Source organism: Lucilia sericata, unplaced genomic scaffold (assembly GCF_015586225.1).
Source record: "Lucilia sericata isolate MDLA Ls3-8-SP2 unplaced genomic scaffold, ASM1558622v1 Contig000973F_arrow, whole genome shotgun sequence".
Lineage (NCBI taxonomy): Eukaryota > Metazoa > Arthropoda > Insecta > Diptera > Calliphoridae > Lucilia > Lucilia sericata.
Window position 1 is genome coordinate 6,342 of NW_023994956.1, and position 71,886 is coordinate 78,227.

General features: G+C 29.1%; 4 protein-coding genes and 1 long non-coding RNA gene across 11 annotated transcripts in view; 2 read left to right on the forward strand and 3 right to left on the reverse strand.

Moving 5' to 3' along the window:
• The first annotated feature begins 8,179 nt into the window (after positions 1-8,179).
• On the forward strand, positions 8,180-10,921 carry LOC119609387. Its single transcript, XM_037964140.1, has one exon. The coding sequence runs from the start codon at positions 8,180-8,182 to the stop codon at positions 10,919-10,921; it is 2,742 nt and encodes a 913-aa protein (XP_037820068.1).
• LOC119609391 lies at positions 10,918-13,485 on the reverse strand. The gene is made up of 3 exons (XM_037964149.1): positions 13,447-13,485; positions 11,583-13,367; positions 10,918-10,929 (listed from the first exon to the last, which is right to left on the reverse strand). Exons 1-3 carry the CDS (start codon positions 13,483-13,485, stop codon positions 10,918-10,920), a joined length of 1,836 nt encoding a protein of 611 aa, XP_037820077.1.
• Positions 13,486-42,265: 28,780 nt separating this feature from the next.
• The window catches only part of LOC119609390, a 98,001-nt gene continuing 68,380 nt past the window's right edge, over positions 42,266-71,886 (forward strand). Inside the window, exon 1 of the long non-coding RNA XR_005231924.1 lies at positions 42,266-42,908. This is a non-coding gene — a long non-coding RNA (uncharacterized LOC119609390). The remainder of the gene's footprint in view (positions 42,909-71,886) is intronic.
• LOC119609389 lies at positions 54,138-54,855 on the reverse strand. Its single transcript, XM_037964148.1, has 2 exons — positions 54,758-54,855; positions 54,138-54,684 (listed from the first exon to the last, which is right to left on the reverse strand). Exons 1-2 carry the CDS (start codon positions 54,836-54,838, stop codon positions 54,205-54,207), a joined length of 561 nt encoding a protein of 186 aa, XP_037820076.1. The 5' UTR covers positions 54,839-54,855; the 3' UTR covers positions 54,138-54,204.
• Positions 66,479-71,886, reverse strand: part of LOC119609388 (potassium voltage-gated channel protein eag) — a 103,158-nt gene continuing 97,750 nt past the window's right edge. For 3 of the 7 annotated variants that reach the window (XM_037964143.1, XM_037964141.1, XM_037964146.1), the window contains 2 exons: positions 71,560-71,853; positions 66,479-68,201 (listed from right to left, as the gene is read on the reverse strand). In XM_037964143.1, coding sequence (XP_037820071.1) covers positions 67,101-68,201; positions 71,560-71,853 — 1,395 coding nt within the window. In that variant the 3' untranslated portion in view covers positions 66,479-67,100. The remainder of the gene's footprint in view (positions 68,202-71,559; positions 71,854-71,886) is intronic. The other 4 variants (XM_037964145.1, XM_037964144.1, XM_037964142.1 and 1 more) reach the window with 3 other exon arrangements.

Below are 71,886 nucleotides of genomic sequence, written 5' to 3' on the forward strand. Positions count from 1 at the left end.
TCATTTAGTTTAAAGCAAAATTTGCAAGTTTTTTCAAGAAATAAAAAAGTAGTAAAAATACTACCTTTTTAAAGATTTCAGAAAACCTTATGTATTATGTAAATAGTTAATTATTTGGAACGAATTTTTGCACTTCTTCATGAATTTTGAGGCCTTTTTAGGAAAAAGTACTTTTTGTCAATTTGGTACTTTTTGCAATTTTTTGCTTAAAATGTAATAAAACTGGAATGATATGATTTTTTGGTAAATAGTTAATCACTAAAAAAGAATTTTTGTACTTTTTCATGAATTTTGAGACCTTTTTAGGAAAAAGTACTTTTTGGCATTTTTGGTACTTTTTGCAATTTTTTGCTTAAAATGCCTTAAAGGGTTTTTTTAATGATTTTTTGTAAAAAGTTAAACATTTAAGTACTTTTTGATCCATCTGAAACAAAAAGTACTTTTTAGCAATTTGGTACCTTTTGTTTTCTTTTGCTTAAAATGCTTTTAAAAAGAGATTTGAAATGATTTTTTTGCATATGAGTTTTAAAAGAGCTTTCGCATGTTTTCAAGAATTTTGACACATTTTTAGGAAAAAGTACTTTTTTTAACAATTTGGTACTTTTTGAAAAATTTTGTTTAAAATTCAATAACTTTGAAAGAATTGCTTTTAAATGTTATTTCTTAGTTATAAGACTAATTAGTATAACTGACTGGTACTTTTTTAGGAAAAAGTACTTTTTGTCATTTTGGTACTTTTTGAAATTTTTTGCTTAAAATGCCTTAAAAAGTGTTGTGAAATGATTTTTTTGTAAATAGTTAATTGCTATTAAAGAATTTTTGCACTTTTTCATGAATTTTGAGAGTTTTTAGGAAAAAGTACTTTTTGTCAATTTGGTACTATTTGAAATTTGTTGCTTAAAATGCCTTAAAAAGTGTTTTGGATTGATTTTTTGGTAAATAGTTAACAGCTAGTAAAGCATTTTTTCACTTTTTCATGAATTTTGAGACTTTTTTAATGAAAAGTACCTTTTGTTAAATTGCTACATTTTGAATTTTTGGCTTAAAATGTTTTAAAAAGTGTTGTGGAATGATTTTTTGTAAATAATTAATCACTAAAAAAGAATTTTTGTACTTCTTCATGAATTTTGACACTTTTTTACAAAAAAGTACTTTTTGTCATTTTGGTACTTTTTGAAATTTTTTGCTTAAAATGAGATAAAAGTGGAAAGAAATGATTTTTTTGTAAATAGTTAATCACTTGAGAAGAATTTTTGCACTTTTTCATGAATTTTAAGACCTTTTTAGGAAAAAGTACTTTTTGTCAATTTGGTACTTTTTGCAATTGCTTGCTTAAAATGAGATAAAAGTGTAAAGAAATGATTTTTTGATAAATAGTTAATCACTAGAGAAGAATTTTTGCATTTTTTCATGAATTTTGAAACCTTTTTAGGAAAAAGTACTTTTTGTCATTTTGCCACTTTTTGAAAATTTCTGTTAAAAATTTAATAAAACATTATTTTAAATGGTTTTTTAGAGCATTTTATGCTTATTGCTTAATTTTCATTTACGTTTGAGATCTTTAGATTTTTGTTCTCTTTTTTTCATGCAGACGTGACTTATCATTTTATTTAACTCCATTTTCCAACTACCTGCATTTGCTGCGATGATCTAGTTTAAATTTTATGTATTACAAGAGATCACCATCACATTTATGTTATTACAGTTTAAGAATACAAAGTAAATTGTTTATGAAGGGGAAGAAAAACAAAAGGTTCATCTTAATGTTTTTAGCAGGACTGTCTTGAGATCATTAAGTATTCTAAAGGCATACGTCGGCTTGTACAACAAAATCTTGAGTACAACAAGATCAATGAAATTTTAAAGCAGGTAGTTCGTCAATGTAATAAACCTTTTTTCGTCTAGTTTGTTATAGAAAAAAAGTAATTAAGCAGGTTTTAATTTAAAGATTTACAAGAAAAATTTTAAGATTGAAAACAAACATTAGCTCAGCAATAAAGCTGGATAGAGTTATTATGTTTAGCAGCATTATTCTCTAACTTAAGGGGAATTGAATTGAATTTGTTTTAAGTTTTTGATAGAGGTTTTATAAAACTGTCTTGCATGCCTTAAAATATAAGAAAAACGTGCAAATATTTTATAAACAAACTGTTTTTTTATGGGTAAATATAACCACCAATCCCAGACGCCTTAAGACGCCATGTTTAAGATATTGAAAGCTTTGAAATGTCTCAATTTATGTCTGAGTTTCTTGCAAGTCGTTTTTTTGGGGATATTTTGCCTGCATAAATTAAACACAATAATGACATAGTTTCAACATCATTATAAAGCAAAATATCCACATCTGCCATTTTTTGGCTTTATTTGTCACTTTCGCATACAAAAGGGAAACAGTTCTTCATGTCATAAAGAATTTTTATAATCACAACAAATTAATTCATCATAAATAAGTATAAAAAAATCCAAAAACATAAGTTTACTTAGAGAGTGAATGGAATGGAATAAATGAATCTTTTTAACAGGAAATGTAGCAAATTATAAATGAAATCATTTCAAATTCTAGACATGCAACGGAAATCTTTATAATACAGATACGATGTTTTGCAAAAAAAATGTCAACAACATGTTTTTTTTAAGGCAAATGCAAATAATATTTGTTGCAATAAATACTGCGTCATAGTTATTTTTAGACACTAAACTTAAAATAAGTTTTTTTTTGCTAAATAAAAATAACACTTTTTAAGCAAAAAATTTCAAAAAGTACCAAATTGACAAAAAGTACTTTTTGTTTTAGAGGCACCTAATAACACTAAAACGTAAAATTATTAACAAAAATTATTTCACAACACTTTTTAAGGCATTTTAGGCAAAAAAAATCTAAAAGTACCAAATTGTTAAAAAGTACTTTTTCCTAAAAAGTTGTCAAAATTCATGAAAAAGTGCAAAAATTCTTTACTAACTATTAACTATTTATCAAAAAATAATTTCTTTCCACTTTTATCTCATTTTAAGCAAAAAATTTCAAAAGTACCAAAATGATAAAAAGTACTTTTTCAGAAAAAAATCTCAAAATGAATGAAAAAGTGCAAAGAATCTTTTCTAGAGATTAACTATTTACCAAAAAATCATTTTATTCCACTTTTATAGCATTTTGGGCAAAAAAATTAAAAAAGTACCAAATTGACAAAAAGTACTTTTTCCTAAAAAAGTCTCAAAATTCATGAAAAAGTGCAAAAATTCTTTAATAGCTATTAATTATTTACAAAAAGATCATTTCACAGCACTTTTTAAGGCATTTTAGGCAAAAAAAAATCAAAAAGTACCAAATTGTTAAAAAGTACTTTTTCCTAAAAAAATGTCAAAATTCATGAAAAAGTGCAAAGAATTTTTTCTAGTGATTAACTATTTACAAAAAATCATTTCACAACACTTTTTAAGGCATTTTAAGCTAAAAAATCAAAAAGTACCAAATTGACAAAAGGTATTTTTTTTAAAACAGATCTCAAAATTCATGAAAAAGTGCACAAATTCTTCTCTAGTGATTAACTATTTACCAAAAAATCATTTCTTTCTACTTTTATCTCAAAAAGTCAAAAAGTACTTTTTCCTAAAAAGGTCTCAAAATTCATAAAAAAGTGCAAAAATTTTTTACTAAATATTAACTATTTACCAAAAAATCATTTCTTTCCACTTTTATCTCATTTTAAGCAAAAAATTTTAAAAAGTACCAAAAGACAAAAAGTACTTTTTCCTAAAAAGGTTTCAAATTTCATGAAAAAGTACAAAAATTCTTTAATAGCTATTAATTATTTACAAAAAAAATCATTTCACAACACTTTTTAAGGCATTTTAGGCAAAAAAATCTAAAAGTACCAAATTGTTAAAAAGTACTTTTTCCTAAAAAGATGTCAAAATTCATGAAAAAGTGCAAAAATTCTTTACTAACTATTAACTATTTACCAAAAAATCATTTCTTTCCACTTTTATCTCATTTTAAGCAAAAAATTGCAGAAAATAGCTAAATGCAAAAAGTACTTTTTAGCAAAGAAAGTACTAAAATGTATAACTTTATACTAAAAATCATTTCACAACACTTTTTAAGGCATTTTAAGCCAAATTTAACAAAAAGTACCAAAATGCCCAAAAAGTACTTTTTGTTTAAGAGGGTGTAAAATGCAGGAAAATTTTCAAAAATCATTTTAAAACACTTTTTATAACATTTTAAGCAAAAAATTTTCAAATTTTCAAAAAATTTATTTTATTTAAATAAATTTAAATCATATATTTTATTTAATTTGTCATGATTTATGGCCAAATGGGCGCCTTAACTTTTTACGCAATACATTGTAGACCAAAAGTGAAAAAAGACGACCCCCCCAATAACATTTCAAAAGTGATCAATATATAAAAATTAAAACAAAAATAGCTTCTTAAACATTTAGCTATATAGAGAGCTATTTTTCGAAACATAATTAATGCCTTACTTAGGTTCCTTTAGCTTAAAACGTTAATTTTTCTTCTTACAAAAAAAGAGGGGAAGAATGTTTGATGGAAAAGAACACTAAACGATAAATTTCTTAACAACAGAACAACAAATCTTTAAAAATACCTTTTTTAAATGAAAAGTAAAACACAAACAAAAACAAAAATGTTGCTGGTTCCCTAAACGAAATTGTCACATAAAGTTTGAGGCAAAAAACAACAAAATTAAAGGGGCAAAGTAAAACCCATCTAAATAGTACCTTGTAGTCGTGAAGAAAACACACTTATACATAAATTTTGCAATACCAAACTATACCCCAAAATGAGACAAATTCAAATAGACAGACGGCCACCGTAAAAGCTAAAAATAAATGTAACGAAAACTATAGAAAATTAAAAAGAAACAAAATTTTTTTTAAACGGGAGCCAAACGGTGTGGATGTAGAAGATTTTGTTGTGTTTTTGAGAAATCCAAAAATAAACTTGAGGATTTTTTCTTTAAGATTTATATTTTTTGAAAACAAACTATTTGGTTTTATTTTCAACAAAATTGTCGTCTACAGATGTTGAGAGATAAACAAAACAACAAAGCAACTTGTTGATTAGAGAGAGAAGAGCAAATTTAAATAAAAATATTGAAAATTTTCAAAAAAAATTCCAAAAATTATTGAATAAATTTCAAAATTAGTTTAATGTCAAAAATTGGCAACGCGGTTAATTACAAAATCAATAAAATCTAAAAAATTGTATTTATTTACTTCATTAAACTCCTAATAAAACCTAAAATTGAAGTAAAATTATCAATTTTTTGAAAAAATGTCTTAGTTGGCAATGCGAACTTTTCAAAATATCATAATTTTCCACAAATTTTGTTTATTTAGCTTATTAAGCACCTCATACAAACTGAAATTGCAGTAAAATCTTAAAATGTTTGAAAAAATTTTCTTAGTTGGCAATGCGAAAATTTCAAAATGCCTTAATTCCCTACAATTTAGATTCATTTAACTCATTAAATACCTCATAAAACTTGAAATTGCAATAAAATATTGACATTTTTGAAAAAAATCTTAGTTGGCAATGCGAACTATTCAAAATATCTTAATTTTACACAAATTTCATTACTTTTGATTACTAAACACCTCATATAAACAGAAATTTAAGTAAAATTTTTTAATTTTTTTAAAAAATTTCATAGTTGGCAATGCGAACTTTTCAAATATCTTAATTTCACACAAATTTTATTAATTTTGATGAAATTAAAATTTTTTTTTAAATTTCATAGTTGGCAATGCCAATTTTTCAAAATGCCTTAATTCCCTACAATTTAGATTCATTTAAGTCATACAATACTTCATACAAACTGAAATTTTATTTATTTGCCTCATTAAACCCCTATGAAAACCTGAAATGCGGTAAAATTTTAAAAATTTTTAAAAAAAAGCATAGTTGGCAATTTAGATTCATTTAACTCATTAAATACCTCATAAAACCTGAAATTGCAATAAAATGTTAAAATTTTTGAAATAAAATTCTTAGTTGGCAATTCGAATTTTTCAAAATACCTTAATTTTCCACAAATTTTATCCTTTAATCACATTCAACACCTAATAAAACCTGAAATTGCGAAAAAATTTTCAAATTTTTGAAATAAAATTCTTCGTTGGCAATGCGAACTTTTCAAAATTCATTAATTTCCCACAAATGTTATTTATTTAGCTCTTTAGACTCCTATGAAACCCAGAAATTTAAGTCAAATTTTGAAATTTTTCAAAAAATTCTTAGTTGGCAAGGCGAACTTTTTAAAATGCCATAATTTTACAAAAAATTAAATATATCCGAAACCAATCTCTTTCAACTAGTGAAAACTAAAAAGAAAACTGCTAAAAACTTTATTTAAAAGGCTAAAAATCTAAAATATACAAATAATTGGCAATGCGACTTTTCAAAACAACCAATTTTTTAAGAAAATTTTAGAGCATTTTAAAGCTAAATTTTCAAAATAAACATATTTAAAAAGAAAAAGCCCAAAAAACTTAATTTAAAGCACTAAAAACATTAAAATTCCCTAAAAATTGGCAACGCGAAATGTTAAAAATGCTAATATTTCAAAAAAAACCTAAGTGTATTGCATAAAAATGCTTTAAATTAACGAAATTTAGAAAGAAATCTTTAAAAAAGTCGATTTAAGTTAATAAAAACATAAAAAATTGGCAATGCGAAATATTCAAAACGTTAATATTTCAGAAAAACTTATGTGAATTGCATAAAAAACGCTTTAAATTAAAGAAATTTAGAAAGAAAACTTTAAAAAAATTGGTTTAAGTTACTAAAACCATAAAAAAATTGAGATAATTGGCAATGCGAAATATTCAAAATGCTAATATTTCGGGAAAACTTAGGTGTAATTTGTCGCAAACTCTTTCATATAAACACATATAAAATTAACTATTTAAAATCAGTTGATTTAAGTTACTTACTGCTAATTAAAATAAATTTGAATTAGACTGAAGCCCTAAAATGTTAATATTTCTGGAAAAATAGTACACAAATAACAATTTAGTAAGAATTGGCAATGCGATTATTCAGAAAATAGTTCTAAATCATGATTTTTTTAATAGATTCTAGAGAATATAATTGTTAATTAGAATTTAAGCAAAAACACGTTAATATTTGTAAGATATTGAAGCAAAAATTAGAGTTAAGCCAAAAGTGGCAACGCGATTTTATTTAGAAAGCTTAAAATCGAAAAATTGTTAAAAAAAATTAAATTTCTATAAGAATTATAACAAAACGTTTAATAGTTTTTTAAAATATTTCATAAAAAGATAAAATTTTGACAAAAATTGGCAACGCGAGTATGCAAAAATTGGACTAAAACAGTTTAAAATCTATAAATTGTTTAAGAAAATTTCTTTTTTATAACAAATATAACCAAATGTTTCATATTTATGGAAAATATTTCATAAAAACTTGAAATTTAGAGAAAATTGGCAATGCGATTTTGTAAAATTTATGCTAAATGCAGAAAAATGTATTTGTTATTGAAAATATAATGAAAAACTTTAGGATTTGTAGAAATCTTTAGAAAAACTAGAAATTTAAACAAAATTGGCAACGCGATTTTAACATAAAATGGTTTAAAAGGGAATTTCTTTAAAGTAATTTATAGGAAATTTGATATAAGTTCAAAATATTTAAAAAGTTATATTTTTTGCTACAAATTTGTACTTTTCCTAAGAATTCAGGGAAAATTTTATTGAAATTATAAATTTCCCCCTGTTTAAGAGAAAATTTATTGAATTAATTTTTTATTACAAAAAAAATGTATTATTAATTTATTACAATATTTGTCTAGTCAGTGTTATTAAATAATAACCCTTAAACAAGGGGTTGGTAATGTTTCAATTTATACTGTTAATATATTGAAACAATTAATTAAACGCTATAACAATAAAGTTATTATCGCTATAAAAAAATAATTAACTAAATAAATGCCACTAGAACAACAGGTCTTAAAAAAAACATTTAGCACTCTTTAGTACACAAAGTTTTCCATGTGGAAAAAACATTTAGTTTTACTTTCAACGTTTGCAATAGGTGGTTGTCAAATAAAAACGGCTCTAAGGCCAAAACCAAGCTAAAGAAAATGATAAATTGTTTTAAATTTCTCATGTGGGGATTCATAGTTTTGATTGTTATGGCTGAACATCAAGCACAATTAGAGCAACAGCAAATGGTGGCAAATTCTTATACAAAAGAAAATTTTTTGGAGTTTAAAGCTGCAAAATTGCCAGAGATTCGCGAATATTCCTTAAATTCTGTTCGTGAAAGTACTAAACCTCAAACATTCACGAGTCAAAGTAACTATGTTTCCAATAAACAAAATTATTTCATTAGCTCTTTAAATTTAAACGAGAATAAAGCAGATTTGCAGCAAACTCGCGAATATTCCGTGAAAACAATTCCAGCAAATTGCCAAACAGGCCTTAAATCGAAAAAATTCGCCAATCTTATGAATGGAGGTTTAAATACAAAAGATATGAGTTCAGCTTCAGCTACTTTCATGACAAGAAAACAGAATAATGATGATTTGCAACATATTCGCGAATATTCCTCAAATTCGTTACGTGAAACTTTTAAACATCAAAAATTGACCAGTGAAATTAAGGTTGCTGTAAACATGAGGAATCTGAAGACGAATTTAATCAGTACCTTCAACCCAAATGATAATAAAGCAGATTTCCAACATTTTCGCGAATATTCCCGGAAAACTATGGAAAAAAGAACCAGTTTTAAACCTCAAAAATTCTACCAGAAGCGACAAGAAGATTTAATTACCAGGATTATAAGATCAACTTCAAACACTTCCTTGATACGAAAAGAAAATATAGTAAATTTCGATAAAACTCGCGAATATTCCCCAAATCTCAATTGGATAAATTTGAAAACACAAAAAATTAAGAATAAAAGAAATTTGGTTTCAAAATCTAAGAATTTGGGATCAAATTTCATAAAATCACTTGAGGATAAAGAAGATTTAGGAAAAATTCGCGAATATTCCCCGAAACGAAATACCAAAACGTTTAAATCTCAAGAATTGAAGGGTGAAAGCAAAATTTCTTTAAATACCAATAACTTAAGAACCTCATTAATAAAAACCGAGAATAAAGTAAACTGGAATTATATTTTAAAACATTCGCGAGAGTTAAGGGAAAATCAATTTAGGGATTTGAAAAATCCCCCTAAAATCTTGAAAATTCTGGAGGAAAATTTAACTTTAAAGAAATTAAAAACTCTAGAAAACTTCCTCAAAGTAGACACTATAGTTTTATTTGGCTCTGAAGAAGCCTTAGGGAAATTTTCACCCATTTTTACTTTACAACATCCGCCTCGTTTAATAATATCGGACTTTAAAGAGCAAGAACTAAGGAACTTTTTCAGCAGTAATATATTAAGTTTGGTGTTTCTGGACTCTCGGGCGTCTAAAGATGAAACGCTGCTAAATACTGTTAAGAGATCTTTGAATAGAAGACGTTTGAAAAAAGTCATTTTCATAACTGAAAACCCCATTACCGAAAGCCCTAATCCATCTCAACGATTTGAGCAATTCTTTAACTGGCTGCATGTTCAAGGTTTCTGGAATAGTTTACTAATGGATTTAGAAGGCAATTCCTTGGCTTTTGTTAATTTATCAAAGAAATTTATAAGGGATCTTACACTCCCCGAATTTTTGCAAATCAACATTAATTGGAAGGATCTAAAGGGATTTCCCATACGCTGTTCCATGGGCTCTAATCCTCCCAGGACTTATATATATCATGACGGGTCTCATGAAGTTTCTTTAAAGGGTTATTATGGCACCATTATAAATCTATTTGCCAAGTATTATAATGCCTCGTTAAAACCCTTTCTTTTAACCGATATGGATTACTATACCGAACTGGATTGTGTGAGATATATTAAAGAACGTAAAGTGGATATATGCGGTGATGTTTTAACCATTAATCCCGAATATGTGATAACCCAACCGGAAGAGGTTTCAGCCAGTTATTTAATGGTGCCGTATGATAAGCCTTTGGCTCGTTTTTATTACTTTCTGAAACCTTTTCAACTGCATGTCTGGACCATAGTGAATTGTAGTTTTTTCTATAAGGTCATTACACTCGCCTTTATACATCGTCTGCAGCATGGCACCTGGAATGCCAGTCAACAGATCCTATATGCCACTTTGTCGGTAATGTTTCTGCCCTTTCACTTGACTAAAGTCAAAGGTCCCTATCGTAAGTTTCTGGAACTAATCATGATCTTAGTGGGTTTTGTGGTGGCCAATTGGTATTTATCCGTATTATCCAGTCTTCTCTTTGCTCGTCTCTATTCCCATGATATTAAAACCCTAGAAGACTTAGCTCATCATAACATCTCCATCATGGTTAATGATTTCGATGTTTATCTTCTAAATATCACCGATAATGATCCCATTATAATGCAGCAACTAATAGTGGTATCCAATGATGTCTTACAGCATCATCGCCGTAATCTGGATCCTCATTATGCCTATTACAGTCAATCGGATAAAATCGAATTCTATTTACATCAACAAAAATTTTTACTACGTCCACATATGAAAGTTTTAACTGGTATACCACCTATAAATGAAGCTTTAGCCGGCATACCCATGAGTCCAAATTGGCCCTTTCAACATTTGCTTAACGATTTTATGAGGCGTATAGCAGTAAGTGGTTTGTATCAACGGCTATTGGTAAATGCTCGAGAAGAGGGTATTTTGACGGGTTATTTGCACTATTTCCCCACCGAGCATCATTATGTGGAGCCCTTGTCTATTGAATATTTTCAAATGCCAGCCATGCTTTTGGCCGTGGGTTACAGTTTGGCTTTGGGGGGATTTCTTTTGGAACTATTCGTGTTTAAGGAGTTTTAAAGAAAAATCTTTTAAATAAAAACAGTCGAATTAAAGAGATTATTTCAATAAAATGTGTTTTATTTTCTACCAAATAGAACTAGAACAGAACAAGAACAGAACTAGAGCAGAACTAGAACAGAACAGAACTAGAACAAAACTAGAACAGAACTAGAACAGAACTAGAACAGAACTAGCACAGAACTATAGCAGAACTAGAACAGAACTAGAACAGAACTAGAACAGAACTAGAACAGAACTAGAACAGAACTAGAACAAAACTAGAACAGAACTAGAACAGAACTAGAACAGAACTAGAACAGAACTAGAACAGAACTAGAACAGAACTAGAGCAGAACTAGAACAGAACAGAACTAGAACAAAACTAGAACAGAACTAGAACAGAACTAGAACAGAACTAGCACAGAACTATAGCAGAACTAGAACAGAACTAGAACAGAACTAGAACAGAACTAGAACAGAACTAGAACAGAACTAGAACAAAACTAGAACAGAACTAGAACAGAACTAAGAACTAGAACAGAACTAGAACAGAACTAGAACAGAACTAGAATAGAACAAAACTAAAACTAAACTAGAACTTAAACAATCTTAAATATTAAATTTTATTTAATTTATTTTCATTCCATTTAAAATACATAATTTCCATTAGAAAACTTACGAAACCCATTAAACAACCCAACGCCAAAATAATGCCCGGCACTTGAAAGTACTCCAAACTTAAAGGTACCACATAACAATGTTCAGTGGCAAAATATTTCAAATAACCCGAACGTATGCCATCCTCTAGAGAATCCAGAAGTAAACGATCAAATAGACCTGATTCCAAAATATGATCCATAATATTATTAAGCAAGTGTTCAAAAGGCCAATTGTAGCGCATAGGTATACCGCCCAGAACTGAATTGATGGGCTCTTTGCTCAATTCCTTCATAATGGGACGTAGCAGGAATTTTTGCTGATGCAAATAGAAACTGTTCTTGTCATATTGGCTGTAGTAGGCGTAATGGGGATTTAAATTGCGGCGATTTTCAAGCAAAACATTATCGGCTACTAATAGCAATTGTTGCATGATTATGGGATCTACAGCAGACACATTTAGCAGAGAATATTCAAATTCATTAACCATAATGGATATATTGAGACGTTGTAGATCTTGTAAGCTTTGAATATCTTGACTATATAAACGTGTATATAGCAGACTGGCGAGAAGAGACAAATACCAATTGCTGATAACAAAACCCATTAAAATCAATAACATTTCCCAATGACGACGCAGAGGACCCTTAAGCCTTTTCAGCTGAAAGGGTAAATGTATAAAGGATAAGCAAACATAGAGTAGTTGTAGAGAAAATGACCAGCTTTTATGCTGCAGACGATGTATTAAAGCTAAAGCCATGACGTTAAAGATAAACGCCAGCAACAGTATATACCACACATAGGTTTGAAAGGGTTTAAAGAAGTAGTACACTTGAGGCAAAGGTTTATCATAGGGTACCATTAAATAACTGCGGGCAATTATTACCGGTTTCGACATAACATATTGAGGATTTAGAGCCATGGCATCACCACATAAATCCACTTTATTTTCCGCGATATATTTTAAACAATCCAATTCTCTATAATAATCCAAATTTGATATCTGATGAGGAACTAAGGAGGCATTGTAGATTTGAGCAAATAGATTTATTAAGTTACCAAAGAGGCCTTTTAATTGTAGACGATTTTTAGCATCATAGTAGAGTAAGGCCCTAGGCGGGTTATTCGCCATTGAGACTTGTACCGGAAAACCTTGTAAGTCCTTCCAATCAATAGTTAATTGCAAAAACAGTTCTATACTTATGTTATTTTTTAGCAGTTCCAAGGAGAAAGGATCCATTGTTAGAGTATTGGCTTGTTGGTCTATTAGCAAACTATTCCAGAATCCTTGTTCATACAGACATTGCAATAATTTCCGCCATCGGTCGACAGGTTCTATAGTTAAAGTCTGGCTTATTAGCAGCAACTTTTTCATATGCCATCTTTCCAAAGATTGCATTAAAATGTTTAAAATCTGGTCATTTATTTCCGGTCCATCTATGAAAACTATGCTTAGTATATTACCGCTAATCCATTCTCTTAAAGGTCTATCTTGAAGCTGAGTTATAATGATTTTATTGTATTCAAAATTTTCAACATTCTCAAGGATTTGTAGATGATTTTCACATTCAGCAAATAACACCAAAGTTTCCAGTTTTAATATACGAAAAGCCTGTTTAATTATATCTTGAAGACCCCAATTAGATTCCTCGAAATCGGTATTCAATGCTAACAAATGGTTTTTATGACTTGTGGTTTCTTTTCTGCTTACATCTGTAATTCTTTCAGTATCATTGTTATCTGAAGTTGTCTGATTTAATAGCAATCTATAGTCATTACTATCTCTCCGATCTGTCCAGTTCAATGCCTGCAATTTAAATCCAATTTTCTGTGTAAAAATCTGCTTTAAAATTCCACTTATTATAATAATTTTTAATATAACAAACATTTAGTGCTGCTTCTTTTCTTAACTTCCTTTCAGTCATATAAGAGTTTACTAACTAACCGGACATATTACATGTTTCTTACAATAATATAATTGTAAATATTACTATTCAAATAAGGACTAGAATAATAATTTTATAACAAACAGACTAATTGAACAAAACCTTAAGGGACATGAGAGGGTCAACAAGAAAGTTAAAAGCAACAATAACTATATAGAGAAAAATCTACCCACAAAATTAAATTTTGCCCTAAACTTAATGCACGGCCTACGTGGTATTTGAGTATTAAACATACGTAATTGAAAAGTTCTGTTCTTGTTCTGTTCTAGTTCTGTTCCAGTTCTGTTCTAGTTCTGTTCTAGTTTTGTTCTAGTTTGTTCTAGTTCTGTTCTAGTTCTGTTCTAGTTCTGTTCTAGTTCTGTTCTAGTTCTGTTCTAGTTCTGTTCTAGTTCTGTTCTAGTTCTGTTCTAGTTCTGTTCTAGTTCTGTTCTAGTTCTAGTTCTGTTCTAGTTCTGTTCTAGTTCTGTTCTAGTTCTGTTCTAGTTCTGTTCTAGTTCTGTTCTAGTTCTGTTCTAGTTCTGTTCTAGTTCTGTTCTAGTTCTGTTCTAGTTCTGTTCTAGTTCTGTTCTAGTTCTGTTCTAGTTCTGTTCTAGTTCTGTTCTAGTTCTGTTCTAGTTCTGTTCTAGTTCTGTTCTAGTTCTGTTCTAGTTCTATTCTAGTTCTGTTCTAGTTCTGTTCTAGTTCTGTTCTAGTTCTGTTCTAGTTCTGTTCTAGTTCTGTTCTAGTTCTGTTCTAGTTCTGTTCTAGTTCTGTTCTAGTTCTGTTCTAGTTCTGTTCTAGTTCTGTTCTAGTTCTGTTCTAGTTCTGTTCTAGTTCTGTTCTAGTTCTGTTCTAGTTCTGTTCTAATTCTATTCTAGTTCTGTTCTAGTTCTGTTCTAGTTCTGTTCTAGTTCTGTTCTAGTTCTGTTCTGTTTTGTTCTGTTCTGTTCTGTTCTAGTTCTGTTCTAGTTCTGTTCTAGTTCTGTTCTAGTTCTGTTCTAGTTCTGTTCTAGTTCTGTTCTAGTTCTGTTCTAGTTCTGTTCTAGTTCTGTTCTAGTTCTGTTCTAGTTCTGTTCTAGTTCTGTTCTAGTTCTGTTCTAGTTCTGTTCTAGTTCTGTTCTAGTTCTGTTCTAGTTCTGTTCTAGTTCTGTTCTAGTTCTGTTCTAGTTCTGTTCTAGTTCTGTTCTAGTTCTGTTCTAGTTCTGTTCTAGTTCTGTTCTAGTTCTGTTCTAGTTCTGTTCTAGTTTCTGTTCTAGTTCTGTTCTAGTTCTGTTCTAGTTCTGTTCTAGTTCTGTTCTAGTTCTGTTCTAGTTCTGTTCTAGTTCTGTTCTAGTTCTGTTCTAGTTCTGTTCTAGTTCTGTTCTAGTTCTGTTCTAGTTCTGTTCTAGTTCTGTTCTAGTTCTGTTCTAGTTCTGTTCTAGTTCTGTTCTAGTTCTGTTCTAGTTCTGTTCTAGTTCTGTTCTAGTTCTGTTCTAGTTCTGTTCTAGTTCTGTTCTAGTTCTGTTCTAGTTCTGTTCTAGTTCTGTTCTAGTTCTGTTCTAGTTCTGTTCTAGTTCTGTTCTAGTTCTGTTCTAGTTCTGTTCTAGTTCTGTTCTAGTTCTGTTCTAGTTCTGTTCTAGTTCTGTTCTAGTTCTGTTCTAGTTCTGTTCTAGTTCTGTTCTAGTTCTGTTCTAGTTCTGTTCTAGTTCTGTTCTAGTTCTGTTCTAGTTCTGTTCTAGTTCTGTTCTAGTTCTGTTCTAGTTTTGTTCTAGTTCTGTTCTAGTTCTGTTCTAGTTCTGTTCTAGTTCTGTTCTAGTTCTGCTCTAGTTCTGTTCTGTTCTAGTTCTGTTCTAGTTCTGTTCTAGTTCTGTTCTAGTTCTGTTCTAGTTCTGTTCTAGTTCTGTTCTAGTTCTGTTCTAGTTCTGTTCTAGTTCTGTTCTAGTTCTGTTCTAGTTCTGTTCTAGTTCTGTTCTAGTTCTGTTCTAGTTCTGTTCTAGTTCTGTTCTAGTTCTGTTCTAGTTCTGTTCTAGTTCTGTTCTAGTTCTGTTCTAGTTCTGTCAGTTCTGTTTCTAGTTCTGTTCTAGTTCTGTTCTAGTTCTGTTCTAGTTCTGTTCTAGTTCTGTTCTAGTTCTGTTCTAGTTCTGTTCTAGTTCTGTTCTAGTTTCTGTTCTAGTTCTTGTTCTAGTTCTGTTCTAGTTCTGTTCTAGTTCTGTTCTAGTTCTGTTCTAGTTCTGTTCTAGTTTCTGTTCTAGTTCTGTTCTAGTTCTGTTCTAGTTCTGTTCTAGTTCTGTTCTAGTTCTGTTCTAGTTCTGTTCTAGTTCTGTTCTAGTTCTGTTCTAGTTTCTGTTCTAGTTCTGTTCTAGTTCTGTTCTAGTTCTGTTCTAGTTCTGTTCTAGTTCTGTTCTAGTTCTGTTCTAGTTCTGTCTAGTTCTGTTAGTTCTGTTCTAGTTCTGTTCTAGTTCTGTTCTGTTCTAGTTCTGTTCTAGTTCTGTTCTAGTTCTGTTCTAGTTCTGTTCTAGTTCTGTTCTAGTTCTGTTCTAGTTCTGTTCTAGTTCTGTTCTAGTTCTGTTCTAGTTCTGTTCTAGTTCTGTTCTGTTCTAGTTCTGTTCTAGTTCTGTTCTAGTTCTGTTCTAGTTCTGCTCTAGTTCTGTTCTAGTTCTGTTGTAGTTCTGTTCTAGTTCTGTTCTAGTTCTGTTCTAGTTCTGTTCTGTTCTAGTTCTGTTCTAGTTCTGTTCTAGTTCTGTTCTAGTTCTGTTCTAGTTCTGTTCTAGTTCTGTTCTAGTTCTGTTCTAGTTCTGTTCTAGTTCTGTTCTAGTTCTGTTCTAGTTCTGTTCTAGTTCTGTTCTAGTTCTGTTCTAGTTCTGTTCTAGTTCTGTTCTAGTTCTGTTCTAGTTCTGTTCTAGTTCTGTTCTAGTTCTGTTCTAGTTCTGTTCTAGTTCTGTTCTAGTTCTGTTCTAGTTCTGTTATAGTTCTGTTATAGTTCTGTGCTAGTTCTGTTATAGTTCTGTTCTAGCTATTTGCTAGTTTTGTCTAGTCTATATTCTAGTCTATAGTCTAGTCTATAGTCTAGTCTATAGTCTAGTCTATAGTATAGTCTATAGTCTAGTCTAGTCTATAGTCTAGTCTATAGTCTAGTCTATAGTCTAGTCTATAGTCTAGTCTATAGTCTAGTCTATAGTCTAGTCTATAGTCTAGTATATAGTCTAGTCTATAGTCTAGTATATAGTCTAGTCTGTATTCTAGTCTATAGTCTAGTCTATAGTCTAGTCTATAGTCTATTCTATAGTCTACTCTATAGCCTAGTCTATAGTCTACTCCATAGTCTAGTCTATAGTCTAGTCTATAGTCTAGTCTATAGTCTAGTCTATAGTCTAGTCTATAGTCTAGACTATAGTCTAGTCTATAGTCTAGTCTATAGTCTAGTCTATAGTCTAGTCTATAGTCTAGTCTATAGTCTAGTCTATAGTCTAGTCTATAGTCTAGTCTATAGTCTAGTCTATAGTCTAGTCTATAGTCTAGTCTATAGTCTAGTCTATAGTCTAGTCTATAGTCTAGTCTATAGTCTAGTCTATAGTCTAGTCTATAGTCTAGTCTATAGTCTAGTCTATAGTCTAGTCTATAGTCTAGTCTATAGTCTAGTCTATAGTCTAGTCTATAGTCTAGTCTATAGTCTAGTCTATAGTCTAGTCTATAGTCTAGTCTATAGTCTAGTCTATAGTCTAGTCTATAGTCTAGTCTATAGTCTAGTCTATAGTCTAGTCTATAGTCTAGTCTATAGTCTAGTCTATAGTCTAGTCTATAGTCTAGTCTATAGTCTAGTCTAAAGTCTAGTCTAAAGTCTAGTCTATAGTCTAGTCTATAGTCTAGTCTATAGTCTAGTCTATAGTCTAGTCTATAGTCTAGTCTATAGTCTAGTCTATAGTCTAGTCTATAGTCTAGTCTATAGTCTAGTCTATAGTCTAGTCTATAGTCTAGTCTATAGTCTAGTCTATAGTCTAGTCTATAGTCTAGTCTATAGTCTAGTCTATAGTCTAGTCTATAGTCTAGTCTATAGTCTAGTCTATAGTCTAGTCTATAGTCTAGTCTATAGTCTAGTCTATAGTCTAGTCTGTAGTCTAGTCTATAGTCTAGTCTATAGTCTAGTCTATAGTCTAGTCTATAGTCTAGTCTATAGTCTAGTTTATAGTCTAGTCTATAGTCTAGTCTAGTCTAGTCTATAGTCTAGTCTAGTCTATAGTCTAGTCTATATTCTAGTCTATAGTCTAGTCTATAGTCTAGTCTATAGTCAAGTTTATAGTGTAGTCTGTATTATAGTCTGGTTTATACTTTGCACTATAGTGTATTCTATATCCTGGTTTTTGATTTAGTCTACAGTTTGATTTGCTACTTTATTTTGTATCAATTCAATTATTCTTAGAAAATTATTAAAGGTGTCAATTTCATGTGGCGTTTTATCTAAATTTTTTTGTTAAAATTTATTAAACAGCTCAACTAATTAAATGAACGATAAGAAAAGATTAAATAAAATGTTATATTTCAAATTTTTAAGATATTTGAAAACTACCTGCTTTAAAGCTTTAACTTATTATAACAACAAAATTATTATTAGGTAGCTAAGAGATTTCAGACTAAAGCTTAAAAAAGATAAAAACCAACTAAATCTTTAACACCCAGCCAATAGACAAATTCAACAACAATTCTTTAGATTTTAGACGGCTACTTTAACGGCGTTTTAAAACCTCTCGATACAGGAAGTTTGTAATTTCGCGGCCTAAAAACCTAAAATTTTGTATAGTGTGTGTTTAAAGATTTTAAGGCGTAGATAACAGACAGAAAAAAAAAACACTCAAGAAACACGATAAAAGCTGACCAATCATTTAAATTTGTTAGAAGAATGTATTAAAAATCTACCAAAAAGGTGCTTTTGAAATGAAGGGATATAAGCAATTATTTTTGGAAATTTTATGGGTTTTTTATAAAAAAAAAAAAACTAACATCAAACGAGTTTTTTCATTAAGTGGTGAAATTCGTTTGATTTGGCAAAAAAAAAAAGTTCATTCATTCATGAATCAGTTAATAAAAATTTCATTGAAAGAAATATTTCAAAGCAAACAAAGTATTATACACACCCACCACCAGTTGATCGTTTTTTGTTTTAAAATTTATTGTTTTACTTTTTAATTTATTTGTTAATAAAAAAACATGTATTTTTAACAATGACATTTTTTTAAAATTTATTGTTTTCACAAAAAAATTTTGGGGAAACAAACCCTGTCTCTGTCCCTCTGTCCCTCTTTAATCTTATTATTTAGGAAGTTGCAACATCTGTTTGTTATTATAATTATTGTTTTTTAATTCTTCATATACAAAAAAAAAACTCTTTAATTTGCTCTAATTATTTATTTGTTAATTGATTTCAAATCAAGTGATTACTAAACAGAAAAAAAAACATTCTCAAACTCATTAAACTCATTGAAGCAGAAAATTGTTTTGAAAATACCAAAAAAAAACCAACCTCAATTATTTAATTTATAGTCTGTACTTAACTATAGTTTATTAAGTTAAATTCTTAAGAAATTTAAAAAATAAACCCCTTTGAAACATGTCTAAACATGTGTTTTCTTAAGTATTTACCTAATTTTTTATAAAAATCTAAAAATTACTGAGGCGTCAGTTGCTGTTGTTAATCTGTAAAAGTAATTACTTCAATAACTGTAATTGTTTAAAGCTTTTAGCTTTTTTTTGAAATTACAACAAATTAACAAAAAAAAACTAAAAAGAGGCCAATAACATAAAATTAAACAATTAATTGACTTAACTTACCAACTCTAATTAATCTGGAACAAGTAAAACTGCAATAAATAGAAAAAAATAATTAATTAATAAGCAATAATAGAGAATTTTGAGAACTAAGTAATGAATTACTTCTAGTTCTGTTTTAGTTTAGTTTTGGATTATTTCTAGTTGTATTCCAGTTATATTCTGGTTGTGTTCTCTTCCAGTACAAGTTCTCTTTCAGTTCTAGTTCCAGTTCTCTTCCAGTTCTAGTTCCAGTTTTGTTCTAGTTCTGTTCTAGTTGTGTACTAGTTCTATTCTAGTTCTCTTCCAGTTCTAGTTCCCTTCCAGTTTCAGTTCTCTTTCAGTTCTAGTTCTCTTCCAGCTTCCGACCTATAAAGTATATATATTCTGGAGCCTTATAGATAGCGGAGTCGATTTAGCCATGTCCGTCTGTCTGTCTGTGTGTATGTTGAAAACAGTTTTCAGAAGACCCCAGATATCTGCGAGATCCGAGATTTCATTCTACAAAAGGTACTTTTTGAATTTTCTATAATATTGAACATAGAAACATGAAATTAAGTATGTAGAGCCCGGATTAGGTCAGAACACAAGAAAGGGGACTTTTTGTTACTTTTTCGTCCTTTTTGAATTTTCTATAATATTGAACCTAGAAACATGAAATTAAGTATGCAGAGCCCGGATTAGGTCAGAACACAAAAAAGGGGACTTTTTGCTACTTTTTCGTTCTACAAAAGGTACTTTTTGAATTTTCTATAATATTGAACCTAGAAACATGAAATTAAGTAGAGCCCGGATTAGGTCAGAACACATAAAAGGGGACTTTTTGGTACTTTTTCGTTCTACTTTTTGAATTTTCTATAATATTGAACCTAGAAACATGAAATTAAGTATGTAGAGTCTCGATTAAGTGAGAACCCATAATAGGGGACTTTTTGGTACTTTTTCGTTCTACAAAAGGTACTTTTTGAAATTTCTATAATATTGAACCTAGAAACATTAAATTAAGTATGTAGAGTCTGGATTAATTGAGAACCCATAAAAGGGTACATTTTGGTACTTTTTCGTTCTTCAAAAGGTACTTTTTGAAATTTCTATAATATTGAACCTAGAAACATGAAATTAAGTATGCAGAGTCTGGATTAAGTGAGAACCCATAAAAGGGAACTTTTTGGTAACTTACCGTTTTGCAATTGGTATTTTTTGATTTTTTGTAATAAAATTCGTACTGACTGTTTTTTAACACATCATGGTGAAGGGTATATAAGATTCGGCACAGCCGAATATAGAACTCTTACTTGTTTTATTCTAGTTTTGTTCTAGTTCTGTTCTAGTTTTGTTCTATTTCTGTTCCACTTCTGTTATAGTTCTGTTCCCGTTGTGTTCTAGTTTTGTTCTAGTTGTGTTCTAGTTCTGTTCTAGTTCTGTTCTAGTTCTGTTCTAGTTCTAGTTCTGTTCTAGTTCTGTTCTAGTTCTGTTCTAGTTCTGTTCTAGTTCTGTTCTAGTTCTGTTCTAGTTCTGTTCTAGTTTTGTTCTAGTTGTGTTCTAGTTGTGTTCTAGTTCTGTTCTAGTTCTGTTCTAGTTCTGTTCTAGTTCTGTTCTAGTTCTGTTCTAGTTCTGTTCTAGTTCTGTTTCTAGTTCTGTTCTAGTTCTGTTCTAGTTCTGTTCTAGTTCTGTTCTAGTTCTGTTCTAGTTCTGTTCTAGTTCTGTTCTAGTTCTGTTCTAGTTCTGTTCTAGTTCTGTTCTAGTTCTGTTCTAGTTCTGTTCTAGTTCTGTTCTAGTTCTGTTCTAGTTCTGTTCTAGTTCTGTTCTAGTTCTGTTCTAGTTCTGTTCTAGTTCTGTTCTAGTTCTGTTCTAGTTCTGTTCTAGTTCTGTTCTAGTTCTGTTCTAGTTCTGTTCTAGTTCTGTTCTAGTTCTGTTCTAGTTCTGTTCTAGTTCTGTTCTAGTTCTGTTCTAGTTCTGTTCTAGTTCTGTTCTAGTTCTGTTCTAGTTCTGTTCTAGTTCTGTTCTAGTTATGTTCTAGTTATGTTCTAGTTCTGTTCTAGTTCTGTTCTAGTTCTGTTCTAGTTATGTTCTAGTTATGTTCTAGTTCTGTTCTAGTTCTGTTCTAGTTCTGTTCTAGTTCTGTTCTAGTTCTGTTCTAGTTCTGTTCTAGTTATGTTCTAGTTCTGTTCTAGTTATGTTCTAGTTATGTTCTAGTTCTGTTCTAGTTCTGTTCTAGTTCTGTTCTAGTTCTGTTCTAGTTCTGTTCTAGTTCTGTTCTACTTCTGTTCTAGTTCTGTTCTAGTTCTGTTCTAGTTCTGTTCTAGTTCTGTTCTAGTTCTGTTCTAGTTCTGTTCTAGTTCTGTTCTAGTTCTATTCTAGTTGTATTCTAGTCCTATTCTAGTTCTGTTCTAGTACTGTTCTAGTTCTTTTCTTCTTTTGTTGTATTTTTGTTTTAGTTAAGATTAACTAGAGTTTAAATTCCTTTTTAAAGCAAAACTTTATTTAAAAATAGAATTTTTAGTTTAGAGCTTTAGTATCTTTTCAAACTTTAGTATTTTTCCATTAATTCATTCATCTAATTGTTTTTCATTCATAAAATGTTTGTTGACGTGCTTTTTAGATCTGGTAATTTGAACCTTGGCAAAAATGTTAATTAGTTTTTAAACATTATAATTAACTATAACAACTGTCAATAATAAATGGATATTTTTCGACAAAAATACTAAAAACCACAAGAATTTGTTAAAAAACCATTAAACTTCCAAAAGATCATTAAAGTTTCAAACAAAAAACTTCAAAATAAATGTTGTATAAAGACAGTTAAAAAAGCAGACCACATAAACTTAAAAAAATATAAAATAATTTGTTGTTGATTTGTTAAACCAACTTTATTTTTTCTTCTTTCTTCACTATTAATTTTATTTTAATTAAAATATTTACAAACAAAAATTAACAATTCAAAAAAAAAAAAAAAACTCTTTTATGTTTAAAACTACTTTAAAGTTAAACTTTAGTTTAAACTTTTTTTTTTCTTAAACATTCACATATGACTCATAAAAAGCCGACTTTTTTTCTAAAAATAAAAACAAGAAAATGTTTTAATAAAAAACAGCAACAACAACAACAGAAAATGTTTAATTGAGTTCTCCTAATTATTTATACAATTACAATTGAACGTGTGTGTATTTCTTTAAAAGGCTTTAATGTCAAAATCACAGTGGGTTTAATGATGAGATAAAGTGATCAATTTTTTTTTAGAAGAAAAAAAAACAGTTTTTTCTTTAAATTATTAGGAGCTAAAATTAAAACATCAATAAAATGGTAAATGAAGTCACAGCGGGATAAATTTATTGATTTTTTTTTCTTACAAATGATTGATCAAAAAAAATCGTTATGATTTATTAACTAGTTTAAACAATAGTTAAGTTATTAGAAACTGTTAATGAACTTTTGTAACTTTACACATAGTTTTAAAAGATCTTATTAAATGGATTTTAAAGAAATGATAAAAAAATTAGTAAAAAATAGGCTGTCCCTACAAATTCCCCATAAAGTGTTGTAGAAGCCCATAGTGCGGATTTTATTTTAGGAAAATTTTAGGAATTTTGTGAAAAAATACATATTTAACCCAAAAACAGTTTTTAAAATGATTTAAATGCAATTTGATTGTTCCCCGCAAATTCCCAAACATATTTCAAAAATACCCACAAATGGGAATTTGAATAAAAAATTTGGGAATTTCACAAATTAGTTCATAAAAATGAAATAAAACATTACAAAATAACTTAAAAGCAATTTTAAAGTTTCCCCTTAAATTCCTAAACAATTTTTATTAAAGCCCAAATGTGGGTATTTCTACAAAAAATTTAGGAATTATTTTTTTAAAACTCAGTGTAGCTTTTGTAATATTTAGCTCATGTCGGCAGATTGTTATCTTCAAATAGTTTATACAAAAAGTAATTTTTGAACATAAGAAGAAATTCCCATATAAAGGCAAACGTTAGTAAAATAGTTAATTATCTATGGGGGGTTAGTTGTGGCAAACATATAATTGTTTGATTTTTAACATAAAGAAATTTTTGGTATATTTTTTTTAGCAAAAAAAATATATATATTTTCTTATTTTTAGCAAAAAATCTAGTACATTTTTTTTTATATTATATGGATTTTGCTAAAGAACGTGACTTAAGTTGTTATTTTAAATAAAACGAAATAGCTTTCAATAGGCTTGTTTGGTTTCAATTAATGCCAGCATACACATTAAATTTAATTTATTTGTAATTAAATTTTATCGAATACTAAATACGTTTAATATTTACAAATAAAATTTATTTTGAAAAAAAAAAAAATTTTAAATTGCAAAATTAAGTAATTTTTATGCAGAACATGTTGATTTTTTATAATCGTTATTAACGAATCTAAAGAAAATGTTACGAAAACAGAAAGAAGAGTTAAAAAACGTTTAAATTTCAAATATGAAACGATAATTCAAAACTGTAGACTAGACTATAGTCTAGTATATAGTCTAGTCTATAGTCTAGTCTATAGTCTAGTCTATAGTCTAGTTTATAGTTTAGTCTATAGACTAGTCTATAGTCTAATCTATAGTCTAGTGTATAGTCTAGAGTATAGTCTAGTCTATAGTGTAGTGTATAGTCTAGTGAATTGCGTAGTGTATAGTCTAGTGCATAGTCGAGTGTATAGTCTAGTGTATAGTCTAGTTTATGGTCTAGTCTATAGCCTAGCATATAGCCTTATCTATACAATAGACTATACAGACTATAGTGTATAGTCGAGTCTATAGCTTAGTGTATAGTCTAGTCTATAGTTTAGTCTATAGTTTAGTCTATAGCCTAGTATATAGTCTAGTCTATAGCCTAGTCTATAGTCTAGTCTATAGTCTAGCCCACACTATAGATCAAAGTCTATAGTCGGGTCTATACTATATTCTATAGTTTAGTCTATTATCTAGTCTATAGTCTAGTCTATAGTCTAGTCTATAGTCTAGTCAATAGTCTAGTCTATAGTCTAGTCTATAGCCTAGTCTATAGTCTAGTCTATAGTCTAGTCTAGTCTATAGTCTAGTCTAGTCTATAGTCTAGTCTATAGTCTAGTCTATAGTCTAGTCTATAGTCTAGTCTATAGTCTAGTCTAGTCTATAGTCTAGTCTATAGTCTAGTCTATAGTCTAGTCTATAGTCTAGTCTATAGTCTAGTCTATAGTCTAGTCTATAGTCTAGTCTATAGTCTAGTCTATAGTCTAGTCTATAGTCTAGTCTATAGTCTAGTCTATAGTCTAGTCTATAGTCTAGTCTATCTAGTCTATAGTCTAGTCTATAGTCTAGTCTATAGTCTAGTCTATAGTCTAGTCTATAGTCTAGTCTATAGTCTAGTCTATAGTCTAGTCTATAGTCTAGTCTACAGTCTAGTCTATAGTCTAGTCTACAGTCTAGTCTATAGTCCAGTCTATAGTCTAGGCTATAGTCTAGTCTATAGTCTAGTCTATAGTCTAGTCTATAGTCTAGTCTATAGTCTAGTCTATAGTCTAGTCTATAGTCTAGTCTATAGTCTAGTCTATAGTCTAGTCTATAGTCTAGTCTATAGTCTAGTCTATAGTCTAGTCTATAGTCTAGTCTATAGTCTAGTCTATAGTCTAGTCTATAGTCTAGTCTATAGTCTAGTCTATAGTCTAGTCTATAGTCTAGTCTATAGTCTAGTCTATAGTCTAGTCTATAGTCTAGTCTATAGTCTAGTCTATAGTCTAGTCTATAGTCTAGTCTATAGTCTAGTCTATAGTCTAGTCTATAGTCTAGTCTGCTAGTCTAGTCTAGTCTATAGTCTAGTCTATAGGTCTAGTCTATAGTCTAGTCTATAGTCTAGTCTATAGTCTAGTCTATAGTCTAGTCTATAGTCTAGTCTATAGTCTAGTCTATAGTCTAGTCTATAGTCTAGTCTATAGTCTAGTCTATAGTCTAGTCTATAGTCTATAGTCTAGTCTATAGTCTAGTCTATAGTCTAGTCTATAGTCTAGTCTATAGTCTAGTCTATAGTCTAGTCTATAGTCTAGTCTATAGTCTAGTCTATAGTCTAGTCTATAGTCTAGTCTATAGTCTAGTCTATAGTCTAGTCTATAGTCTAGTCTATAGTCTAGTCTATAGTCTAGTCTATAGTCTAGTCTATAGTCTAGTCTATAGTCTAGTCTATAGTCTAGTCTATAGTCTAGTCTATAGTCTAGTCTATAGTCTAGTCTATAGTCTAGTCTATAGTCTAGTCTATAGTCTAGTCTATAGGTCTAGTCTATAGTCTAGTCTATAGTCTAGTCTATAGTCTAGTCTATAGTCTAGTCTATAGTCTAGTCTATAGTCTAGTCTATAGTCTAGTCTATAGTCTAGTCTATAGTCTAGTCTATAGTCTAGTCCTATATTCTAGTCTATATGTCTAGTCTATAGTCTAGCTATAGTCTAGTCTATAGTCTAGTCTATAGTCTAGTCTATAGTCTAGTCTATAGTCTAGTCTATTAGTCTATCTATAGTCTAGTCTATAGTCTAGTCTATAGTCCTAGTCTATAGTCTAGTCTATAGTCTAGTCTATAGTCTAGTCTATAGTCTAGTCTATGTTCTAGTCTATAGTCTAGTCTATAGTCTAGTCTATAGTCTAGTCTATAGTCTAGTCTATAGTCTAGTCTATAGTCTATCTAAGTCTAGTAGTCTAGTCTATAGTCTAGTCTATAGTCTAGTCTATAGTCTAGTCTATAGTCTAGTCTAGTCTATAGTCTAGTCTATAGTCTAGTCTATAGTCTAGTCTATAGTCTAGTCTATAGTCCTAGTCTATAGTCTAGTCTATAGTCTAGTCTATAGTCTAGTCTATAGTCTAGTCTATAGTCTAGTCTATAGTCTAGTCTATGTCTAGTCTATAGTCTAGTCTATAGTCTAGTCTATAGTCTAGTCTATAGTCTAGTCTATAGTCGTAGTCTATAGTCTAGTCTATAGTCTAGTCTATAGTCTAGTCTATTTAGTCTAATAGTCTAGTCTATAGTCTAGTCTATAGTCTATGTCTATAGTCTAGTCTATAGTCTAGTCTATAGTCTAGTCTATAGTCTAGTCTATAGTCTAGTCTATAGTCTAGTCTATAGTTCTAGTCTATAGTCTAGTCTATAGTCTAGTCTATAGTCTAGTCTATAGTCTAGTCTATAGTCTAGTCTATAGTCTAGTCTATAGTCTAGTAGTCTAGTCTAGTCTAGTATGTTTAGTTCTGTTCTAGTTTTGTTCCAGTTCTGTTCTAGTGCTGTTCTAGTTCTGTTCTAGTTCTGTTCTAGTTCTGTTCTAGTTCTGTTCTAGTTCTGTTCTAGTTCTGTTCTAGTTCTGTTCTAGTTCTGTTCTAGTTCTGTTCTAGTTCTGTTCTAGTTCTGTTCTAGTTCTGTTCTAGTTCTATTCTAGTTCTGTTCTAGTTCTGTTCTAGTTCTGTTCTAGTTCTGTTCTAGTTCTGTTCTAGTTCTGTTCTAGTTCTGTTCTAGTTCTGTTCTAGTTCTGTTCTAGTTCTGTTCTAGTTCTGTTCTAGTTCTGTTCTAGTTCCGTTCTAGTTCTGTTCTAGTTCTGTTCTAGTTCTGTTCTAGTTCTGTTCTAGTTCTGTTCTAGTTCTGTTCTAGTTCTGTTCTAGTTCTGTTCTAGTTCTAGTTCTGTTCTAGTTCTGTTCTAGTTCTGTTCTAGTTCTGTTCTAGTTCTGTTCTAGTTCTGTTCTGTTCTAGTTCTGTTCTAGTTCTGTTCCAGTTCTGTTCTAGTTCTGTTCTAGTTCTGTTCTAGTTCTGTTCTAGTTCTGTTCTAGTTCTGTTCTAGTTCTGTTCTAGTTCTGTTCTAGTTCTGTTCTAGTTCAGTTCTACTTCTGTTCTAGTTCTGTCTATTCGAGATATATTCTTGTTGCTAGTCCTGTTTAATTCTTTTCAATTAAGTAATCAGTGTTGCTTTCAAACTCCTTTTATTGTTTTATTGATTTCTTAAAAATTTGTTTCTTATTTAAGAAATTTCACTTTTTTCTATTGTTTCACTTGAAAAAAAAAGGTTGAAATCCTGCTGCTGGGAAAGTATTATTTGCAATTTTAGAAGAAATTTTTCTCTTTTTAACAGGGATTTAAAAAAAGAATTGAGTACAGTATAAAAGGTCAATATTTTTATAGAATTATATATGTTGTTGTTGTTGTTGTTGCTTAAACTCTTGCACTCTCTGTTACATTTCATTACTCATCATTGAACCCCACTCCTGGAATGTTTCTATACAAGTATCTATACATTATATGTTGGTTGCAGTGAATGTATGTTTAGGTTTTTTTCTAGTTTTGTTATTGTTCTAGTTTTTTTTTCCTTTTTTTTGAAAGAGTCATACCATTAAAGGTAATCAAACAAATATGAGAACAAAAACAATAAGAACATTTCAACAAACACATGTTTTATTGTGCCCGGTTTATAGACATTCAACTAAACACCTAAAAGAGAAAGATGTATTAGTTTTTTTTTTTTTGTTATTCTTTTTGTTGTTGTTTTTATTATTAACATTAAACATATTTTTGTTGTTTTGTTGTTTTTTTTTTGTGTTTGTTCTGTAAAAGGAAATGAAACTGTTTTAAGATTATATATAAAATTTTATAGACAGGAGTAGTTTGTCTGGTTTTTTTCTAGCTGAGTTTTGTGTGTTATTGTTGCTTTTGTTGTTGTAAGTAAGAATTAGAAAAGAAGCATCAAAGTGTAAGAAATATAAAGAGTTCAAAATACCGAATGATAGAGGAAAGACTTGTTGTAATAAGAAAAAGAATTTATCTTTTAGAAAAGAAACCATGATAATGATATTGTTAAGAAAAACTACCTGTATAAACCCCGGGAGAAAAAAACCCCTAAACAAGTTGAACAACAACAACAAATTTACTAATTTTTGTGCCTTTTTTTATAAGAAAAAAACTAGTTTTTTATAAAATAACTAAAAATTTAACAAAATGTCTTAAATTTTCGGTAAAAAATCAGCAGAAAGTATAAGTGGGGATTTTTAGAAACTTTTTGGGAATTTTTAAAATTAATCTCAAAACCTTCAGAATGGAATAATAATACTCTTAAACTAAAATTTAAACTTCCCCGGCAATTCCCATTAAGAAAATAACAAAAATCAAAAGTGGATATTTTTAGAATCATTTTGGGAATTTCTAAAACTAAGCGCAAATGGTGTATAATAGAATAAAAATTAATTAAAACTAAAATTTAAACTTCCCCCCTAATTCCCACAAAGTACAAAGACGAAATTTGTAGAAAAGTTTTAAAAATTATAGAAAATTTTGCAAAAATGATAGAATTTAAAACAAAAAATATTGTTTAGTACAATCATTATATATTTTCTTAAATTTCCAGCATAAAATTAGCAAAAATCAAAAGTGGCGATTTTTAGAATGATTTTGGGAATTTCTAAAACTAAGCGCAAATGGTGAAGAATGGAATAAAAATGAATTAAAACTAAAATTTAAACTTCCCCGTTAATTCCCACAAAGCAAAAACCTAAATTTGTAGAAAAATTTACAAAAATTATGGAAAATTTTATAAGAATTATAGAATTTTTAAGAAAAAATTGTTATTTAATGAATTAAACATATATTTTCTTAAATTTCCAGCAAAAATAAAAAGTGGGGATTTTTAAAATGATTTTGGGAATTTCTAAAACTAAGCGCAAATGGTGCAGAAAGGAATAAAAATACTCTAAAACTAAAATTTAAACTTCCCCGCTAATTCCCAGAAAGAAAAAACGCGAAATTTGTAGAAACATTTCCAAAAATTATGGAAAATTTTGCAAAAATTATAGAATTTTTAAGAAAAAATTGTTATTTAATAAATTAAACATATATTTTCTTAAATTTCCAGCAAAAATAAAAAGTGGGGATTTTTAAAATGATTTTGGGAATTTCTAAAACTAAGCGCAAATGGTGCAGAAAGGAATAAAAATACTCTAAAACTAAAATTTAAACTTCCCCGCTAATTCCCAGAAAGAAAAAACGCGAAATTTGTAGAAACATTTCCAAAAATTATGGAAAATTTTGCAAAAATTATAGAATTTTTAAGAAAAAATAGTTATTTAATAAATTAAACATATATTTTCTTTAATTTCCAGCAAAAAAATTAACAAAAATCAAAAGTGGGGATTTTTAGAATAATTTTGGGAATTTCTAAAACTAATCGCAAATGGTGCAGAATGGAATAGAAATGAATTAAAAGAAAAATTCAAACTTCCCCGCTAATTCCCACAAAGCAAAAACCGAAACTTGTAGAAAAATTTACAAAAATTATGGAAAATTTTATAAGAATTATAGAATTTTTAAGAAAAAATTGTTATTTAATAAACTAAACATATATTTTCTTAAATTTTCAGCCAAAAATTAACAAAAATCAGAAGTGGGGATTTTTAGAATGATTTTGGGAATTTCTAAAATTAATCGCAAATTGTGCAGAAAGGAATAAAAATTAATTAAAACAAAAATTCAAACTGCCCCGCTAATTCCCACAAAGCAAAAACCGAAATTTGTAGAAAAATTTACAAAAATTATGGAAAATTTTATAAGAATTATAGAATTTTTAAGAAGAAAATGTTATTTAATAAATTAAACATATATTTTCTTAAATTTCCAGCAAAAATCAAAAGTGGGTATTTTTTGAATCATTTTGGGAATTTCTAAAATTAATCGCAAATGGTACAGAATGGAATAGAAATGAATTAAAACTAAAATTTAAACTTCCCCGTTAATTCCCACAAAGAAAAAAACCGAAATTTGTACAAAAATTGTCTGAAAAATATAAAAAATTATAGAATTCTTAAGAAAAACTTAATGTTTCGTAATAACATCACATGTTTTCTTAAATTCCTGCAAAAAATATCCAAAAAGGAAAAGTGGGTATTTTTAGAAACTTTTTGGGAATTTCTAAAACTAAGCACAAATCGTTTAGAATGGAATAAAAATGCTGTAAAACAAAAATTTAAACTTCCCCGGCAAATCCCATAAAGAAAATTTTAACATTATAGAAAATTTTACAAAAATTATAAAATCTTCTTATTTCCGAAGAAAAATTTGAAATTTTTACGTTATTTATCTGCTTTTTATTTATTTTTCGAACATTTATTTGTCTTTTGAGGATAAATAATAAAAAAAAACTGTAACACATTGTTAAGGAAAACAAATAGTTTTTTAAAATAAATAAAATAAAATTTAAAAAGAAATTTTTTTATCAAAATAATAAACAATTTTATCAAGCAAATAAAAGATAAAATATAAGAACGACCTTAAAAATATTGACATTAATCACAGATTAAAGCGGGATTTTATTTGTTGTTTGTATAAAAAAGAAAACAAAATACTTTTAACAACTTGTTAAATTTTTTACTAAAAAATAAATTAAAAAAAAAGAAATTTAAAAGAATTTTTTATATAAATAGTTTTTGTTAAGAAAACATTTTTCAAAATATTTTATGATTAATTAATGATTTTTTAGTTGATTTCATTTGAGTTTGTTTCAGTTACTTGTATGTATTATTTTTAATTTTTAAAATTGCGTGTTCATTAGCGCTTTTGTATGAAAAAAAATCTTAAAAATGAGAAAAAGAAATAAATCTAAAAAGCATGTTTTTTTTTTTGAAAACTAAGCATGAAACGTGTGTCTTTAATTATAACACTACAATATCTACAACAAGTTTAATAATAGGCATAATAATGTCGGCTAACAACAACAATAATAATGATAATAATAATAATAATGTGTGGCCAAATAATGAAATACCGCGTCTGCAGTAGAAGTTATAGACCAGTAAGTTACACTGTACAGAAAAACACTAGGGAATCTCTAGCTTAGTCTGGCCTGTAGTTTAGTAAGATTATAGACTACACTACAGTCTTGTCTTACTAATCTTAGACAAGGTTAAAGACCAGACTATAGACGGGACTATAGAATAGACAGTAAACTACACTATAGACTAGACTAACTATAGACTATACTGTAGACTATACTATTGACTAGACTATATACTAGACTATAGACCAGACTACCGACTAGACTATAGACTAGACTATAGACTAGGCTATAAACCAGACTATAGACTAGACTATAGACTAAATTATAGACAAGGCTATAGCCTAAACTAGATTTAGAAATAAACTATAGACTACAGTCTAGTCTATATTCCAGTCTATAATCTAGTCTATAGTATATAGTCTACATTATAGAATAAACTATATACTGGATTATAGACCACAGTTTAGTCTATAGTCTAGTCTATAGTCCAGATTATATATAGGCTAGACTGTAGACTAGTTTATTCTAAAATATAGTCTATAGTCTAGTCTATAGTCTAGTCTATAGTCTAGTCTATAGTCTAGTCTGTAGTCTAGTCTATAGTCTAGTCTATAGTCTAGTCTATAGTCTAGTCTATAGTCTAGTCTATAGTCTAGTCTATAGTCTAGTCTATAGTATAGTCTATAGTCTAGTCTATAGTCTAGTCTATAGTCTAGTCTATAGTCTAGTCTATAGTCTAGTCTATAGTCTAGTCTATAGTCTAGTCTATAGTCTAGTCTATAGTCTAGTCTATAGTCTAGTCTATAGTCTATAGTCTAGTCTATAGTCTAGTCTATAGTCTAGTCTATAGTCTAGTCTATAGTCTAGTCTATAGTCTAGTCTATAGTCTAGTCTATAGTCTAGTCTATAGTCTAGTCTATAGTCTAGTCTATAGTCTTCTATAGTCTAGTCTATAGTCTATTAGTCTATTAGTCTAGTCTATAGTCTAGTCTATAGTCTAGTCTATAGTCTAGTCTATAGTCTAGTCTATAGTCTAGTCTATAGTCTAGTCTATAGTCTAGTCTATAGTCTAGTCTATAGTCTAGTCTATAGTCTAGTCTATAGTCTAGTCTATAGTCTAGGTCTATAGTCTAGTCTATAGTCTAGTCTATAGTCTAGTCTATAGTCTAGTCTATAGTCTAGTCTAGTCTAGTCTATAGTCTAGTCTATAGTCTAGTCTATAGTCTAGTCTATAGTCTAGTCTATAGTCTAGTCTATAGTCTAGTCTATAGTCTAGTCTATAGTCTAGTCTATAGTCTAGTCTATAGTCTAGTCTATAGTCTAGTCTATAGTCTAGTCTATAGTCTAGTCTATAGTCTAGTCTATAGTCTAGTCTATAGTCTAGTCTATAGTCTAGTCTATAGTCTAGTCTATAGTCTAGTCTATAGTCTAGTCTATAGTCTAGTCTATAGTCTAGTCTATAGTCTAGTCTATAGTCTAGTCTATAGTCTAGTCTATAGTCTAGTCTATAGTCTAGTCTATAGTCTAGTCTATAGTCTAGTCTATAGTCTAGTCTAGTCTAGTCTATAGTCTAGTCTATAGTCTAGTCTATAGTCTAGTCTATAGTCTAGTCTATAGTCTAGTCTATAGTCTAGTCTATAGTCTAGTCTATAGTCTAGTCTATAGTCTAGTCTATAGTCTAGTCTATAGTCTAGTCTATAGTCTAGTCTATAGTCTAGTCTATAGTCTAGTCTATAGTCTAGTCTATAGTCTAGTCTATAGTCTAGTCTATAGTCTAGTCTATAGTCTAGTCTATAGTCTAGTCTATAGTCTAGTCTATAGTCTAGTCTATAGTCTAGTCTATAGTCTAGTCTATAGTCTAGTCTAGTCTAGTCTATAGTCTAGTCTATAGTCTAGTCTATAGTCTAGTCTATAGTCTAGTCTATAGTCTATCTATATCTAGTCTATAGTCTAGAGTCTAGTCTATAGTCTATAGTCTAGTCTAGTCTATAGTCTAGTCTATAGTCTAGTCTATAGTCTAGTCTTATCTAGTCTATAGTCTAGTCTATAGTCTAGTCTATAGTCTAGTCTATGTCTAGTCTTAGTCTAGTCTATAGTCTAGTTCTATAGTCTAGTCCTATAGTCTAGTCTATAGTCTAGTCTATAGTCTAGTCATAGTCTATAGCTCTACTAGTCTAGCTAGTCTAGTCTATAGTCTAGTCTATAGCCTACTCTATAGTCTAGTCTATAGTCTAGACTATAGAGGACTATGAATAGACGTAATACACTATAGACTAGACTAACTATAGACTATACTGTAGACTAGACTATTGACTAGACTATAACTGGACTCTCAACTAGACTACTATACAATCTAGTCTATATGGTCTATAGTCTAGTCTATAGTCTAGTCTATAGTCTAGTCTATAGTCTAGTCATAGTCTAGTCTAGTCTAGTCTATAGTCTAGTCTATAGTCTAGTCTATAGTCTAGTCTATAGTCTAGTCTAGTCTAGTCTATAGTCTAGTCTATAGTCTAGTCTATAGTCTAGTCTGTAGTCTATTCTATAGTCTGATCTGTAGTATAGTCTATTGATAGTCTAGTCTGTAATCTAGTCTATAAATTGTTTCTTCAATTTCTTACCTTAACTTTTTTTACCCTATTCTCTTAATCCTCAGTATTATGCTCATAAGTGTTAAGATACCAACTGATAACTCCAGCCTTTTTGTTGTAAATTACTTTTCGAGTTTAAAAGAAGTTTGTGCTCTTATTATTGTTGTTTTAAACGAGCTATGTTTTCTTTAAAAAAATGTTTTCCATTTTTTTTTTTGGTATTTATTGTTAATTTTCACGTGTGTATATGAAGCATGATGAATTACGGAAGTTCAATTGTTTTGCGGTGAAGTGTTAAGTAGTGAGGACCACCAAGTGTTCAATAATACTATCAGAAGGAATTTTGAAAAATAAATAGGTTTGTAAATCTCCAGCGCTGACTGGGTGTTAATTAAAGAAGTTTGGAGAAAAGAAAAAGCTTTCAAAATGTAATAAAAAGAAAAGAGATGGAAATTTTAAAAATGTTGTAAAAGAATTGTTGTTGTAAATAGATTATTTAAGAGCTTGGTTTAATGCGTTTGAATTTCCTTTAAAATTTGAAAAATTCCCCATGTGGGGAAGTGGAAATGTTGAGATTTTCTTTAAATTCTTAATTATTGAGTTCAAGTGATATTATTTTTGTTTATTTTTTGGAATTCCCATTTGAGATTCATGAAATCCCCAACTGGGAAAGTAAAAATGTTTAATTTTTCATAATTTTTTGTTAGAAAACGTCTTAAATTGTATTAAGAATAACATTTAATGTTTTATTTTAGAATTCCCAATTGAATTTCACAAAATCCCCAGGCGGGGAAGTGATAATTTTGAGTCTTTCATAAATTGTTTTTATAAAATGACTTAGAGAGCGCTAGGGATTACATAATTAGTATTATTTTGGAATTCCCAATTTTATTTCATAAAATCCCTCCACCGGGGAACGAAAACTTTAAGTTTTTCATAATCTTGTGTTATGAAATAATTTAGAGATCTCTAAAGATTAAATTTTGAGTGTTATTTTTGAATTCCCAAATAAGTTTTATAAAATCCCAAAACCGGGGAAGCGAAAATTATGACTTTTTAATAAAATGTTTTTATAAAACGACTTATACAGCACTAAAGATCACAATTTTAGTGTTATTTTGGAATTCCCAATTGATTTACACAAAATCCCCTAACAGGGGAAGTACAAACTCTGAGTTTTTCATAAAATGTTGCTATAAAACGAATTAAAGAGCACTAAAGATAATATTTTTGATGTTATTTTGGAATTCCTAAATGAGTTTCTTAAAATCCCCCAACCGGGGAAGCGAAAATTTCGACTTCTTAATAAAATATTGTTATAAAACGACTTAAAGAGTTTTAAGGACAACATTTTAGGTGTTATTTTAGAATTCCTAATTGAATTTCACAAAATTCCCCAAACGGGGAAGTGAAAATTTTGACTTTTTAATAAAATGCTGTTATAAAATGACTTAGAAAGCACTATAAATCACATTTTTAGTGTTATTTTAGAATTCCCAATTGTGTTACACAAAATCCCCCAAACAGGGAAGTGAAAAAATTGTTTATTTAAGAAAATATTGTTACAAAATGACTTAGAGAGCACTAAATATAAAATTTTTAGTTTTTTTTATGAATTCCCAATTGAGTTACACAAAATCCCCCAATCAGGAAAGTGAAATCCTTGAGTTTTTCATATTTGTTGGTTATAAAATAACTTGGAAGGCACTAAAGATTACCTATGTAGCCTTATTTTAGAATTCCCAATTGATTTACACAAAATCCCCCAACTGGGGAACTGAAAATTTTGGCCTTTTAATAAAATGTTGTTATAAAATGACTTAGAAAGCACTAGGGATTACATTGTTAGTGTTATTTTCAAATTCCCAATTGGATTTCACAAAATCCCCCCACGGGGAAGTTTAAACTTTGAGTTTTTTATAATTTTTTGTTATAAAATAACTTAGAGAGCAATAAAGACTACATTTCTGGTGTTTTTTGGAATTCCCATTTGAGTTACACAAAATCCCCCAAACTGGGGAAGTGATAATTTTAAGTTTTTCATAAATTGTTGGTATAAAACGGCTAACCTTAAATGGGGAAGTGAAAATAATGGTTTTATAAAGTAAAAATTTAGTTTTTTTTATAAATTATGTACAGATTTCTTTTTATTTTAAAAATGTTTTATTATTTTCTCATCTTTTTTTTTTTTTTTTTTTGACCTCTAACCATTTGCATAAATTGGTTACTATGTCATGATTTGAAAAACTGCTGGTAGAAAATAGAAAAAATTTCAATTACTTGATATCTATAACAATTTGTTTCTTTGCTTCTAAGTAGTTTAACAGATGAAGTTTTGTGTGTTGCAAAAAGATTCGTTATCTTTATTTAAATTTTATGCTTTTGCATTACAAATTACTACAACTACAAATGAAATGGTTGTTTATTATCATTTTTTTCTAAACTTCACCTAGTTTTTTAATTTTTTTCTATGAACAAAGTGCAATGCCGGAAAAATATGTTAATTTAATAGAGAAAATGGTGCAATTTTAATTTTGCGGTTAATAAAATAAGAGAAACAATTGTAATTTGACACAGTTTTTTGCAAAACGGTTTAACCGCAATTTGTTGTAAACAAATAGTAAACAATAATTTATTAACTGGAAAGTGTGAAAGTTAAGAATTTCTTCACATTTTTATTTTAAATAGATTTAAAGAGTTCGAAAGTTGATATTTTTGATTTTAATTAAGAATTCCCAAATGTAATTAAAAAAATTCCCTAAGCGGGGAAGTGTAAATTATAGGATTTTCATAAATTTTTGTTATAAAACATCTTATCGAATACTAAAGAAAAGAAATTTGAATTTATTTTAGAATTCCCAATTGTAATTCTCTAAATCCCCCAACTGGGGAAGTGAAATTTTTGAGTTTTTCATGAAATTTTGTCATAAACTGTCTTATCGAGTCCTAAATATAAAATTATTGTTTCTATTTTTGAATTCCCAATCGATTTGCAAAAAATCCCCCAACTGGGGATGTGAACATTTTGAGTTTTTTTTTTTAATTTTTGTTATAAAACGTTTTAACGAAAAAATCCCCTTACCGGGGAATTCAAATTTTTAAGTTTTTTATACATTTTTGTTATAAAATGCTTTAGCGAGTCCTAAGGAAAAGAAATTTGAATTTATTTTAGAATTCCCAATTGTAATTCTCAAAAATCCCCTAACTGGGGAAGTGACATTTTTGAGTTTTTCATGAAATTTTGTTATAAACTGTCTTATCGAGTCTTAAATATAAAATTTTTGTTTTTATTTTTGAATTCCCAATTGATTTGCACAAAATTCCCCAACTGGGGAAGTTAAATTTTTGAGTTTTTCATAAAATTTTATTTAAAAACCTCGTATTGAGTCTTAAGGAAAAGAAATTTGAATTTATTTTATAATTCCCAATTGTAATTCAAAAATCCCCTTACCGGGTAAGTCAAATTTTTGAGTTTTTTATAATTTTTTGTTATAAAACTTCTTATCGAACCCTAAAGAAAGGAAATTTGAATTTATTTTAGAATTCCCAATTGTAATTCTCTAAATCCCCCAACTGGGGAAGTGAAATTTTTGAGTTTTTTATATTTTTTCGTTACAAAACGTCCTAACGAGTGGTAACTATAAAATTTTTGTTTCTATTTTTGAATTCCCAATTGATTTGCACAAAATCCCTTAACTGGGGAAGTTAAATTTTTGAGTTTTTTATAAAATTTTATTAGAACACGTCTTATTAAGTCCTAAGGAAAAGATTTTTGAATTTATTTTAGAGTTCCCAATTGTAATTCTCAAAATCCCCTAACCGGGAAAGTTTAATTTTTGAGCTTTTCATAAATATAAAACGTTTTAACGAGTCCTAAACATAACATTTTTGGTATTATTTTAGAATTCCCAATTGTAACACATAAGAACCCCCAGCGGGGGAAGTGAAATTTTTGAGTTTTTCATAAATTTTGTTTATAAAATGTTTTAGCGAGTCCTAAGGAAAAGAAACTTGAATTTATTTTAAAATTCCCAATTGATTTTCACATAATACCCCAACTGGGGAAGTCAAACTTTTGATATTTTAAACAAATTTTGTTATAAAAGCTCTCTAAAACTACTTATTATATTATTTTCAGTGTTATATTATAACTCCCAATTTCATCTAAAAAAATCCCCAAGTGGGGAAGTTAAATTTTGGGGACTTTCATAAATTTCTATTAGGGATAGGTGAAAAAAGAACTAATGATATCATTTATGACACTTTTTTGGAATTCAATTTCATACTGATATTTTATTTCTCGTTTAATTTAAGTTTAAACCTGTCACATGTTGCTAAACATTATTGTTTCCGCAACATTTTCTTATTTAGCTGATTAAAATCTTTACTTTTAAAACAACCTGACAATTAAGGAAATTTATAAATCAAACCACAAATATGCATGAAAAAAAAAATAAAACAAGAACAACATCCTCTCCAATAAATAAAAAAAAAAACTAAATATAAATATAAACCAACAACTGCAACAAATTATAAACAACGGCAGCAGCAAAACTAGGACTCTATATAGTTAACATTGTTTTGATTTGATTGTTGTTGTTGTTCTTCCTCCCCAAAAATGGTGATGTTAGCAAAAACAATGTTGAAGAAAAAGCAATGAATGCAATTGCGATTTGTTATTGCTGCTGTTGTTGTTATTATTATAGTGTTTATTATTCTCTGTTTATAACTTCAATTGTAAAGTACTGAGAGTTAATAAAGAGAGTAGTAGGCGAAGAGTATGCATGTGTTTTTTGTGGTACCGTTACTTTTTGGAGCATAAATAAGGTGGATAAGAAGGCATAGAAAATTTAATACTTTAGTACTATAGTCTAGTTTATAGTCTAGTCCATAGTCTAGTCTATATAGACTAGTCTATAGTCTAGTCTATAGTCTAGTCTATAGTCTAGTCTATAGTCTAGTCTATAGTCTAGTCTATAGTCTAGTCTATAGTCTAGTCTATAGTCTAGTCTATAGTCTAGTCTATAGTCTAGTCTATAGTCTAGTCTATAGTCTAGTCTATAGTCTAGTCTATAGTCTAGTCTATAGTCTAGTCTATAGTCTAGTCTATAGTCTAGTCTATAGTCTAGTCTATAGTCTAGTCTATAGTCTAGTCTATAGTCTAGTCTATAGTCTAGTCTATAGTCTAGTCTATAGTCTAGTCTATAGTCTAGTCTATAGCATAGTCTAGTCTATAGCATAGTCTAGTCTATAGTCTAGTCTATAGTCTAGTCTATAGTCTAGTCTATAGCATAGTCTAGTCTATAGTCTAGTGTATAGTCTAGTCTATAGTCTAGTCTATAGTCTAGTCTATAGTCTAGTCTATAGTCTAGTCTATAATCTAGTCTATAGTCTAGTCGATAGTCTAGTCTATAGTCTAGTCCTATAGCATAGTCCTAGTCCTATAGTCTAGTGTATAGTCCTAGTCTATAGTCTAGTCTATAGTCTAGTCTATAGTCTAGTCTATAGTCTAGTCTATAAATCTAGTCTATAGTCAATCTATAGTCCTAGTCAATAGTCACTAGGTCTATAGTCCTTAGTCTATAGTCCTAGTCTAATAGTCTAGTCCTATAGTCTTAGTCCTATAGTCCTATAGTCTAGTCTATACTAGTCTATATCTATGTCCTATATCTAGTCTATAGTCTAGTCTATAGTCTAGTCTATAGTCTAGTCGATAGTCCTAGTCTATTAGTCCTAGTCATAGTCTAGCTCTATAGTCTAGTCTATAGTCTAGTCTATAGTCTAGTCCTAAAGTCCTAGTCTATGAATCTAGTCCTAGTCTAGTCTATAGTCAGTCTATATGTCCTAGTCTATAGGCTAGTCTATAGTCCTAGTCTATAGCATAGTCTAGTCTATAGCATAGTCTAGTCTATAGCATAGTCTAGTCTATAGTCTAGTCTATAGTCTAGTCTATAGTCTAGTCTATAGCATAGTCTAGTCTATAGTCTAGTGTATAGTCTAGTCTATAATCTAGTCTATAGTCTAGTCTATAGTCTAGTCTATAGTCTAGTCTATAGCATAGTCTATAGCATAGTCTAGTCTATAGTCTAGTGTATAGTCTAGTCTATAGTCTAGTCTATAGTCTAGTCTATAGTCTAGTCTATAGTCTAGTCTATAGTCTAGTCTATAGTCTAGTCTATAGTCTAGTCTATAGTCTAGTCTATAGTCTAGTCTATAGTCTCGTCTATAGTCTAGTCTATAGTCTAGTCTATAGTCTAGTCTATAGTCTAGTCTATAGTCTAGTCTATAGTCTAGTCTATAGTCTAGTCTATAGTCTAGTCTATAGTCTAGTCTATAGTCTAGTCTATAGTCTAGTCTATAGTCTAGTCTATAGTCTAGTCTATAGTCTAGTCTATAGTCTAGTCTATAGTCTAGTCTATAGTCTAGTCTATAGTCTAGTCTATAGTCTAGTCTATAGTCTAGTCTATAGTCTAGTCTATAGTCTAGTCTATAGTCTAGTCTATAGTCTAGTCTATAGTCTAGTCTATAGTCTAGTCTATAGTCTAGTCTATAGTCTAGTCTATAGTCTAGTCTATAGTCTAGTCTATAGTCTAGTCTATAGTCTAGTCTATAGTCTAGTCTATAGTCTAGTCTATAGTCTAGTCTATAGTCTAGTCTATAGTCTAGTCTATAGTCTAGTCTATAGTCTAGTCTATAGTCTAGTCTATAGTCTAGTCTATAGTCTAGTCTATAGTCTAGTCTATAGTCTAGTCTATAGTCTAGTCTATAGTCTAGTCTATAGTCTAGTCTATAGTCTAGTCTATAGTCTAGTCTATAGTCTATTCTATAGTCTAGTCTATAGTCTAGTCTATAGTCTAGTCTATAGTCTAGTCTATAGTCTAGTCTATAGTCTAGTCTATAGTCTAGTCTATAGTCTAGTCTATAGTCTAGCTATAGTCTAGTCTATAGTCTAGTCTATAGTAGTCTATAGTCTAGTTATGGTCTAGTCTATAGTCTAGTCTATAGTCTAGTCTATAGTCTAGTCTATAGTCTAGTCTATAGTCTAGTCTATAGTCTAGTCTATAGTCTAGTCTATAGTCTAGTCTATAGTCTAGTCTATAGTCTAGTCTATAGTCTAGTCTATAGTCTAGTCTATAGTCTAGTCTATAGTCTAGTCTATAGTCTAGTCTATAGTCTAGTCTATAGTCTAGTCTATAGTCTAGTCTAAGTCATAGTCTAGTCTATAGTCTAGTCTATAGTCTAGTCTATAGTCTAGTCTATAGTCTAGTCTATAGTCAAGTCTATAGTCTAGTCTATAGTCTAGTCTCTAGTCTAGTCTATAGTCTAGTCTATAGTCTAGTCTATAGTCTAGTCTATAGTCTAGTCTAGTCTAGTCTATAGTCTATAGTATATAGGTCTAGTCCATCGTCTAGTCTATAGTCTAGCTCATAGTCTAGTCCATAGTCTAGTCCTATAGTCTAGTCTATAGTCTAGTCTATAGTCTAGTCTATAGTCTAGTCTATAGTCTAGTCTATAGTCTAGTCTATAGTCTTAGTCTATAGTCTAGTCTATAGTCTAGTCTATAGTCTAGTCTATAGTCTAGTCTATAGTCTAGTCTATAGTCTAGTCTATAGTCTAGTCTATAGTCTAGTCTATAGTCTAGTCTATAGTCTAGTCTATAGTCTAGTCTATAGTCTAGTCTATAGTCTAGTCTATAGGTCTAGTCTATAGTCTAGTCTAAGGTCTAGTCTATAGTCTAGTCTATAGTCTAGTCTATAGTCTAGTCTATAGTCTAGTCTATAGTCTAGTCTATAGTCTAGTCTATAGTCTAGTCATAGTCTAGTCTATAGTCTAGTCTATAGTCTAGGTCTATAGTCTAGTCTATAGTCTAGTCTATAGTCTAGTCTATAGTCTCATAGTCTAGTATATAGTCTAGTCTATAGTCTAGTATATAGTCTAGTATATAGTCTAGTCTAGTCTAGTCTAAAGTCCAGTCTATAGTCTAGTCTATAGTCTAGTCTATAGTCTAGTCTATAGACTGGTCTATAGTCCAATCCATAGTCTAGTCTATAGTCTAGTCTGTAGTCTAGTCTATAATCTAGTCTATAGTCTAGTCTATAGACTAGTCTATAGTCCAGTCCATAGTCTAGTCTATAGACTAGTCTATAGTCCAGTCCATAGTCTAGTCCATAGTATATTCTATAGTCTAGCTTATACGTAGTACTATTTTAAAATTGCGATTTTCCATGCCTGGTATAATTTTGTTGTTGTAGTTGTCTCCTTCACATCAATAATTACATTTTATAATTTTTGCTTCTAACAATTTTGGTAAATTTTACATATTTATTAAATTGTCTAAAACTTTTTTCATAAATATTTTATTACATACTTATTAACAATCAATTAACATTTAGGCTTAATTTAAACAGTACCGTTAACCCTAAACAACCAAACACTTTAGAAATATTAAGAAAAGTAATGAAATGAAAGAATAACAAAAAGCATCAATCAATTATTGCAGTTGTTGTTATTGTTATTTGCAATTTGCTCTCTAAAAAGGAGTACTACTAATAACAACAACAAAGACAATTTTGATAAGCATTTGTTGCTTTATTTGTCTTCTTCTTTAGTTTTCTATAAAATTCTAAAGTGTTCGGTTGTTTTGTGTTCATAGTAATGTTTAAATAAAACTATAGAGTTAATTAATTGTTAATATTTAAATATTATTGATGAAAATTGTTTATAAATACCGTTATGTTAAAGTGTTTATAAAAAAGTTTTAAATTATTAATATAAAAAAGTGTTTTACAATTTGCCGAAAATCCAATGCAATTTTGTTAAGCCGAACGCCGGTCGTTCATGTTTAAATTAATCAACAGCGTCGATTAATTGTTAATAATTAAATATTTTTGTTGAAAATTGTTTATAAATACCGTTATTGAAAAATGTTTTGTAAAAAAGTGTTAAATTATTGATATAAAAAAAGTGTTTTAAAATTTGCCAAATATGCAATGCAATTTCGTTAAGCCGAGCGCTGGTCGGTGATTTTTTTGTCGGGCCTTTCGTTTTGTGAAGTTAGGAGGAGTAAGCTTGAAACAATGGTGGTATGTAGTGGAAAAATTTGGAAAGAAAAGCTGCGAAAAATTATGAAAAAAAGTTAAAAAAAAGAGTTGGTGGTAAATATGTATGTAAATATGTTGACACGTGTTGCAAAATGGAGATATTGTTTTTGTATGCAAGAAAATACAAGCGGGAGTATAACGTTAGTTGAACAACAAAAGAAAAAGGTGAGTGATTTTAAATAACTAGTACATATTGTTTTTGTTTTTTTTTTATTAAATTTACTTTTTTCTTATATTAAATTTGACTATAATAAGTCAATGGTCTTCGCTAAAGAACAATCTATAATCCTGACTATTGAACAGTCCATATTCTTCAGTCTAGAGCAGCCTATAGTAGTTAATATAGAGCAGTCTATAGTCTTGACTATAGAGCAATGTTAAGTCTAGACTATAGAACAGTCTATAGTCTTGACCATAAAGACTATCTTATGGTCCTATAGTCTTGACTATAGGAAAGTCTATAGTCTGGACTATAGAACAGTCTATAGTCTGGACTATAGAACAGTGTATAGTCTTGCCTATAGAACAGTCTGCAATCTTGACTATAGAACAGTCTATAGTCTTAACTTTAGAACAGTCTATAGTCTCGACTATAGAACAGTCTATAGTCTTGCCTATAGGAAAGTCTATACTCTTGACTTTAGAACAGTCTATAGTCTTGACTATAGAACAGTCTATAGTCTCGACTATAGAACAGTCTATAGTCTTGCCTATAGGAAAGTCTATACTCTTGACTTTAGAACAGTCTATAGTCTTGACTATAGAACAGTCTATAGTCTTGACTATAGAACAGTCTATAGTCTTGACTGTAGAACAGTCTATAGTCTTGACTATAGAACAGTCTATAGTCTTGACTATAGAACAGTCTATAGTCTTGACTATAGAACAGTCTATAGTCTTGACTATAGAAGAGTCTATAGTCTTGACTATAGAACAGTCTATAGTCTCGACTATAGAACAGTCTATAGTCTTGACTATAGGAAAGTCTATAGTCTTGACTTTAGAACAGTCTATAGTCTTGACTATTGAACAGTATATAGTCTATAGAACAGTCTATAGTCTTGACTATAGAACAGTCTATAGTCTTGACTATTGAACAGTATATAGTCTATAGAACAGTCTATAGTCTATAGAACAGTCTATAGTCTTGACTATAGAACAGTCTATAGTCTTAACTTTAGAACAGTCTATAGTATTGAATATTGAACAGTATATAGTCTTGACAATAGAACAGTCTATAGTCTTGACAATAGAACAGTCTATAGTCTTGACTATAGAACAGTCTATAGTCTTGACTATAGAACAATCTATAGTCTCGACTATAGAACACTCTATATTCTTGACTATGGGAAAGTCTATAGTCTTGACTTTAGAACAGTCCATAGTCTAGTCTATAGTCTGGTCTATAGTCTAGTCTACAGTCTATAATTGGTCTATAATCTAGTCTATAGTTTAAAGTTTTATTTTTAAAATTTTCTTAATTTGAAGAATATTTTTTTAACTCTTAATAGCAAATTAGTGTGTTTTTTGCTTTTATTTTATATAGTTTTTGTCTTTATCATTTAACAAACATTTAAGTAGTTTGTTTAACACCATTTTTGGTCAAAAACATTTGAAAGTTGTTAATCATGCGCACTAAAAAGGCTTCCTTTGAAAGAGACAAAAACAAAAACTTGAGCAAATTTTGACAAGTAAATTTCAAACAAACAGTTTAAATTTATAATTTAAAGAAAAAATAATTTAAAAGTTAAAACAAAACTAGGCCAAATCAATAGATGAAAAAAAATTTAAAAAAAAATTTAATAAAATTGTTAATTTTTTAAAATTTTCTAAAAACTTTTGAGTTTTTAAAAATTTTCTGAAAAAATATTGGAAAACCAGAAGAATACTTACTTTTGTTTAAGAAATCCTTTAAAATTCGGGTGTTTTTGTTATAAATGTCCAATTATTTGGTAGTTTTGTTGAAAAGCTTAAAATTTTTTAGAAATTTTTTAAAAATTTCAAAAATTTTTGTTGAAATATTGAAATTGCCGCCAAATTGTTGTTGTTTTTAGTTTATTTTGTTTACAAATTTCATAAAAACTAAAGAATTTTATACAATTTCTATAATTTTATTCAATATCATTAAATTTCAATATTTTTTTCTAGTTTTAGAGGATTTTGTTTAAAATTTTTTTTATTCTTGTAGTTTTTCACAAATTTGTATGGAAACTTTTGTGGTTGAAGGAAATTTTATTTAATTTTTTTTTTACAATTCTGGTAGAACTTGATAAAATTTCTTTAATTATTAAAAAATTTTCAAATTTTTTAAAGTTTTTCCAAAATTTTTAAACAAAAATTTTGTAGTTTTTAATGATTTTAGAACATTTTATTTAAAAAGTTTTTAATTTTTCATAAATTTATGCAATTTATTTTATTGTATAATAAGTCTTTTAATTTTTATCGGCTTTTTACACAATTTTAATTCAAAAATTTATAATTTAAAAAAAAAATTACTTGTTATTGTTAAGTTTTTCTTTTAGAACAATTAACTATGATTTTTACAATATTTTACACTATTTTTATAATATTTTCACTTTTTAAACAATTTTTTTTTACAATTTTGTAAAGTTTTGTTTTAAATTTTTATTATTTTTTCAAAAATCTTAAATTTTCAATGGATTTTCATATTTTATTTCAAAATTTCATTGAATTTCAATATTCTCATGCCTTTTCTTTAAAATGTTAATGATTCCGTCACAAACTTCTGCAAACTGAAATGAAATTACAATATTTTAATAAAATGTATAGTTTGATATATAGTTTAGTCTAGAAGAGTCTATTCTATAGCCAAGTCTATAGTCTGTTTTATAGACTAGTCTATAGTATAGTCTATATTGTAGTCTATAGTCATAAAAATTTTTCTTTTGTAAAGAAATTCTAAAAATCTCCACATTTATCGTTCCTTTCCATGTTTTAAACCGGCACTTTGATAAAAATGGCCAAAGATTTGAGATTTCCAGCTAAGAATTATAGATTCCCATTAAAATTTTACAAAATTTCAGAATTCTCAAAGATTCATGTTGATCAAAGACAGAAATGCTGTCGATAACATTACACTTTCATAAAAATTTCTGTTTTGTAAAGAAATTTCGCAAAAATCTATTCAGTATCAAGTCTTTTAAAGCTTCCTGCCGAATACTTGTCAAAAAACGGCCAAAGATTATAGGTTTCCTTTAAAATGTAGCAAAATTTTTATAGTTTTTCAAGAAATTTCATCAATATAAACAAAATTTTCCTTAAATCTACAAAATTTTGAGACTTTCCAATCTTCCTGCCGGCATCTGGTCGATATTAAATCAAGACTTCAGATTTGCCACACAATTTTTAAAAATTCTTTAACTTTTGTAAGTTTTTTTTATAAAATCTTGTTAATAATTTATAAATTAAAGATTTCTTTTATTTTAACCTTATTTTACAGATTTCATTAAATTTTTCTTAAAATCATTCAGAATTTTTATAAGATTTCTTAAAATTTCTTTAAGATTTATTAAAATTTTCACTTCTATTTACTTTTTCCTTAGGTTGACATTAGCTTTGAAGTAAATTCTTTCTCTTTTAACCGGCTTTTTTCTTTGCTTTTAATTAATTTATAATAAACTTTAAAATTTATTGATTTCTTTTCTCCCCCAATAACTGGAGAATTTTCTTTACAATTTCTTTTTATTAATATTTTATTTCTCTTTTATTTTACGCACTTCCGTTATTTTGTTTTTGCTGCTGTTGTTTTCATTTCATAAAAACAAGGAATTAAAACAACAAAATCAAGACATTTTTTTGCTACACACATTTACTAAATATTTTGTTTTTGCATTTAATTTTGTTGTGTTTTTTTTTTCGCTGCCAGTATTTTGTTCCGTTTGTTGTTGTTTTATTTTATGTTGTGTTTACACTACGAGAACACTGCCGTTTCGTTCAACCGACCGTATAAACGAGGTGTTTGTTGTTTAGCTTCACGTTAAAAACTGATCGTTATTATCTTTCTCTTTTCGTTTACACAGCCGAAAAATACAACAACAATAAGAAATCAGGTCCTCTAGTTTAAGATGTTAATAATGATGTTGTTATTGTTGTTTTTTTTATGCTTGTTGCTTCAAACATATTTTCTAATGTTGTTGTTGTTTTTTAATTGAGTGTTTTATCTTTTTTTCCCAACACAGAGATGGAAGCACTCAACTAATATAACATTTCTAAACAAAGCATTAAACAGTTGAACTAATTTAAAAGAAGAAGTTGTTATTAGATTTTTGTTAATTACTTTTTATATAGTCTAGTCTATAGTCTAGTCTATAGTCTAGTCTATAGTCTAGTCTATAGTCTAGTCTATAGTCTAGTCTATAGTCTAGTCTATAGTCTAGTCTATAGTCTAGTCTATAGTCTAGTCTAGTCTATAGTCTAGTCTAGTCTATAGTCTAGTCTATAGTCTAGTCTATAGTCTAGTCTATAGTCTAGTCTATAGTCTAGTCTAGTCTATAGTCTAGTCTAGTCTAGTCTATAGTCTAGTCTATCGTCTAGTCTAGTCTAGTCTAGTCTATAGACTAGGTTAGTTTAGTCTAAAGTCTATAGTCTTTTCTATAGTCTAGTCTATAGTCTAGTCTATAGTCTAGTCTATAGTCTAGTCTATAGTCTAGTCTATAGTCTAGTCTATAGTCTAGCCTATATTCTAGTCTAGTCTATAGTCTAGTCTAGTCTATAGTCAAGTCTATAGTCTAGTCTATAGTCTAGTCTATAGTCTAGTCTATAGTCTAGTCTATAGTCTAATCTATAGTCTAGTCTATAGTCTAGTCTATAGTCTAGTCTATAGTCTAGTCTATAGTCTAGTCTATAGTCTAGTCTATAGTCTAGTCTATAGTCTAGTCTATAGTCTAGTCTATAGTCTAGTCTATAGTCTAGCCTATATTCTAGTCTAGTCTATAGTCTAGTCTATTCTATAGTCTAGTCTATAGTCAACTCTTAAGTTTAGTCTATAGTCTAGTCTATAGTCTAGTCTATAGTCTAGTCTATAGTCTAGTCTATAGTCTAGTCTAGAGTCTAGTCTATAGTCTAGTCTATAGTCTAGTCTATAGTCTAGTCTATAGTCTAGTCTATAGTCTAGTCTATAGTCTAGTCTATAGTCTAGTCTATATCTAGTCTATAGTCTAGTCTATAGTCTAGTCTATAGTCTAGTCTATAGTCTAGTCTATAGTCTATAGTCTAGTCTATAGTAGTCTATAGTCTAGTCTATAGTCTAGTCTATAGTCTAGTCTATAGTCTAGTCTAGTCTAGTCTATATAGTCTAGTCTATAGTCTAGTCTAGTCTAGTCTAGTCTAGTCTAGTCTATAGTCTAGTCTATAGTCTAGTCTATAGTCTAGTCTATAGTCTAGTCTATAGTCTAGTCTATAGTCTAGTCTATAGTCTAGTCTATAGTCTAGTCTATAGTCTAGTCTATAGTCTAGTCTATAGTCTAGTCTATAGTCTAGTCTATAGTCTAGTCTATAGTCTAGTCTATAGTCTAGTCTAGTCTAGTCTATAGTCTAGTCTATAGTCTAGTCTATAGTCTAGTCTATAGTCTAGTCTATAGTCTAGTCTATAGTCTAGTCTATAGTCTAGTCTATAGTCTAGTCTATAGTCTAGTCTATAGTCTAGTCTATAGTCTAGTCTATAGTCTAGTCTATAGTCTAGTCTATAGTCTAGTCTATAGTCTAGTCTATAGTCTAGTCTATAGTCTAGTCTATAGTCTAGTCTATAGTCTAGTCTATAGTCTAGTCTATAGTCTAGTCTATAGTCTAGTCTGTAGTCTAGTCTATAGTCTAGTCTACAGTCTATAGTCTAGTCTACAGTCTAGTCTATAGTCTAGTCTATAGTCTAGTCTATAGTCTAGTCTATAGTCTAGTCTATAGTCTAGTCTATAGTCTAGTCTATAGTCTAGTCTATAGTCTAGTCTATAGTCTAGTCTATAGTCTAGTCTATAGTCTAGTCTATAGTCTAGTCTATAGTCTAGTCTATAGTCTAGTCTATAGTCCAGTCTATAGTCTAGTCTATAGTCTAGTCTATAGTCTAGTCTATAGTCTAGTCTATAGTCTAGTCTATAGTCTAGTCTATAGTCTATTCTATAGTCTAGTCTATAGTCTAGTCTATAGTCTAGTCTATAGTCTAGTCTATAGTCTAGTTATAGTCTAGTCTATAGTCTAGTCTAGTCTAGTCTATAGTCTAGTCTATAGTCTAGTCTATAGTCTAGTCTATAGTCTAGTCTATAGTCTAGTCTATAGTCTAGTCTATAGTCTAGTCTATAGTCTAGTCTATAGTCTAGTCTATAGTCTAGTCTATAGTCTAGTCTATAGTCTAGTCTATAGTCTAGTCTATAGTCTAGTCTATAGTCTAGTCTATAGTCTAGTCTATAGTCTAGTCTATAGTCTAGTCTATAGTCTAGTCTATAGTAGTCTATAGTCTAGTCTATAGTCTAGTCTATAGTCTAGTCTATAGTCTTGTTTATAGTCTGATCTATAGTCTAGTCTATAGTCAAGTTTATAGTCTGGTCTATAGTCTAGTATATGTCTAGTCTATAGTCTAGTCTATAGTCTAGTCTATAGTCTAGTCTATAGTCTAGTCTATAGTCTAGTCTATAGTCTAGTCTATAGTCTAGTCTATAGTAGTAGTCTATAGTCTAGTCTATAGTCTAGTCTATAGTCTAGTCTATAGTCTAGTCTATAGTCTAGTCTATAGTCTAGTCTATAGTCAGTCATAGTCTAGTCTATAGTCTAGTCTATAGTCTAGTCTATAGTCTAGTCTATAGTCTAGTCTATAGTCTAGTCTATAGTCTAGTCTATAGTCTGGTCTATAGTCTAGTCTATAGTCTAGTCTATAGTCTAGTCTATAGTCTAGTCTATAGTCTAGTCTATAGTCTAGTCTATAGTCTAGTCTATAGTCTAGTCTATAGTCTAGTCTATAGTCTAGTCTATAGTCTAGTCTATAGTCTAGTCTATAGTCTAGTCTAGTCTAGTCTAGTCTATAGTCTAGTATAGTCGTCTATAGTCTAGTCTATAGTCTAGTCTATAGTCTAGTCTAGTCTAGTCTATAGTCTAGTCTATAGTCTAGTCTATAGTCTAGTCTATAGTCTAGTCTATAGTCTAGTCTATAGTCTAGTCTATAGTCTAGTCTATAGTCTAGTCTATAGTCTAGTCTATAGTCTAGTCTATAGTCTAGTCTATAGTCTAGTCTATAGTCTAGTCTATAGTCTAGTCTATAGTCTAGTCTATAGTCTAGTCTATAGTCTAGTCTATAGTCTAGTCTATAGTCTAGTCTATAGTCTAGTCTATAGTCTAGTCTATAGTCTAGTCTATAGTCTAGTCTATAGTCTAGTCTATAGTCTAGTCTATAGTCTAGTCTATAGTCTAGTCTATAGTCTAGTCTATAGTCTAGTCTATAGTCTAGTCTATAGTCTAGTCTATAGTCTAGTCTATAGTCTAGTCGATAGTCTAGTCTATAGTCTGATCTATAGTCTAGTCTATAGTCTAGTTTATAGTCTGGTCTATAGTCTAGTATATAGTCTAGTCTATAGTCTAGTCTATAGTCTAGTCTATAGTCTAGTCTATAGTCTAGTCTATAGTCTAGTCTATAGTCTAGTCTATAGTCTAGTCTATAGTCTAGTCTATAGTCTAGTCTATAGTCTAGTCTATAGTCTATAGTCTATAGTCTATAGTCTAGTCTATAGTCTAGTCTCTAGTCTAGTCTATAGTCTAGTCTATAGTCTAGAGCATATTACTATGTATTTAATTTTTAAATTTTCCATTTCTGTTTTGCAACATCTTTTTTTTATATATGAAAAAAATTCATTCATAATTTAATGATTAAATTTTTAAAACACGCTCTTACACTCATACCAATACTTTTCAGAGAGTGAGAGAGAGGTAGCTGGTAAAATAACAGGGCTGGTAAAAGCTTTACTATATGTAAAAATCAAATATATTAGTTATTTTAAAAAAATTTTCTATAGATTTTGTTAACTTTAGAATTTATGTTATTAAGAGAATAAAGCGAAAAATCATTACAGTTAATTTCTTTTTAGAAAAAAATTGTTTAAACTAGTTTTCAACTTAATTAACTTAACAACTTACCCAAGCCTGTACTTTATTACAGTGTTTTTTTTTTTTTTTATTTACACATTCTTTCTCAATCACTCAAATTCTGGCTCTCTTTAAGATTATTTTTCTTTCAACTCAACTTAAAATTGTTTTTGTGATTTGTTGTTTTCATTAATATGTCTCATTGTAATGAAGTTTGTATGTAGGTGTGTTCTTTCTGTTTTTGTTTTACTTACCTTACATATCTTCTTCTGTAGTGTTTTATGGCTGTCTTTTTCTTTTCATTCTTTTTGTTATTGATCTTATTTCTAAAGTCTTTTTTAAACATCTTTATTCTCTTATTCTGGAATGATAACAAAAATCGTTATTGTATTATTCATTTTTTATTCTTTAACTAACGCTTTTGTTTTTGTTTATTCCTAGTTTGTTGTTGTGTTTCTATGTGTTTTCAGGAGTTGTTCTTGTCAGAATTTACAGAACTTATACAAGAAGAAAAACGTCACGATACACCACAAAACCTCTAAATTGGCAACAGTGAGCAAGTGTAGTTTGGAAGTTCCAAGTTGGAAATGATTAATGGCCCCAAATTAGACCATAGTTCAGACCATAAGCTAGCCTGAAGTCTATAGTCTAGTCTATAGTTTAGTCTTTAGTCTAGTCTATACTCTAGACTATATACTAGACTATAGACTAGACTGTAGACTATACTGTAGACTAGACTATAGACTAGACTATAGACTAGACTATAGACTAGACTATAGACTGGACTATAGACTAGACTATAGACTAGACTATAGACTAGACTATAGACTAGACTATAGACTAGACTATAGACTAGACTATAGACTAGACTATAGACTAGACTATAGACTAGACTATAGACTAGACTATAGACTAGACTATAGACTAGACTATAGACCTAGACTATAGACTAGACTATAGACTAGACTATAGACTAGACTATAGACTAGACTATAGACTAGACTATAGACTAGACTATAGACTAGACTATAGACTAGACTATAGACTAGACTATAGACTAGACTATAGACTAGACTATAGACTAGACTATAGACTATTGACTAGACTAATAGACTAAGACTATAGACTAGACTATAGACTAGACTATAGACTAGACTATAGACTAGACTATAGACTAGACTATAGACTAGACTATAGACTAGACTATAGACTAGACTATAGACTAGACTATAGACTAGACCATAGACTAGACTATAGACTAGACTAGACTATAGACTAGACTATGACTAGACTATAGACTAGACTATAGACTAGACTATAGACTAGAGTATAGACTAGAGTATAGACTAGAGTATAGACTAGACTATAGACTAGACTATAGACTAGACTATAGACTAGACTATAGACTAGACTATAGACTAGACTATAGACTAGACTATAGACTAGACTATAGACTAGACTATAGACTAGACTAGACTAGACTATAGACTAGACTATAGACTAGACTATAGACTAGACTATAGACTAGAGTATAGACTAGAGTATAGACTAGAGTATAGACTATAGACTAGACTATAGACTAGACTATAGACTAGAGTATAGACTAGAGTATAGACTAGACTATAGACTAGACTAGACTATAGACTAGACTATAGGCTAGACTATAGACTAGACTATAGACTAGACTATAGACTAGACTATAGACTAGACTATAGACTAGACTATAGACTAGACTATAGACTAGACTATAGACTAGACTATAGACTAGACTATAGACTAGACTATAGACTAGACTATAGACTAGACTATAGACTAGACTATAGACTAGACTATAGACTAGACTATAGACTAGACTATAGACTGACTATAGACTAGACTATAGACTAGACTATAGACTAGACTATAGACTAGACTATAGACTAGACTATAGACTAGACTATAGACTAGACTATAGACTAGACTATAGACTAGACTATAGACTAGACTATAGACTAGACTATAGACTAGACTATAGACTAGACTATAGATTAGACTATAGACTAGACTATAGACTACTATAGACTAGACTATAGACTAGACCATAGACTAGACTAGACTATAGACTAGACTATAGACTAGACTATAGACTAGACTATAGACTAGACTATAGACTAGACTATAGACTAGACTATAGACTAGACTATAGACTAGACTATAGACTAGACTATAGACTAGACTATAGACTAGACTATAGACTAGACTATAGACTAGACTATAGACTAGACTATAGACTAGACTATAGACTAGACTATAGACTAGACTAGACTAGACTATAGACTAGACTATAGACTAGACTATAGACTAGACTATAGACTAGACTATAGACTAGACTATAGACTAGACTATAGACTAGACTATAGACTAGACTAGACTAGACTATAGGCTAGACTATAGACTAGACTATAGACTAGACTATAGACTAGACTATAGACTAGACTATAGACTAGACTATAGACTAGACTAGACTATAGACTAGACTAGACTAGACTATAGACTAGACTATAGGCTAGACTATAGACTAGACTATAGACTAGACTATAGACTAGACTATAGACTAGACTATAGACTAGACTATAGACTAGACTATAGACTAGACTATAGACTAGACTATAGACTAGACTATAGACTAGACTATAGACTAGACTATAGACTAGACTATAGACTAGACTATAGACTAGACTATAGACTAGACTATAGACTATAGACTAGACTAGACTAGACTATAGACTAGACTATAGACTAGACTATAGACTAGACTATAGACTAGACTATAGACTAGACTATAGACTAGACTATAGACTAGACTATAGACTAGACTATAGACTAGACTATAGACTAGACTATAGACTAGACTATAGACTAGACTATAGACTAGACTATAGACTAGACTATAGACTAGACTATAGACTAGACTATAGACTAGACTATAGACTAGACTATAGACTAGACTATAGACTAGACTATAGACTAGACTATAGACTAGACTATAGACTAGACTAATATAGACTAGACTATAGACTAGACTATAGACTAGACTATAGACTATAGTCTATAGTCTAAGTATTCTATAGTCCATTATATAGTCTTTTTATTGTCATCATAAACTGTCTAGTCTGTTTCCTGGACCATTCTAGTCTAGTCTATTTTACAATTTTCCCTTTAGCGTATTATATAGTATATTTTAAAGCCTATTATATTGTCTTGGCTTTGGTCGAGTAATCAGCTTAGTCCTGTGAAAAAAATGTTTTATTTTTGCTTAAATCATTTCGATTTAATTTAATAGTTTTTTTTAAATATATTAAAGAAAAAATATTTTATATTAGAAACTGAAACATCCTTTTCAATCCTTTTTATCAATCTTGACAATAATTTCCAATTGCGCCGTGATTTGTTGGGTAAAGGTAAAGATAACCTTATAATATCCAATTTTCATATGTGATGGCATATTTTCATTCGATATAACACAATCATCGAATTCTACCACACGTTTTGTTACGACACCATCAAATTCAAGATCGGGGGCATTTGACGAACATTGCAATAAACTTTCCATCAGCATATCCTTGTATAGAGTCTTTATAAATTGCGGCAAAGGTTGTTTGGGTACATTAAAAGGAGAACGTACATAATCCATGCTAGTATAACTATAGTAGACATCGGTATATACTATAGTACCATTATTTAGATCCTCGAATATGTTTAAATTGCCTGAGAATGCAAAAAGGCCACGTGAAACGCGTTTAACATATAAATCACCATTTAATATCTCGGGGTTTTCGGAGTCCAGCTTAAGCGAGAGTAACTCATAAGTCCAGTCGGTCTTTATAGAAGAAGTGTATACAAAATAAGAAGGATTTTAAGAAATCCAGCTACTATTTCAAAAAAAACCATACCTCACATTTTGCTTGACGACAGGAACCTATTATTAGTAGCAGGATTTTAAATATAATGAATTGCTTAAGAAAGTAACACATTTCAATTTAAAATTTAATTGACTTTTAGTTAAAAATGTTTATAAATTTCAGTTTTTATATAAATTATTTTTGAAAAAAAAATTAAAATTTTATGCTAACTTTATTTACATTTATCTAGATAAAAATTTAATTATTACTTAAAAGTATTAATTAAAAAAATTTTTAACAAGTTTTTTTTTTCAAAACATAGTAAAACGAATTGCAATAAACATGTTTTAAGATTTTACAAATATTAATTTAAAAACAATTATAGTGAAATCAAAAACGTCATTGTCCAAAAGTAGATAAATTTGAAACATTGTAGTAAAACATTAGTAAACATTATAGTATATAGCATGGGTTATATTTTTGATCCTGCTCTATTCTATAATTGTAAAAATAGTCTAGTTTATATATTTTTTATATTCTAGTCTTGAATATAGACTAGTTTATGGACTACTCAATAGTTTCTAAAGCGATGTCGATAGTCTACTTTGTAGTATAATCTTTATTCCAATCTATAGTCTGGTTCATAGTCTTTAGCCCAGTCTACAGTCTAGGTCCAGCATATAGTCTATAGTTCATTCTATGGTCTAATTTATAGTTAATTTAATAGTATAGTCTATAACCTAGTCCACAGTCAACCATCTAGTCTAGTTTATAGTCCAGCCTAGACTATAGTCTGGCCTAGACTATAGTCCAGTATGTTGTTTATTCTATAGACAAGTCTCTGGTTTAGTATTTAATTTAGTCTTTTAGTCTAGTCTGTACACTAGTTATAGTCTCGTCTGTCAAGTCTATAATCTAGTACACAACCTATAGTGTAGTCTATAGTGTAGTCTATTCTACGGACTAGCCTAATCTTTAGCATTTCTAGTATATATATAGTATAGTCTATAGTCCAGACTATAGTCTAGTATATAGTCTAGTCTATGGTCTAGTCTATTGTCTAGTATATAGTCTAGTATATAGTCTAGTCTATAGTCTAGTCTATAGTCTAGTATATAGTCTAGTCTATAGTCTAGTCTATAGTCTAGTCTATAGTCTAGTCTATAGTCTAGTCTATAGTCTAGTATATAGTCTAGTCTATAGTCTAGTCTATAGTCTAGTCTATAGTCTAGTCTATAGTCTAGTCTATAGTCTAGTCTATAGTCTAGTCTATAGTCTAGTCTATAGTCTAGTCTATAGTCTAGTCTATAGTCTAGTCTATAGTCTAGTCTATAGTCTAGTCTATAGTCTAGTCTATAGTTAGTCTATATAGTATAGTCTATAGTCTAGTCTATAGTCTAGTCTATAGTATAGTCTAGTCTATAGTATAGTCTAGTCTATAGTATAGTCTAGTCTATAGTATAGTCTATAGTCTAGTCTATAGTCTAGTCTATAGTATAGTCTAGTCTATAGTCTAGTCTATAGTCTAGTCTATAGTCTAGTCTATAGTCTAGTCTATAGTCTAGTCTATAGTCTAGTCTATAGTCTAGTCTATAGTCTAGTCTAGTAGTTAGTCTAGTCTATAGTCTAGTCTATAGTATAGTCTATAGTCTAGTCTATAGTCTAGTCTATAGTCTAGTCTATAGTCTAGTCTATAGTCTAGTCTATAGTCTAGTCTATAGTCTAGTCTATAGTCTAGTCTATAGTCTAGTCTATAGTCTAGTCTATAGTCTAGTCTATAGTCTAGTCTAGTCTAGTCTAGTCTATAGTCTAGTCTAGTCTATAGTCTAGTCTATAGTCTAGTCTATAGTCTAGTCTATAGTCTAGTCTATAGTCTAGTCTATAGTCTAGTCTAGTCTATAGTCTAGTCTATAGTCTAGTCTATAGTCTAGTCTATAGTCTAGTCTATAGTCTAGTCTATAGTCTAGTCTATAGTCTAGTCTATAGTCTAGTCTATAGTGTAGTCTATAGTCTAGTCTATAGTCTAGTCTATAGTCTAGTCTATAGTCTAGTCTATAGTCTAGTCTATAGTCTAGTCTAGTATAGTCTATAGTAGTCTATAGTCTAGTCTATGGTCTATAGTCTAGTCTATAGTGTAGTCTATAGTCTAGTCTATAGTCTAGTCTATAGTCGTCTATAGTCTAGTCTATAGTCTAGTCTATAGTCTAGTCTATAGTCTAGTCTATAGTCTAGTCTATAGTCTAGTCTATAGTCTAGTCTATAGTCTAGTCTATAGTCTAGTCTATAGTCTAGTCTATAGTCTAGTCTATAGTCTAGTCTATAGTCTAGTCTATAGTCTAGTCTATAGTCTAGTCTATAGTCTAGTCTATAGTCTAGTCTATAGTCTAGTCTATAGTCTAGTCTATAGTCTAGTCTATAGTCTAGTCTATAGTCTAGTCTATAGTCTAGTCTATAGTCTAGTCTATAGTCTAGTCTATAGTCTAGTCTATAGTCTATAGTCTAGTCTATAGTCTAGTCTATAGTCTAGTCTATAGTCTAGTAGTCTAGTATAGTCTAGTCTATAGTATAGTCTAGTCTAGTCTATAGTCTAGTCTATAGTCTAGTCTATAGTCTAGTCTATAGTCTAGTCTATAGTCTAGTCTATAGTCTAGTCTATAGTCTAGTCTATAGTCTAGTCTATAGTCTAGTCTATAGTCTAGTCTATAGTCTAGTCTATAGTCTAGTCTATAGTCTAGTCTATAGTCTAGTCTATAGTCTAGTCTATAGTCTAGTCTATAGTCTAGTCTATAGTCTAGTCTATAGTCTAGTCTATAGTCTAGTCTATAGTCTAGTCTATAGTCTAGTCTATAGTCTAGTCTATAGGTCTAGTCTATAGTCTAGTCTATAGTCTAGTCTATAGTCTAGTCTATAGTTTAGTCTATAGTCTAGTCTATAGTCTAGTCTATAGTCTAGTCTATAGTCTAGTCTATAGTCTAGTCTATAGTCTAGTCTATAGTCTAGTCTATAGTCTAGTCTATAGTCTAGTCTATAGTCTAGCCTATAGTCTAGTCTATAGTCTAGTCTATAGTCTAGTCTATAGTCTAGTCTATAGTCTAGTCTATAGTCTAGTCTATAGTCTAGCCTATAGTCTAGTCTAGTCTATAGTCTAGCCATATTCTAGTCTATAGTCTAGTCTATAGACTAGACTATAGTCTAGTCTAGTCTATAGTCTAGCCTATATTCTAGTCTATAGTCTAGTCTATAGTCTAGTCCATAGTCTAGTCTATAGTCTAGTCTATAGTCTAGTCTATAGTCTAGTCTATAGTCTAGTCTATAGTCTAGTCTATAGTCTAGTCTATAGTCTAGTCTATAGTCTAGTCTATAGTCTAGTCTATAGTCTAGTCTATAGTCTAGTATAGTCTAGTCTATAGTCTAGTCTATAGTCTAGTCTAGTCTATAGTCTAGTCTATAGTCTAGTCTAGCCTATAGTTTATAGTTTAGACTAGACAATATTCTAAACTATAGAATACACTACAGACTAGACTGGTCTTTTGTCCAATATTCAATCCATATTCTAGATGATAGTGTAGTCTGTATTCTAGCTTGTAGTTTAGATTATAGTTAGGTCCATTATTTTAGTCTATTTAGTACAGTATAGTCTGGTTTTTGTTATTAGTCTGGTAAGTTGGTTGGTTTTGTGATTTACAAACAAATGTTATTGCCTACTGTTAGGTGTTTCAATTTTAGTTGTTTTTGTTGGTTTGAGGCTAAGCTAAAGTGCTTGGTTTTGTGTTAGGTACAAGTTCTGTTGCCTATAGTTAAGCATTATTTAAAAAGGGTGTCCTTTGAGTGTTTTCTTTAAATCTAATTATACTTTTACCTTTATTTTTCTTCGTTCCTTTGACAAATAATAAAATCGTTTTTTTTTTGATATTTAGAAAACAGTTTTTCATATATATATTTTTTTGTTGTTTTTTTCTTTCAAATAATTTTCTTTTTCTTTGATAAATTATTTAATAGAGTGTTTTAATAATTTACAATATTTTTTGTTGTTGTTTGTTGACTATTTTAGCATAAGTTTTTTTTGTAGTTATTTTAATGAATTTGTTTTTGTTTTTAGGGTTTTTTATGCATATAAATTGTAAAGAGTTGGAGCTTTTACTTGTCAAGTTTAGAAAGCTTTTTTTATTATGTTAAGTATTTGTCAAATTTGTTGTTGTTGTTTTTTGGTTAGTAGTGATAATTACAGTGTTTTGATGAAAAATAGGTGTTATTTTTGAGTGATAAAAAGGTTTTGATTTATTTTGATTTTTATTTTTTGGGGGTTTTTTATCAAAAAGGAAAAAAGCTTTTTTTTTGTTAAGTTTTATAGTGATGGCTTTTGATATTGTAAAATATTTAATAAAATTTAGTTTTTTTGTTGTTGTTGTTTTTAATGAATTTTTGGTTCTTTTGGTTTCAATTGCTGTTTTTATGTTTAAGAAAAGGAGGGTTTTTTCTTTTTTTTTTGTTTTAGTGAGTTTTTGCTTTCTTCTTGGTAGCTTTTTTTAAGCTTTTAAATTGTATAATTATTGTTTGTTTGGTTTTGTTCAGTTAAAAGTTTATCTTATGTTTTTTTGTTGTTTATAGCATATAAAAGCTTTTTTATGTTTAAAAGACAGTTAACTTTTATTTTCTTGTTTTTTTTTTTACTTATGAGCTTTTTAAGCAGTTTTTAGGCGTGTTTTTTTTTTTCATATTAATTAATTATTATTTATCTTGTTATTTACATTAAGTTTTCTTTAATTTTTTAAGTGTTTTTCTTCTAAATTATTAACAATTCCTAAACTTGTGTTTTGTTTATTTTAATTAATTTTTCTTTTACTTTTATATTCAAAACAATTCGTTTTAATAATTGCACTAATTTTTTGTTTTTTTCTTCTTTTTTTAATTTTTTTTAAGTTATAATTAAGTTTATCAGTAAGTATTTTTGTTTAAGGCTTTCTTGTGAGAATTTTTTTTGTCAATATTTAAATTATTTTTATAATTTTGTTTTTATTTTTTTTTGCCATTTTTTGATAAATTAAATGCAAATTAATTGTTATTTTTAATTCAATATGCTTTTGAATAAGTTGTTGGTTGGGTTGTTGCCTATTAAAAGCCAAATAGAGAAAAAGCTAATAAACTGCAGAGAAAGCTTAAAGAAATCTTTAAAAAAGTCTTAAAGCTTTTGAAAGCTTTTCAACTAAAACATTCAACTAAAACTCCAAAATTTCTAAAAAATACTTTCTAAAATGTTTTAAATCTTAAAATTTTTAATAAAATTTTAAATTTTTTAAATTTTCAAGAATTTCGAAATTCGATCTCAAGTTCGAATTTCAATTTAAGCCTAAAAATAACAAAATATGACTTCAAATTGCCTGCTAATATAATTCTAAATAGTTTTATAAGAATTAAGAAACAAATTGAGCAGTTTTGGTTAATTTCGAAAATTCGAACTTAAGTTCGAATCCCACTTCCTGCCTAAAAATAGCAACATTTTGTTTAAAAATGTTTAACAACATAATTCTAGAGAGTTTTCTAACCAATTTGAGACTTTTTAAGCAATTTTGACTAATTTCGAAAATTCGAACTTAAGTTCGAAAATGATTTAGAGCCACTAAAACATAAAATTTAAACTAAAACTTCATACGGAATCAGTTTTAATATATTTTAGAAACAAATTTAGACATTTTAAGAAATTTTGGCTAATTTCGAAAATTCGAACTTAAGTTCGAAAATGATTTAGAGCCACTAAAACATAAAATTTTGAATACAAATTCATGCCGAATGAGTTTTATAACATTTCTTTACTATTTTTTCAAAGTTTTGAGCAATTTTTGTTAATTTCGAAAATTCTAAGTTAAGTTCGAAAATGAGTTAAAGTTAATAAAACGATAAATTTTGCATAAAAATTGCTCAGAAATCGATTCTATTACATTTTAAACGTTTTGGCGATATTTCGGTTAATTTCGAAAATTCGAACTTAATTTCGAAAATTCGAACTTAATTTCGAAAATTCGAACTTAAGTTCAAAATTGTTTAAAACACATAATTTCAACTAAAACCGCTTGCTGTTTAAGTTTTGAATATTTTCTAGGCATTTTTTACTATTTTGCCAAATTTTATAAATTCGAAATTAAGTTCGAAACTGTTTTTTAAACGTCTAATTTGATCATTTTTTAAAAAAATTTTAAAATTATTTAATTTAATATTTCTCTTTGCAGTTTATTAGCTTAATTTTCCGTTTTTTATAGTTTTGTTTGCTTCATTAAATTTACAAATATATTTACAATATTAGTTTTAGTTTTGTTGTAATTTTAATAATTTTTTTACAAAATTAACTTAAAATTTAATATTAATATTTCATTAATTTGTTAGTTAATTATTTTGCAAGTTTATTTATAATAAGTATTTATTAATTTAGTTTGTTTTTTTTTTTAAATTTATTTAATACCATAATTTGCATTGCTTAATTTTTTTATTGTAATTTAAACCAAAATAAAGAAAATTTTAAGAAAAAAAAATTAATTTTAAAACAATTTAAAAGAAAAATTTTTCAAATTTAAATGCCAAAAAAGTTGGGGTTTTAAACAGTGTAAAACGAAGGTAAACTATAATAATCGAACTTATTGAAATTTCGGGACATTTTAAGCAATTTTTGAGAATTTCGAACTTAAGTTCGAAATTGTTTTAAAACTTCTAAAATGGATTTTTTTTTATTAGAAATACATTTCTATTACATTTTAAGAAGTTTTGTTTACATTTCTAAACATTTTCAGACAATTTTGGAAATTTCGAATATTCGAACTTAAGTTCGAAATTGATATAATGTCACCAAATGACCTTATTTTTATAGAAAATTTATAACAATCAATATCTTTAAGTAATTCTAAACGTTTTGCGTAATTTTTTGGAAATTTCGAAAATTCGAACTTAATTTCGAATTTTCAATTTTGTTTGAAAATTATGTGAACTATTCTAATTCGTTAATATGGTCATTTGGAATATAATTAATGCTTTTTGGCTTATTTTTAAAGATTTTGGGACAATATCAAAAATTCGAATTTAATTTCGAAATTTAAATTTTGTTCGAAAATGACAAAAAATTTTAATTTTCGTGAATAAAAATAGTTTTGAGAGCTTGTGTTACAAATTTAATAATTTTTGTCCATTTTTAATGATTTTGGGACAATTTCGAAAATTCGAACATAAGTTCGAAATTCCAGTTTTGTTAGAAAATCACCTATAATGTTAAAATTCCTCTATTTTATGGTCTTTTAAAACATATTTAATGATTTTTGTAAATTTTTAAAGATTTTGGGACATTTTCGAAAATTCGAACTTAATTTCGAAATTCTAATTTTGTTCGAAAATGACAAAAAATTTAAATTTTTCATGATTGAAAATATTTTTGAAAGCTTGTGTTACAAATTTAATAATTTTTGTCCATTTTTAATGATTTTGGGAAATTTCGAAAATTCGAACTTAATTTCGAAATTCCAATTTTGTTAGAAAATCACCTAAGATGTTCAAATTCATTTATTTTATAGTCTTTTAGGACATTTTTAATGATTTTCGTTAATTTTTAACAATTTTGGGACATTTTCGAAAATTCGAACTTAGGTTTGAAATTCTAATTTTGTTCGAAAATGACAAACAATTTAAATTTTTCATGATTGAAAATAATTTTGAGAACTTGTGTTACAAATTTAATAATTTTTGTCCATTTTTAATGATTCTGGGACATTTTCGAAAATTCGAACATAAGTTCGAAAATCTTATTTTGTTCGAAAATCAACTAAAATGTTCAAATTTCTTCATATTATGGTCTTTTAGGACATATTTCATGATTTTTGTCAATTTTTAATGGTTTTGGGACAATTTCGAACTTAAGTTCGAAGTTACTATTTTGTTCGAAAATCGCCTAAAATGTTCAAATTCCTTAACTTTATGGTCTTTTAGAACGTATTTAAATGATTTTTTTAGCAATTTTTAAAGATTTTGGGAAATTTCGAATATTCGAACTTAAGTTCGAAATTCTAATTTTGTTCGAAAATCGTCTATAATGTTAAAATTATTTTATTTTATGGTCTTTTAAAACATATTTAATGATTTTTGACAATTTTTAATGATTTTGGGACAATTTCGAAAATTCGAACTTAAGTTCGAAATTCCAATTCTGTGCGAAAATCAAGTAAAATTTTCAAATTCCTTTACTTTATGGTCTTTTAGAACGTACTTAATGATTTTTAGCAATTTTTAAAGATTTTGGGACATTTTCGAAAACTCAAACTTAAGTTCGAAATTTCAATTTAGTTCGAACTTTACAAAAAATTTTAAATTTCTTTTATTGTTAATGATGAGGACTTTTTTTGGGTCAAATAAAATTACTTTTGCACAATTTTTTGGAATTTCGAAAATTCGAACTTAAGTTCGAAAATTCAATTTTGTACGAAAATTACCAAAATTTTAACATTTGGTTTATATTAAGGACATTTGCAACATATTTAATGAATATTGAACAATTTTTTGGAATTTCTATAAAATTTTTATTTGAAATTTAGACAAAATTTATGTTTTACACTGTTTTTTCTTACGTTTTCAAAATTTTCTTTTAAAATATAAAAGTTTTGTTTATTTTTTTAGAAATAATAATAATCTTTTTTGCTTAAATTTATAATGAAACCTTTTGCATCATTTTAAACTTATTGTTGTTGCTATTTTATTTTATTTTATTTTATTTAAAAATTATAAAACATTTTTAAGCTAAATTGAATTAATTTTTTTATAATTTTTATCACAATTAAAGTGTTTGTTTTTGCAAATTTTTTTCACTTAACTTTTGGTCTAAAAACTAAATAATTTTTAACATAAAAAACATTACTTAATAGAAAATATTAACAATAGAGCATTTATTTTGTACTTAAAATTAATTAAATATTTTTAAAAACTTTATAAAGTTTTCAAACTAAATTAAAATTTTAAAAATTAATGTAAAAATTAAAAAAAAGTTTTAGTTGTCTTTTTTTAAAGTTTAACTATTTTGTTTTGTTTAGTGTTTATTTTGTTTTAACGATTGTCTTTTATATTTAAAATAAAAATATTTTATAAGTATAACACTAAGGAGTAATAAAAGAGGGTTAGGTGTAAAGTATTGATTAGCAAAATTAAGCTAAGAGATCAACATATTAAAAAGAGTATTAAAAAATGAGAGTTCTTTAACAAACACACAAAAAGTTTCAACTCTCAATTGCTGTCTAGCCAAAACTCTTTGCTTAGGTGTCTTTGAATACACATTAGCAAAAAACTCTCTTAGTTTCTTTCTACTGTTCTTGTATTTAAAATTAAAAAAAATCTAAACTATTTTCCTACAATTTAAACTTAATTTTTAACCAAATTTTGGGATTTTTTTTTTAATAAAAAATGTTTTTTTTTTATTTTCAACAATTTTTCTTTTTTAAATTAAATTATTTTTAGTTTAACTTGTATTCTCTTTAATATTTATAGTATTTATTGCTTATGTTTTATTTGTTTTAATTTTTTATATTTAATTATTTTTTTATATTTTTTTCAATCAAATTTTATTTTAGTTATTTTTTACTGAAAAAAAGGACGGGTGGCAACACAAGTTTTATTTCTTTTCAATACGTTTTTGTTTCTGTTAAAAATTTTATAATTTTAATTAATTTTTCTTGTTACTTTGTTTTGTTATTGGCAGTAATTGTGTATTTTTTAGCTGTTAGAGGGGAAAATTGGAAAAAAACTAAATTTGGTAAAAATAAAATTAATTTTAAGATAAAAACTGGTTAAAATTTCACAAAACATAACAAAATTAATTTGAACGAACTAGCACATAACCAGATTAAAACTAGAACAGAACTAGAACTGAACTAGAACTCAACTAGAACTGAACTAGAACTGAACTAGAACTGAACTAGAACTGAACTAGAACTGAACTAGAACTGAACTAGAACTGAACTAGAACTGAACTAGAACTGAACTAGAACAGAACTAGAACAGAACTAGAACAGAACTAGAACAGAACTAGAACAGAACTAGAACAGAACTAGAACAGAACTAGAACAGAACTAGAACAGAACTAGAACAGAACTAGAACAGAACTAGAACAGAACTAGAACAGAACTAGAACAGAACTAGAACAGAACTAGAAGAGAACTAGAACTGAACTAGAACTGAACTAGACTAGAACTGAACTAGAACAGAACTAGAACAGAACAAGAACATAACAAGAACAGAACTAGAACAGAACTAGAACAGAACTAGAACAGAACTAGAACAGAACTAGAACAGAACTAGAACAGAACTAGAACAGAACTAGAACTAGAACAGAACTAGAACAGAACTAGAACAGAACTAAAACTGAACTAGAACAGAACTAGAACAGAACTTGAACTGAACTAGAACAGAACTAGAACAGAACTTGAACAGAACTAGAACAGAACTAGAACAGAACTAGAACAGAACTAGAACAGAACTAGAACAAAACTAGAACAGAACTAGAACAGAGCTAGAACAGAACTAGAACAGAACTAGAACAGAACTAGAACAGAACAGAACAGAACTAGTAGAGAACTAGAGCAGAACTAGAACAGAACTAGAAGAGAACTAGAACTGAACTAGAACTGAACTAGACTAGAACTGAACTAGAACTGAACTAGAACAGAACTAGAACAGAACAAGAACATAACAAGAACAGAACAAGAACAGAACTAGAACAGAACTAGAACAGAACTAGAACAGAACTAGAACAGAACTAGAACAGAACTAGAACAGAACTAGAACAGAACTAGAACAGAACTAGAACAGAACTAGAACAGAACTAGAACAGAACTAAAACAGAACTAGAACAGAACTAGAACAGAACTTGAACAGAACTAGAACAGAACTAGAACAGAACTTGAACAGAACTAGAACAGAACTAGAACAGAACTAGAACAGAACTAGAACAGAACTAGAACAGAACTAGAACAGAACTAGAACAGAACTAGAACAGAACTAGAACAGAACTAGAACAGAACTAGAACAGAACTAGAACAGAACTAGAACAGAACTAGAACAGAACTAGAACAGAACTAGAACAGAACTAGAACAGAACTAGAACAGAACTAGAACAGAACTAGAACAGAACTAGAACAGAACTAGAACAGAACTAGAACAGAACTAGAACAGAACTAGAACAGAACTAGAACAGAACTAGAACAGAACTAGAACAGAACTAGAACAGAACTAGAACAGAACTAGAACAGAACTAGAACAGAACTAGAACAGAACTAGAACAGAACTAGAACAGAACTAGAACAGAACTAGAACAGAACTAGAACAGAACTAGCGCAGAACTAGAACAGAGCTGGAAGCGAACTAGAACAGAACTAGAACTAGAACAGAACTAGAACTAAAATAAAACTTTACGTTTTTATCGATATTGTACAATTTCTGTTAATTTCAAAAATTCAGAATTGAGATTTTGTTAAATTTTTCTTAAGTTTTCTTTTCTGAATTTATACTTTAAACCAGTTTTTATCTAATGTTTTTTAAGTTCCATTGTTTTTTAATTTAAAAACAAAAAATCCGTCCTAAAAAAATTATATTTTTAACAAAAGATTTCTTTGGTATTTTTAAAACTTTTCTTAATTATGTTTAAATTTTCTTGCTAATTATCACACTTAATTGGTTTTTTGTTTTCTTTTTTGGGGTTTGCAATGGCTGTATTTTTCAAAATTTATTTTATAACAATTATTAAAAAAAAAAAAAAGAAAATAGCCTTTAATTTTATTAAGTTTTTTTATGGGGGGAGTTTAACTTTTGAAATATTTAACTATTTATAACTGTAATGACTTAAAATTAATAACAAAGTTTCTAAAGGGGTTTAGGGGTTTGTTTTTAGGGTAAAGGGAAAGGTTATTTTATATCTAAATTATTAGCAAAAATTCGTAAGCAATATGCTTTTTTACTAGATCTAATAATAATTAATTTGTTCATGTTCTTATTTAAGAAAAGAAACAGCTTTTGGCAAAAAGTTTTACTATCTAGAGTTCACATTTTTTTGCAAGTGAACGCTAGAGAGCTTTTTGCCAATAACTGATTTAAGGGAGAAGGAGTAGAGAAAGAAAAATGGAATAACAATGAGCAGGAGTCTTTGTTAAAAAAGTGTATGAGTTTTGCTTAGTAAGTACGCCATTAGCTTAAGCGTTTAATTTTTTATAAAAAAAATTACATTAAATTATATAAAAAAATAAAAAGCTTTTTTTTTTTTAAACTTTAATTACTATAATAAACATGTTCGTTTTTCATTTGCTTTTCTTCATTTTAAATAAATTTAATATTATTGCTCAAAACTGCTATTGTCCGACTGATGGCGTACTAAAATTTTGGGCTAGAGAAACTCACGCTTAGAGCGTCCTCCGCCACTGCTGGTAGCACCTGTTGTTGAGCTAGTTGCTGTGGTGCTGGCAGTTGATGTCACTAGAGCACCACCTGAAGCAGCAGCAGCTGTTGTTACTACCGCCGTTGTGGCTTGTGCAGTGTTTGGTGAGGGTAGTTCCTCCTCTAGCAAACGCTGCTGTTCGGGACTTTGTAGAGCGGCACTAGTAGCAGCGGCTTGAGCATGGGTCTGCTTGGGAGGCGCCGGTGCTTTTCTGCTCTTCGAACGCCGCTTTTTAAGCATTAAAGGCCCTAGACCATTGCCACCCGTTGTCGACGTGACCATTTGCACGGGATTCAGCAGGTTGGATGAGCTAGTTGCTGCTGCAGTAGTGGCGGTTGGGCCGACCGCTACTGTCGCAGCTGCACCTGTAGACGTTGGAGCAGCGGATGCACCGGTTGCACCCACACCAGCACCACCAACTCCACCGATGGGTGGTGTGGGTGGAGCTGTGGATATTGTTATAACAGTATCGGCGGCTGGTGTGGTAGCGGTGGAATGTGTTGCCCCACCTTCTGTTGGGCGTCTACCAACTAAGCCCCCTGAGCTGCTGCCACTGGCCGCCGCCGCCGCCGACGTTGAGGTCAACGTTGTCGAGCCACATACACACATGTTGTCATCGGCCGGTGTTGTCTGGCCCGAGGAGTCTTGCTGCAAACGTTTCACCACTTCGGTGAGTAAGTCTTCAATGCGCCCAATGCGCTGCTGCATGCGTTGCAGTTCGAGACGTACATCCACTTTGAGATCCAAAACGGTGGCTATGAGATCTCGTTGAGCTAAAGTGGGTGGTTGTTCTCTTAGGCCTGTATCATAGGTATCGGAGGTGGTGGCACGCGATGAAGCCATTTCAATTTGCCGTTCACGTTCCAAGGCCAAGTTGCGTTCTTTAGTAGAGAGAGCGGTGAGCACGGTGGCGGTAGCACTGCTGCCTTCGATTACCACACGACTATCACGGCTGGGTGGTGATGAGTCCACTTCACCGCCCTCATCAATGGTGTCTTGACGTGCCAACGTGGCTTGACTGGCCTGCAGTTTGGGAGCTTTTGGAAAAACCTGTAAAGAATCATATTTTGCGTTTGGGGAGGAAGGAGGGAAAAGAAAAAGAAAGAAAAAACCATAACAGCACACACACACACGCAAGTAAATAGAAGAGAGAGAGAGAGGAAAATTAAAAGAGTAAATGAAATAGAGAGTAGAGAAAAGAAAGTAAATGGTGTGATCAGGGAAGAGGAATGAATAAAATATCAAAAGATAAAAGTAAAAGAGACGACAAAGCAAAAGAGTTATTTGAAGAAAATGAAGAGAAAGAAAAAAGCAATTAAACGAGAATTAATATAGAAGAGAGAATTATAAAATCACAAAAAAAAATTAAGAGTTAGTATGAGAGTATAGAGAAATTATATGAAATCAAATGAATATTATTAAAAAATTTAAAATTATATATACCAAAGAGAGACATCCAAGCAAAAGAGAACATATTTTTTTAAGAAGATAAACAAAAGAACGGAGTAAATATGAGAGAATAAAAAAAATAGAACAAATTAAATGGATAAAATGGATTATTGTTAAGAGATTTCAAGAATTCAAAATAATATAAGAGAGGAGAGACGTCCAAGCAAAAGAGAGCAGGAATTTATTAAGAAGTTAAACACAAGAGGAGAGCAAATATAAAAGAATAAAGAAAAATAGGAGAAATTAAATGAATTATTGTTAAGAGATGATATGAATTTCAAGCAATATAAAAAAGAGAGACGACCAAGCAAAAGAGAGCAGGAAGTTTTTAAAAAGTTAAACGTATGAGGAGAATAAATATGAGAAAATAAAGAAAAATAGGTGAAATTAAATGGATAGAAAGGATTATTATTAAGAGATGTAAAGAATTCAAAATAATATAGAAAGAAGAGACGTTCAAGCAAAAGAGAGCAGGAAAATTTAAAGGAAAACAGATGAGAAAGGTAGTTAGGAGAATAAATTTAAAGAAAGAAATGTAAAATGTGTTAATACAACATTTTAAATAAATGAATAGTTAAAAAAGAGACATAAATTAGAATAAGAGAGAAAAGAAAGAGTAGGAAGAGAGTAGAGAGAGAAAATAAAAATTATAAAGATTAAACAACACATTCAGATCCAATCACATTTTTTCCATGTTCAACACAGCGAAGAACAGTTGTAGATTTGCAAAGTCACATCAATAAGTAAGAGAGAGAGAGAGAGAGTAAGTGTTAGAGAGAGAGATTACATTTTTGTATCAATCAATCACACATCCAGGTTTAAAGTTCGATTCCACATTGAATGTTTACGTTGTTTGTTTGTTTTGTTTATTTGTTTAAAAATCCAGTTATTTAAAATAGTTTTAATTAGTATTTAAAGTTTAAGATTTGTTTGTTTATTGTGTTTGTTTTTTAAATCCAATAATTTTATTTTGTAAATGCAGGAAGGCAGGCAAAAGAGGGGGGAAAAAGTTAAATGTTTTATTATTTAAAAAATGTGCAATTTTGAGTTTGTTTTTTAAAGTTTTAATTGAAGTTTAAATGAAAATCTTAAAAAAAAATTAACTAAAATAGACAACTAAATAAAGAGACAGTTTAATAAGGACAAAAATACTTAATACAGAGTGTAAGTTTAAAGGAAATTTAAAAGGCTTTGCAAAATAAACTGTTCCCACCCTTAAAATGTTGTTATAAAAGTTAAATTTGTTCAAATGTTTACTGCATTCGAATTGGGAATTAAAAAAAACTCTTCCCACTTCATAAAAAACTGTTCTCACCCTTAAAAATGTAACACAAAAATAATAAAATCTGTAACAAAATAAAACTCTTCCCAGTTAAATGAAAACTGTTCCCATCCCTAAAACTGCTCTTAAAAGTCTAAATCTTTAGAAATTTCAATGGAATAATAATATACTTTAAAACATGAACATTTTAAAGAAAATTTCAACTCTTCCCAGTTAATAAAAAAACTGTTCCCACCTTGAAATTATACTTAAGAGGCTTAAATTTTTTAAAATTTTAAGTAATATCAAATCAAATTTAAAAAGCACTAAAAACTATATCAAAATAAAACTCTTCCCACTTAACTAAAAACTGTTCCCACCCCTAAAACTATCTTTAAAGGGCGAAATCTTTAGAAATTTCATTGGAATAATAACATACTTTAAAATATTGACATTTTAAAGAAAATTTCAACTCTTCCCAGTTAATAAAAAACTGTTCCCACTTTGAAATATAGCTTAAAAAGCAGAAATCTTTAAAAAACTCTTTAGAATACAATAAAACTAAGAAAAACTAACATTTTGAAGAAAATTTTAACTCTTCCCAGTTAATAAAAAAACTGTTCCCACTTTAAAATATAGCTTAAACAGCAGAAATATTTAAAAAACTCTTTAGATTATAATAAAACTGTAAAAAATTCAAATTTTAAAGAAAATATTAACTCTTCCCAGTTAATAAAAAAACTGTTCCCACTTTATAATATTGCTTAAACAGCAGAAATATTTTCAAATTTGTATTGAAATTAAACAAACGTTAAAAAATAAAAATTTCCAGGCTAAAATAAAACTCTTCCCACTTAAGTTAAAACTGTTCCCACTTTGTGAAATTGTTTAGAACGCTAAAATCTGACAAAATTTGCTTTGAATTCAAATAAGTGTTAAAAGAAAAATAGTTTTATATTAAAATATAACTCTTCCCACTTAAGAAATAACTGTTCCCACCTTAGAAATGTGTTGCAAATGCATACAACTTTACAAATTTTAACATGATCATAATAAGCGTTTGAAAAATTATAATCAGTAGCAAAATTAAACTCTTCCCAGTTAAGAAAAAACTCTTCCCACCTTAAAATATTGCTTAAAAGGCTTAAATTTTTCGAAATTTAAATAAACTTTGAAGAAATTATAATCTGTAACCAAATTAAACTCTTCTCAGTTAAAAGAAAAACTGTTCCCATCTTGTAATATGCCTTCAAAAGCTTAAAATGTTCTAAATTTTTAGTGATAACAAAAAAAAAAAAACCTTTAAAAATGAACCTTTTGTTATAAAAATAAAACTGTTCTCACTTATTAAAAAACTCTTCCCACTTTAAATTTTTGGCTAAAAAGCACAAATCTTGCAAAATTCTTAAAGAATATAAATAAATATTAAAAAATAAGAAGTCTCTAACAAAATAAAACTGTTCCCACTTAATCATTAACTGTTTTCATCAGTCAGCCTTTTAAATTTTCTTTAATTTGTTGACAAAACTTAACTAAACATAAAACTAAATTTAAAATAAATTTTCATTAAACAAAAAATAAATAAGACAGATTTTCAATAACTTAAAAATTACAAAATATTGTTGTTTCTATTAATAAAAATGTTGTTGTTGTTGTTTAAATATATGAATACATAAATATATATATAAAGTCAATTACTTTATTGCCTTGTCCACCATTACTACTCGAAGTACTACTCTGCCTCGCTTGGGCGGCAGTGCTTTCACGCAGACTTTCGCGGGCACTCAAACTTCTCGAAACGGCTACTTTGGCGCTAGTATCGCTAGCTGAATCGACACTTGAACTACCCAAAAGGCGTCCCCATTTGCTAGCACGTGTACTACGTGCAGATGGTGGACCAGATGAAGGTGATGGAGAGGGTGATGGGGTGGGTGCGGCAGCGGTGGTTAAAATACGGGAATCCTCGGTTAATGTTAATTTGGCAGGTAACTTCTTTAAAGGGTTGTCACACATATCAAAAATAAT

Bases quoted from the DNA above. Each gene is read 5' to 3' on its own strand.
- LOC119609387 (XM_037964140.1), top strand. From the start codon at position 8,180: ATGGCTGAACATCAAGCACAATTAGAGCAACAGCAAATGGTGGCAAAT.
- LOC119609391 (XM_037964149.1), bottom strand. From the start codon at position 13,485: ATGACTGAAAGGAAGTTAAGAAAAGAAGCAGCACTAAAT. The intron at 13,368-13,446 runs GTTTGTTATATT...TTTAAATTGCAG, and splicing joins GAAAAGAAGCAGCACTAAAT to GCATTGAACTGGACAGATCG.
- LOC119609389 (XM_037964148.1), bottom strand. From the start codon at position 54,838: ATGTGTTACTTTCTTAAGCAATTCATTATATTTAAAATCCTGCTACTA. The intron at 54,685-54,757 runs GTATGGTTTTTT...TCTTCTATAAAG, and splicing joins GTCGTCAAGCAAAATGTGAG to ACCGACTGGACTTATGAGTT.